General features: G+C 31.6%; 1 protein-coding gene across 1 annotated transcript; it reads right to left on the bottom strand.

The window, feature by feature from the left end:
- Positions 1-30,138: 30,138 nt before the first annotated feature.
- LOC143242330 (homeobox protein Hox-B1b-like) lies at positions 30,139-44,917 on the bottom strand. The gene is made up of 2 exons (XM_076485689.1): positions 44,287-44,917; positions 30,139-30,606 (listed from the first exon to the last, which is right to left on the bottom strand). The coding sequence occupies exons 1-2, from the start codon at positions 44,915-44,917 to the stop codon at positions 30,278-30,280; spliced, it is 960 nt and encodes a 319-aa protein (XP_076341804.1). The 3' UTR covers positions 30,139-30,277.
- Positions 44,918-72,089: the final 27,172 nt, after the last annotated feature.

The raw sequence follows: 72,089 nt of genomic DNA, 5'->3' as shown, positions 1-72,089 counted from the left end.
ATTTCTACTGTAATATATTAAAAACATATTCTGGTTAATAAGTTTGCATACAGGATTTCTACTGTAATAGAATAGATTAAAAACATATTCTGGTTAATAAGTTTGCATACAGAATTTCTACTGTAATAGATTAAAAACATATTATGGTTAATAAGTTTGCATATAGAATTTCTACTGTAATAGATTAAAAACATATTCTGGTTAATAAGTTTGCATATAGAATTTCTACTGTAATAGATTAAAAACATATTCTGGTTAATACGTTTGCATACAGGATTTCTACTGTAATAGAATAGATTAAAACATATTCTGGTTAATAAGTTTGCATATAGAATTTCTACTGTAATAGATTAAAAACATATTCTGGTTAATAAGTTTGCATATAGAATTTCTACTGTAATAGATTAAAAACATATTCTGGTTAATAAGTTTGCATATAGAATTTCTACTGTAATATATTAAAAACATATTCTGGTTAATAAGTTTGCATACAGGATTTCTACTGTAATAGAATAGATTAAAAACATATTCTGGTTAATAAGTTTGCATATAGAATTTCTACTGTAATAGATTAAAAACATATTATGGTTAATAAGTTTGCATACAGGATTTCTACTGTAATAGAATAGATTAAAAACATATTCTGGTTAATAAGTTTGCATATAGAATTTCTACTGTAATAGATTAAAAACATATTCTGGTTAATAAGTTTGCATATAGAATTTCTACTGTAATATATTAAAAACATATTCTGGTTAATAAGTTTGCATACAGGATTTCTACTGTAATAGAATAGATTAAAAACATATTCTGGTTAATAAGTTTGCATACAGAATTTCTACTGTAATAGATTAAAAACATATTCTTGTTAATAAGTTTGCATATAGAATTTCTACTGTAATAGATTAAAAACATATTCTGGTTAATAAGTTTGCATATAGAATTTCTACTGTAATAGATTAAAAACATATTCTGGTTAATAAGTTTGCATATAGAATTTCTACTGTAATAGATTAAAAACATATTCTGGTTAATAAGTTTGCATATAGAATTTCTACTGTAATAGATTAAAAACATATTATGGTTAAGAAGTTTGCATACAGAATTTCTACTGTAATAGATTAAAAACATATTTTGGTTAATAAGTTTGCATGTAGAATTTCTACTGTAATAGATTAAAAACATATTCTGGTTAATAAGTTTGCATATAGAATTTCTACTGTAATAGATTAAAAACATATTCTGGTTAATAAGTTTGCATATAGAATTTCTACTGTAATAGATTAAAAACATATTTTGGTTAATAAGTTTGCATATAGAATTTCTACTGTAATAGATTAAAACATATTCTGGTTAATACGTTTGCATACAGGATTTCTACTGTAATAGAATAGATTAAAAACATATTGTGGTTAATAAGTTTGCATATAGAATTTCTACTGTAATAGATTAAAAACATATTCTGGTTAATAAGTTTGCATATAGAATTTCTACCGTAATAGATGAAAAACATATTCTGGTTAATAAGTTTGCATGTAGAATTTCTACTGTAATAGATTGAAAACATATTCTGGTTAATAAGTTTGCATACAGGATTTCTATTGTAGTAGATTAAAAACATATTCTGGTTAATACGTTTGCATACAGGATTTCTACTGTAACACAATAGATTAAAAACATATTCTGGTTAATAAGTTTGCACATAGAATTTGTACTGTAATAGATTAAAAACATATTCTGGTTAATAAGTTTGCATACAGGATTTCTACTGTAATAGAATAGATTAATAACATATTCTGGTTAACATACAGAATTTCATACAAAAGTTGTAACGAGACCCAAATCTTTTTCATAAGGAGAATAATAATCCAGAGATTTGGGCCTCGTTTGAAAATCGGATTAATATCTGTATGTTTACCTCAATAATGAGCATTTTGATGAAACTTTGTGGAATGGACTGCAACTACCGTTACAGAGGACGACGTTTCTAAAGTCTTCCGTTTTCAAGTCCTCTTCATTTGTGTCTTCACAACAGACAGTTGTCGTCCTTTCTACAAAGTTTCATCATGAATACTCTCACTAAACAATCTATCAAAGAATAAGTGTTATAAATGTTTTGTCATCCACATTTTCAAACACTTTTCTTCTTTTTCCTTCTTCATATAATAAATTATCCAAGTAATTAAAACAAAGGGGTGTAGACCCATCCAATGTTCATCTATATTTTTATTTCCTTAGTTTTCGATACATAAGTTTTTACAAAAACAATACTGCATTGTTTATTTGATAAGATTATCCCTTATTGTGAGACAGAGAGATTTCTTGAAAATAATTTTCCTTAACTATGTTTTATTTGGTTTCTAATAATGATTCTTATGTTTTTGTTCCATTTCTTTAGTGACCAATTCTGTTACCGATAATGCAGGGGTTCCCAACCTTTTGGCACTCGCGACCCCTTACCTAAAAGTTTGAAACTCATGTGACCCCCTACTTAGGGCTTACTATCAGCAGTTTAATTTTTCTTTTATTTTCTGTGAAGGAGAGGGAAAGAAACATCTAAATAAGTATTTAAAAATTCTGTAATTATTTATTAGCAAATTAAATCACATTGGTCCAACCTGAATTCACAAAAGGAACATATATTTCTTAAAATAATATTAACATAGGTTTGAACAGCTATCCAACCCAGCTAGTGAGATGCCTGATGTTGCAATTCAGCAGCAAGCTTTGAAATTTGTGGCCGAGCGTTTGTTAGAGCCAGTCTCATGTCATCTCCAACACCCAATCTGTTCCTATTCTTTGTTTTTTATATTAACAAGAGTGGAAAATCCTGCCTCACACAAGTAAGTAGAAGCAAATGGAACAAGGACACGTAAAGCTATCATGCTGACTTTGGAGTATGACTGATACATAGCGCACCAGAACTGAGTCATGGATTTCACCTTGAAGAGATCACGAGCTGAAGAGTCGTTCCTTAGATCCAGAAATTCATCTTGGATATCATCTGGGATGCTGGATACATCAAGTTCATTACTAATAGGGTATGTCACTACTTCTACACAAACATTCGAGAGCTAGTACTATCATACCATCCCCCGCTGGTACAGAGGTAAGTTTACGGTTTTACAATGCTGAAATTAGGGTCAGCTGACAACCCGATGTGGCTTTACTATAAGAACACACCCTCACGCACACTATCATACTTGTACTACTGCCATCTAGTATCAATATTTTGAGTGAAATAAATAAATAAATAAATATATATATATATAATTGTTTTCGTTCTGAAATGTAAATTAAGTTTTGTTATTAACTGCTAATTATTTTGAAATTTTAATTAACAAGGCAATCGTGAAAATTAAAAATAATTATATATATTTTAAAATGTGCTACATAGTATTTAACTATTGTTTTTGTCCTTTTCATATGATACAACAAAGTTTGTAACCAAACTAAAACGTACACAATAGGTTGTTTATACTGTGTTCACCATGAATATGAAAACCCGATTGTTAACACTATAACCGTTAGACTTACCGCTATGTCACTGACGGGGTGAGGGAGCTGATAAAATCTTACAAAATTAGCCTAGTTTTTACTTTCTACGTTAAAATTTTATTATTAGTAACAACGATTCAGGATGTTGTATTGTTAAAAACCTAAAAGAAAAAAATAATAAAATCTGCGACAAATTTTAATGGATTAAAAAAATATTAAACAATGTACACCACGTCCATTGTTAATGGACTATTTTTTCACAGTTAACATATGTTTATTAATAAGCGCTATGATAAAATGAATAATTAGAAATGTTATTGGAAATCGTAATTGAGTTATAATTAAACACATATTACAGTTAAAGTTACACAGCTATTAAATCACTTCCGGATTTATATACTTTGCTTTAAGACTAGCGTGCGTTAGTCAAGAGATTGCAGCGACACAACGAAATTTCAACCTAAGAAAAACAGTTATGGAGCTGGAGACTTTACAATAGTTGTTATAGTGAAATACCATTAAAATTTAGGGTTGAATTTTTATAACTGAGAAATGATATTTTACGACATATCGTATTTAACTTTTGTCGAAGTGTTCATCTTTATATTTATATATATTTTAATCTAATTCCTTTTAATGAGATTACTTGCTGTTTTTGTAGCTTGTAATACACTGTAAGGCAGTGGGTTAACTGTTCTTTCTTAATAACACTATACTAATACTGACAATATTTATCCTTTGCAAATATCGTGTCTATGGATTTACAAAGCTAAAATCAGAAGCTCGATTCCCCTCGGTGGACTCAGAGCAGATAGAACGATGTGGCTTTGCTACAGTAAAACACACACATGCGAATATCGTACAAAGATATTGTTTGCCCTGCCATCTGTTGAGGAATAACATTATAACGCATAACCATTTAATTTAAAATAATAGCCTGGAAAAATGAAATATATTTTAATACAGTTTATCCAACGTTCGCCGTTAATATCTTACCGGTTTAAACAAAAACGTTCTTCTTGATGTAAAATCTGAAACTTATAAAAATGTAGGAAAAATTTAGTAAATTGGTTAGCTTGAAAGTAGAATCAAATATTTTAAATTTTGTTTCCAAAGGAAAAAACAACGTTTCAGTTTTACACGTGTTTAACGTCAGCTATCAGAAAATTACAACGCTGTTTTAACTTTGTTTATTAACAGTTCGTCTGCTTGTTTCTTGCTAAACACAAACCTATAAAATGGGCTGTTGGTTATCTACTCACCAGGAGTATTGAATACACATGTTTAGGGTAATGAGTTGTCATATTTACAGATTACCTGGATGCTTCTGTGATGAATAGTCAATGTCTAATCGTCCACATTTATACTATACATATTTGGTAATTCACTTACTGTGCGTGAGATGGCGTTACAAACATCGTTTAGGCTGAGTACATCACAGTTTACGGATATGATGTCACATTCGGATGTGAAGTTTGAATCATGTGCAGTTCGTTTGCTGTCTTCCGAATATGACGTCTACAATAAAATATTCTAATCTCGAACTCCCTGCACAACAAACTTATTTATTTCAAAGAATGTTGTAAATAAAACTACGTTCTTGATAATTACTAATTTCGAGTAAAACTGACCGTTCACATCACCGTCCGGTTAGGACCGTCAAAATCATGAGAACTGAAACGGGACAAATCCATGTTTGTTAAGAGAATAATTATTATAATATGAAAATAAGTTATATTTGATATTAATTATTTTGAAATAACAGATTATATAGCGTATCTCACTTAATATTATAAAAAGCTGTGACATTTAGATAGTTATTCATAAATCAAAATTGTACAGAATATGCCATTCTGTCTTTAACCATCATGCCACTGATCCAGCTCTGTCTTTAACCACCATGCCACTGATCCAACTCTGTCTTTAACCACCATTCCACTGATCTAGCTCTGTCTTTAACCACCATGCCACTGATCCAGCTCTGTCTTTAACCACCATGCCACTGATCTAGCTCTATCTTTAACCACCATTCCACTGATCCAACTCTGTCTTTAACCACCATTCCACTGATCCAACTCTGTCTTCAACCACCATTCCACTGATCCAACTCTGTCTTTAACCACCATGCCACTGATATAGCTCTGTCTTTAACCACCATTCCACTGACCAGCTGTCTTTAACCACCATTCCACTGATCCAACTCTGTCTTTAACCACCATGCCACTGATCTAGCTCTGTCTTTAACCACCATTCCACTGATCCAACTCTGTTTTTAACCACCATTCCACTGATCCAGTTGTTTTTAACCACCATTCCACTGATCCAGCCGTCTTTAACCACCATTCCACTGATCCAACTCTGTCTTTAACCACCATTCCACTGATCCAACTCTGTTTTAACCACCATGCTACTGATTTAGCTCTGTCTTTAACCACCATTCCACTGATCTAGCCCTGTCTTTAACCACCATTCCATTGATCCATCTCTCTCTTTAACCACCATACCACTGATCCATTTCTATCTTTAACAACCATTCCACTGATCCAACTCTGTCTTTAACCACCATTCCATTGATCCATCTCTGTCTTTAACCACCATGCCACTGATCCATTTCTATCTTTAATCACCATTCCACTGATCCAACTCTGTTTTAACCACCATTCCACTGATCCAACTCTGTCTTTAACCACCATGCTACTGATCCAGTTCTGTTTTAACCACTATTCCACTAATCTAGCTCTGTCTTTAACCACCATTCCATTGATCCATCTCTGTCTTTAACCACCATGCCACTGATCCATTTCTATCTTTAATCACCATTCCACTGATCCAACTCTGTCTTTAACCACCATTCCACTGATCCAACTCTGTCTTTAACCACCATGCCACTGATCCAGCTCTGTCTTTAACCACCATTCCACTGACCAGCTGTCTTTAATCACCATTCCACTGATCCAACTCTGTCTTTAACCACCATGCCACTGATCTAGCTCTGTCTTTAACCACCATTCCACTGACCAGCTGTCTTTAATCACCATTCCACTGATCCAACTCTGTCTTTAACCACCATGTCACTGATCTAGCTCTGTCTTTAACCACCATTCCACTGACCCAACTCTGATTTTAACCACCATTCCACTGATCCATCTCTGTCTTTAACCACCGTTCCACTGATCCAACTCTGTCTTTAACCACCATTCCACTGATCCAACTCTGCCTTTAACCACCATGCCACTGATCCAGCTTTGTCTTTAATCACCATTCCACTGATCCAACTCTGTCTTTAACCACCATGCCACTGATTTAGCTTGTTACAACCACCATGCCACTGATCTAGCTCTGTCTTTAACCACCATTCCATTGATCCATCTCTGTCTTTAACCACCATGCCACTGATCCATTTCTATCTTTAACCACCATTCCACTGATCCAACTCTGTCTTTAACCACCATTCCACTGACCCAACTCTGTCTTTAACCACCATTCTACTGATCTAGTTTCTGTTTTAACCACCATTCCACTGATCCAACTCTGCCTTTAACCACCATGCTACTGATCCAGTTTCTCTTTTAATCACCATTCCACTGACCCAACTCTGTTTTTAACCACCATTCTACTGATCTAGCTCTGTCTTTAACCACCATTCCACTGATCCAACTCTGCCTTTAACCACCATGCCACTGATCCAGCTCTGTCTTTAATCACCATTCCACTGATCCAACTCTGTCTTTAACCACCATTCCACTGATTTAGCTCTGTCTTTAACCACCATTCCACTGATCTAGCTCTGTCTTTAACCACCATTCCATTGATCCATCTCTGTCTTTAACCACCATGCCACTGATCCATTTCTATCTTTAACCACCATGCCACTGATCCAGCTGTCTTTAACCACCATTCCACTGATCCAATTCTGTTTTTAACCACCATTTCACTGATCCAATTCTGTTTTTAACCACCATTCCACTGATCCAACTCTGTTTTTAACCACCATGCCACTGATCCAGCTCTGTCTTTAACAACCATTCCACTGACCAGCTGTCTTTAACCACCATGCCACTGATCCAGCTCTTTTGTTAACCACCACATCAGAGTTGATTTTATGTGTTATTGTTACACATTTTGATGAAAGGAACATGCCTTTGCTTGTGAAACGTTGTGACCAGTTTTTCTATTGACTGTCAAGCACTATTTCATCGTCAGATATTATTTTAGTCTTCAATTTTAATTCCCTGTCCGACGGTTGGGGGTACTAGTAAGCAGGAACTCATGTTATCATATAGAAAGGTATTGCTGAAAGAAACACAAATATATAATTTTTACAATAGTATCGCACAAATAGCCCTCGAGTAGCTTTGCGCGAAATTAAAAAACACAAAAAACACAAAAAACACAACAATATCATAAAGCTATAGTTGCTGCGGTAAGAAGATCACGTGCGTTTGACCAAGCGCTGTCTGTTTATAAATGTCTACGAATTAATTTTCTCTAATCTTTTAAAAAAAGCAGAACCCGTCTGATGAGGCCAGCCTTAAATAAATTACTTTGTTAAGGTTAAAATAATATAGCAGAGCGTGTCACCACTTGGGGACTTTAAACGATAACTGTCGCTTAAGGGAGTTAGGCCTTACGAACACCCAACTACAATGATTACTGCACAATAAAACAGTGCCGCGTCCTAAGCTTGACCAACTACCTCAGCTTTGTGGAATCGGCAAGCCAGCAAATAAATCAGGGTTTATGTTTTTCTGTCGAGAATTCTCTATTTCGTGGCTCAACAACGGTGTTTCTCTAAATTGTGAATCTGAGACAACAACAAGAAAAAATCAGTCAGACTCATAAGAAGCAACACGAACTCGAAACATATTCTTATGCTAAAACGCTGTTGATTGGATAGAAGAACACTCTTTCCGATGACGTTTTTAGTGACGTAAGGGCAACTTCGTCCAATTGGACTATTTTGCGAGACGCATTTCATCAACAGGGACTTATGGGCCTTAAGCTACAGAGAGAAACATAAAAGTTTAGTATCACTAAAGATGTTGTAAAGTAATAACATTGATATGTCTCATCCTCGACTAAACAAATGTTTCGGTAAATAATAAATATTCACATTTATCTGGTTAAAAGCCAGTAAACTATCGTTTCATAAATTGTTCTTGTCTATTTACAGCGCCACCTAGCAACAGTTGTGATACTCAACACAGTAGAATGGAATATACACTGATTGAACAATACTCAAAGAATAGATAAAGTTGTTATTGTCGTAAATATATATGTAACACAGTTGACAACAATATAGTAACAACTGTAACACGTTGTGCAAGGTAGAACGAACTAAACAATTTGAATAATACTAAATATATAAATAGCTAGCGTTGTTAAAATATTGTCATAACAACGATATAAAAACACTTGTAACACCCCCAGATGGTCATGTTTAAATAGACCGTTAAAAAGTTGTAGTTAAGGGTTCGTTTCTTGTCTGTGTTAAGGTAATGACAAAGGTGTTTACCCTTCTTAGTTTTTTACAGATATGATAAGGTTCATGACTATCACATTAACTGTATATTATTATTACAATTATGTGAATGATAATTATATTTATGTATATTATTATTCATCACTGATGGACAGTAAGCATAGACTATAGCTAGTACAATGTAAACTGGTAACACGTAGACTATAGTTTGTACAATGTTAACTGGTAACACGTAGACTATAGTTTGTACAATGTAAACTGGTAACATGTAGAGACTGTAGTTTGTACAATGTAAACTGGTAACATGTAGAGACTGTAGTTTGTACAATGTAAACTGGTAACATGTAGAGACTGTAGTTTGTACAATGTTAACTGGTAACATGTAGAGACTGTAGTTTGTGTAAAGGTAACTGGTAACATGTAGAGACTGTAGTTTGTACAATGTTAACTGGTAACATGTAGAGACTGTAGTTTGTGTAAAGGTAACTGGTAACATGTAGAGACTGTAGTTTGTACAATGTTAACTGGTAACATGTAGAGACTTAGTTTGTACAATGTTAACTGGTAACATGTAGACACTGTAGTTTGTACAATGTTAACTGGTAACATGTAGAGACTGTAGTTTGTGTAAAGTTAACTGGTAACATGTAGACACTGTAGTTTGTACAATGTTAACTGGTAACATGTAGAGACTGTAGTTTGTGTAAAGTTAACTGGTAACATGTAGACACTGTAGTTTGTACAATGTTAACTGGTAAAATGTAGAGACTGTAGTTTGTGTAAAGTTAACTGGTAACATGTAGACACTGTAGTTTGTACAATGTTAACTGGTAACATGTAGAGACTGTAGTTTGTGTAAAGTTAACTGGTAACATGTGGAGACTGTAGTTTGTACAATGTTAACTGGTAACATGTAGAGACTGTAGTTTGTACAATGTTAACTGGTAACATGTAGACACTGTAGTTTGTACAATGTTAACTGGTAACATGTGGAGACTGTAGTTTGTACAATGTTAACTGGTAACATGTAGAGACTGTAGTTTGTACAATGTTAACTGGTAACATGTAGAGACTGTAGTTTGTACAATGTTAACTGGTAACATGTAGACACTGTAGTTTGTACAATGTTAACTGGTAACATGTAGAGACTGTAGTTTGTGTAAAGTTAACTGGTAACATGTGGAGACTGTAGTTTGTACAATGTTAACTGGTAACATGTAGAGACTGTAGTTTGTACAATGTTAACTGGTAAAATGTAGACACTGTAGTTTGTGTAAAGTTAACTGGTAACATGTGGAGACTGTAGTTTGTACAATGTTAACTGGTGACATGTAGAGACTGTAGTTTGTACAATGTTAACTGGTAACATGTAGAGACTGTAGTTTGTGTAAAGTTAACTGGTAACATGTAGAACCTGTAGTTTGTGTAAAGTTAGCTGGTAACATGTAGAGACTGTAGTTTGTGTAAAGTTAACTGGTAACATGTAGAGACTGTAGTTTGTGTAAAGTTAACTGGTAACATGTAGAGACTGTAGTTTGTACAATGTTAACTGGTAGATGTAGACACTGTAGTTTGTACAATGTCAACTGGTAACATGTAGACACTGTAGTTTGTGTAAAGGTAACTGGTAACATGTAGAGACTGTAGTTTGTACAATGTTAACTGGTAACATGTAGAGACTTAGTTTGTACAATGTTAACTGGTAACATGTAGAGACTGTAGTTTGTGTAAAGTTAACTGGTAACATGTAGAGACTGTAGTTTGTATACAGTTAACTGGTAACATGTAGAGACTGTAGTTTGTACAATGTTAACTGGTAACATGGAGAGACTGTAGTTTGTACAATGTTAACTGGTAACATGTAGAGACTGTAGTTTGTGTAAAGTTAACTGGTAACATGTAGAGACTGTAGTTTGTACAATGTCAACTGGTAACATGTAGACACTGTAGTTTGTACAATGTCAACTGGTAACATGTAGAGAGTGTAGTTTGTGTAAAGTTAACTGGTAACATGTGGAGACTGTAGTTTGTACAATGTTAACTGGTAGATGTAGAGACTGTGGTTTGTAAAGTGATGTAATATGTTATGTTTTCAGAACCTCACGACAGAAGATAATATAGCAATGGACAACAATATAGGGGCATTGGAAGTTTTGGGACACCCAGGGAACAGTCCGAGGTAATCAATCACTATCAGAATAAAACTGTCCCACTAAAATCACCAAGGATAGAAGGTCCTCACAATGGTCACTGTCGACTTTCCCCTATGTTTATAGCTGCGGTAATGTTTATTAGAGGGCCTTATTCGTTTGTTGGTTCAAAATTCCGTTTTCTGGAATAAGTATTGTTTGCACCACCTGCAGCACTGGGATTCATTGACAATGATTTATGACATAGGTCATTAACAGAATGACGATGCACAAATGCACAAAAGGTGGACTTATTGCGCACATGACTTATTATGTGTAAACTTTGTTTAATTTGGAGGAATAGCCACGGAATAGAGAAGGAAAGATAAGTTTTAGACCCAGTTGACAGGACACAGGTCGAGCAGAGAAGGAAAGATAAGTTTTAGATCCTGTGGAAAGGACACAGGTCGAGCAGAAAAGGAAAGATAAGTTTTAGATCCTGTGGAAAGGACACAGGTCGAGCAGAAAAGGAAAGATAAGTTTTAGATCTAGTGGAAAGGACACAGGTTGAGCAGAGAAGGAAAGATAAGTTTTAGATCTAGTGGAAAGGACACAGGTCGAGCAGAAAAGGAAAGATAAGTTTTAGATCCAGTGAAAAGAACACAGGTCGAGCAGAAAAGGAAAGATAAGTTTTAGATCCAGTGGAAAGGACACAGGTCGAGCAGAAAAGGAAAGATAAGTTTTAGATCTAGTGGAAAGGACACAGGTTGAGCAGAGAAGGAAAGATAAGTTTTAGATCTAGTGGAAAGGACACAGGTCGAGCAGAAAAGGAAAGATAAGTTTTAGATCTAGTGGAAAGGACACAGGTCGAGCAGAAAAGGAAAGATAAGTTTTAGATCCTGTGGAAAGGACACAGGTCGAGCAGAAAAGGAAAGATAAGTTTTAGATCCTGTGGAAAGGACACAGGTCGAGCAGAAAAGGAAAGATAAGTTTTAGATCTAGTGGTAAGGACACAGGTTGAGCAGAGAAGGAAAGATAAGTTTTAGATCTAGTGGAAAGGACACAGGTCGAGCAGAAAAGGAAAGATAAGTTTTAGATCCAGTGAAAAGAACACAGGTCGAGCAGAAAAGGAAAGATAAGTTTTAGATCCAGTGGAAAGGACACAGGTCGAGCAGAAAAGGAAAGATAAGTTTTAGATCTAGTGGAAAGGACACAGGTTGAGCAGAGAAGGAAAGATAAGTTTTAGATCTAGTGGAAAGGACACAGGTCGAGCAGAAAAGGAAAGATAAGTTTTAGATCTAGTGGAAAGGACACAGGTCGAGCAGAAAAGGAAAGATAAGTTTTAGATCCTGTGGAAAGGACACAGGTCGAGCAGAAAAGGAAAGATAAGTTTTAGATCTAGTGGAAAGGACACAGGTTGAGCAGAGAAGGAAAGATAAGTTTTAGATCTAGTGGAAAGGACACAGGTCGAGCAGAAAAGGAAAGATAAGTTTTAGATCCAGTAGAAAAAGAACACAGGTCGAGCAGAAAAGGAAAGATAAGTTTTAGATCCAGTGGAAAGGACACAGGTCGAGCAGAAAAGGAAAGATAAGTTTTAGATCTAGTGGAAAGGACACAGGTTGAGCAGAGAAGGAAAGATAAGTTTTAGATCCAGTGAAAAGAACACAGGTCGAGCAGAAAAGGAAAGATAAGTTTTAGATCCAGTTGAATGGACACAGGTCGAGCAGAGAAGGAAAGATAAGTTTTAGATCTAGTGGAAAGGACACAGGTTGAGCAGAGAAGGAAAGATAAGTTTTAGATCTAGTGGAAAGGACACAGGTCGAGCAGAAAAGGAAAGATAAGTTTTAGATCCAGTGAAAAGAACACAGGTCGAGCAGAAAAGGAAAGATAAGTTTTAGATCCAGTTGAATGGACACAGGTCGAGCAGAGAAGGAAAGATAAGTTTTAGATCTAGTGGAAAGGACACAGGTTGAGCAGAGAAGGAAAGATAAGTTTTAGATCTAGTGGAAAGGACACAGGTCGAGCAGAAAAGGAAAGATAAGTTTTAGATCCAGTGAAAAGAACACAGGTCGAGCAGAAAAGGAAAGATAAGTTTTAGATCCAGTGGAAAGGACACAGGTCGAGCAGAAAAGGAAAGATAAGTTTTAGATCTAGTGGAAAGGACACAGGTTGAGCAGAGAAGGAAAGATAAGTTTTAGATCTAGTGGAAAGGACACAGGTCGAGCAGAGAAGGAAAGATAAGTTTTAGATTCAGTGGAAAGGACACAAGGTCGAAACAGAAAAAAGGAAAGATAAGTTTTAGATCTAGTGGAAAGGACACAGGTCGAGCAGAAAAAAGGAAAGATAAGTTTTAGATCTAGTGGAAAGGACACAGGTTGAGCAGAGAGAAAAAAGATAAGTTTTAGATCTAGTGGAAAGGACACAGGTCGAGCAGAAAAGGAAAGATAAGTTTTAGATCCTGTGGAAAGGACACAGGTCGAGCAGAAAAAAGAAAGATAAGTTTTAGATCCTGTGGAAAGGACACAGGTCGAGCAGAAAAGGAAAGATAAGTTTTAGATCTAGTGGAAAGGACACAGGTTGAGCAGAGAAGGAAAGATAAGTTTTAGATCTAGTGGAAAGGACACAGGTCGAGCAGAAAAGGAAAGATAAGTTTTAGATCCAGTGAAAGAACACAGGTCGAGCAGAAAAGGAAAGATAAGTTTTAGATCCAGTGGAAAGGACACAGGTCGAGCAGAAAAGGAAAGATAAGTTTTAGATCTAGTGGAAAGGACACAGGTTGAGCAGAGAAGGAAAGATAAGTTTTAGATCCAGTGAAAAGAACACAGGTCGAGCAGAAAAGGAAAGATAAGTTTTAGATCCAGTTGAATGGACACAGGTCGAGCAGAGAAGGAAAGATAAGTTTTAGATCTAGTGGAAAGGACACAGGTTGAGCAGAGAAGGAAAGATAAGTTTTAGATCTAGTGGAAAGGACACAGGTCGAGCAGAAAAGGAAAGATAAGTTTTAGATCCAGTGAAAAGAACACAGGTCGAGCAGAAAAGGAAAGATAAGTTTTAGATCCAGTGGAAAGGACACAGGTCGAGCAGAAAAGGAAAGATAAGTTTTAGATCTAGTGGAAAGGACACAGGTCGAGCAGAGAAGGAAAAGATAAGTTTTAGATCCAGTGGAAAGGACACAGGTCGAGCAGAGAAGGAAAGATAAGTTTTAGATTCAGTGGAAAGGACACAGGTCGAGCAGAAAAGGAAAGATAAGTTTTAGATCTAGTGGAAAGGACACAGGTCGAGCAGAAAAGGAAAGATAAGTTTTAGATCCAGTTGAATGGACACAGGTCGAGCAGAAAAGGAAAGATAAGTTTTAGATCTAGTGGAAAGGACACAGGTCGAGCAGAAAAGGAAAGATAAGTTTTAGATCCTGTGGAAAGGACACAGGTCGAGCAGAGAAGGAAAGATAAGTTTTAGATCTAGTGGAAAGGACACAGGTTGAGCAGAGAAGGAAAGATAAGTTTTAGATCTAGTGGAAAGGACACAGGTCGAGCAGAAAAGGAAAGATAAGTTTTAGATCCAGTTGAATGGACACAGGTCGAGCAGAAAAGGAAAGATAAGTTTTAGATCCAGTGGAAAGGACACAGGTCGAGCAGCATGTGGCCTAAACAGTTTCTTGTTAAGATGTCAGTTCGAATTCGACGAACAAGTTTGGAAGAGCAAGGGATTTTGAAGAATTCATGAATATATAACACTTATGTAAGAGAATAAAGATAATACAACACGTGTTAAAAGTATGATGATACAACAGTCGTGTGAAAAGTGCAAATATACAACACAGATGCAAAAGAATAAAACTCTTAAAGCAGTTAACTTTGTAATTTCAGCCATAATACTTTCCAATTATGAAGTTTTTATTAATTCTGTGAGTGGCCGAAACAAAGTGTCGGTATGTTGATGTCTTTCTGTACATAACGTCTATTTGAACAGGAATGACACAAGCAGTTTGTAACTGACTATGAAACATTAGGCATAAAGAAGAGTTTCTGACAGGTGTTTAGAAAAAAGATCCAGATAAGTAATGTTTATTTTTATTCGAAAATTAGGTCCACGTAATTAAATAAAATCAATGAAAAACATATGCATTTCTTAAAACGTCGAAAGAATGTTTAAATTTTTTATTGGTTAATAAGAATATTCCATGACAACATTTTGAGTCCCGTTGTGAATGACTACGTTATTTTTTTAACTGGACACTAACATCAAGACAACCGTTCACAACGTTATTTTTTAACTGGACACTAACATCAAGACAACCATTCACTACGTTATTTTTAACTGGAACACCAACATCGAGACAATTATTCAATAAGTTATTTTTAACTGGACACTAAAATCGAGACAACCATTCAATGTTATTTTTAACTGGAACACTAACATCGAGACAATTATTCAATAAGTTATTTTTAACTGGACACTAACATCGAGACAACCATTCAATGTTATTTTTAACTGGAACACTAACATCGAGACAACCATTCAATGTTATTTTTAACTTGAACACTAACATCGAGACAATTATTCAATAAGTTATTTTTAACAGGACACTAACATCGAGACAACCATTCACTACGTTATTTTTAACTGGACACTAACATTGAGACAACCATTCAATGTTATTTTTAACTGGAACACTAACATCGAGACAACCATTCAATAAGTTATTTTTATCTGGGACATTAACATCAAGACAACCATTCACTAGGTTATTTTTTAACTGGACACTAACATCGAGACAACCATTCAATAAGTTATTTTTTAACTGGTACACTAACATCAATACAACCATTCACTAAGTTATTTTTTAACTGGAACACTAACATCGAGACAACCATTCAATAAGTTATTTTTAACTGGAACACTAACATCGAGACAATTATTCAATAAGTTATTTTTAACTGGACACTAACATCGAGACAACCATTCACTACGTTATTTTTTAACTGGACACTAACATCGAGACAACCATTCACTACGTTATTTTTTAACTGGACACTAACATCGAGACAACCGTTCACTACGTTATTTTTACCTGGTACACTAACATCGAGACAACCATTCAATGTTATTTTTAACAGGACACTAACATCGAGACAACCATTCAATAAGTTATTTTTAACTGGGACATTAACATCAAGACAACCATTCACTTCGTTATTTTTTTACTGGACACTAACATCGAGACAACCATTCACTACGTTATTTTTTAACTGGTACATTAACATTCAGACAACAATTCACTAAGTTATTTTTTAACTTGACTGAAAATCGAGACAACCTTTCTACGTTATTTTTAACTGGTACACTAACATCAAGACAACCATTCAATAAGTTATTTTTAACTGGGCACTAACATCAAGACAACCATTCACAACGTTATATTTTAAATGGTACATTAACATCCAGACAACCGTCCACTACGTTATTTTTAACTGGAACACTAACATCGAGACAACCATTCACTGCGTTAATTTTAACTGGACACTAACATCGAGACAACCATTCAATAAGAAATTTTTAACTGGACACTAACATCGAGACAACCATTCAATAAGTTATTTTTAACTGGTACACTAACATCAAGACAACCATTCACTACGTTATTTTTTAACTGGACACTAACATCGAGACAACCATTCAATAAGTTATTTTTTAACTGGTACACTAACATCAATACAACCATTCACTACGTTATTTTTTAACTGGTACATTAACATTCAGACAAACATTTACTACGTTAGTTTTTAACTGGAACACTAACATTGAGACAAGTCACTATGCTATTTTTTAACTGTTACTTTAATATCAAGATAACCTTTAGAATGTTAAGTTGTTCTTTGTGGTTCTTGCTTATTATTCATATTATTATGTTCTTATTGGTTACTAGGAAGGTATATGTTATCCAATACTACTTACACTTTTATCAGTTACAAAGAGGGTTAGGCTGAACGGCCACTATTTACATTCTTATAAGATTCTAGGGAGGTACTGGCTACCTAATTCTATTTAAATTCTTGTAAGATCCTCGGAGGGTTTAGGTTATATGGCCGTTACATAATTATTATCAGTTCTTACGAAGGTCTAGGTCACCTGATACTACTTATATCCTTATCAGTTCTTACAAAGGTCTAGATCACCTGATACTACTTATATCCTTATCAGTTCCTACAAAGGTCTAGATCACCTGATACTACTTATATCCTTATCAGTTCCTACGAAGGCCTAGATCACCTGATACTACTTATATCCTTATCAGTTCCTACGAAGGCCTAGATCACCTGATACTACTTATATCCTTATCAGTTCCTACAAAGGTCTAGATCACCTGATACTACTTATATCCTTATCAGTTCTTACGAAGGTCTAGGTCACCTGATACTACTTATATCCTTATCAGTTCCTACAAAGGTCTAGATCACCTGATACCACTTATATCCTTATCAGTTCTTACGAAGGCCTAAATCACCTAATACTACTTATATCCTTATCAGTTCCTACGAAGGCCTAGATCACCTGATACTACTTATATCCTTATCAGTTCTTACGAAGGTCTAGGTCACCTGATACTACTTATATCCTTATCAGTTCCTACAAAGGTCTAGATCACCTGATACTACTTATATCCTTATCAGTTCCTACGAAGGCCTAGATCACCTGATACTACTTATATCCTTATCAGTTCTTACAAAGGTCTAGGTCACCTGATACTACTTATATCCTTATCAGTTCTTACAAAGGTCTAGGTCACCTGATACTACTTATATCCTTATCAGTTCTTACGAAGGTCTAGGTCACCTGATACTACTTATATCCTTATCAGTTCCTACAAAGGTCTAGATCACCTGATACTACTTATATCCTTATCAGTTCCTACGAAGGCCTAGATCACCTGATACTACTTATATCCTTATCAGTTCTTACAAAGGTCTAGGTCACCTGATACTACTTATATCCTTATCAGTTCTTACAAAGGTCTAGGTCACCTGATACTACTTATATCCTTATCAGTTCTTACGAAGGTCTAGGTCACCTGATACTACTTATATCCTTATCAGTTCCTACGAAGGCCTAGATCACCTGATACTACTTATATCCTTATCAGTTCCTACGAAGGCCTAGATCACCTGATACTACTTATATCCTTATCAGTTCTTACGAAGGTCTAGATCACCTGATACTACTTATATCCTTATCAGTTCTTACGAAGGACTAGATCACCTGATACTACTTATATCCTTATCAGTTCTTACGAAAGTTTAGGTGTTGAGATAGAAGATTCTATTTTTTTTATAGCTATGAATGTGTTTATCGTTCATTTATTATTTCATATAACTCTTTAATTCATCTATGGATTTTTAGCTGCATTAAAACGCTAACTGACATTGTAGCTCATTATTCATATTTTGAGGAAATATGTATTTATGATGAAACTGACACCAGGTTCCCGACCAGTGACAGACAGATACGAGTAATGTAGCAGAAGATTATGTAAATTTATGATCACTTGAGTTGTACTCTCGTGATCTACTCACTGAATAAATACCTTGCCAGAAGCCTCGCTAAGAGATTGTTAATGAACTATGCAGATAGTGAATTATTGTTGTTTCTCGCTCAATATTGTTATTAGTATTAAAAAGATATATTTCTGTTGCTGTATTTTTTGGAATTATGTTTTGTTTTTGTTTTTCACTGAATCCAGCATTTGAAACAATATTGTTGATTAACATGACCGTCAAGTCTTGACTGGACATATTTTTTAACTGTGTTTTGGTAAGTGTTGAGTTTATTGCTGGGTGTTGTTATACTTTAACAAATTGCTGTTTCTTTTGTTAAACTCTTATTGTTGCTTACACGATGTAACAAAACTTTTACTTTTTCTTGTTCCTGGACAAAAAGTGTTGTTTCCCAATTGTTTTTGCCTAAAGTAAATGGGAAAGACCTATTTTTCTCTTCAAACTTTGCTTTTGTGACCTGGATAATGAAATTTTCAAAATTACCCATTTTCCAGAACATTCCAGGTAGATTCATTGCTAAGTAGCCGATAGAGAATTTTCTCGAACTTACAAGAATTTTCAAGAACTTTCTAGAATGTTGTAGAAGTTACGAGAATTTTCAAGAACTTTTCGTAGTAATATATATATACAGGGGCTCACCACTCACCACTTCAGTTTAGTTCTAGCTGCCTAAGTGAACACATAGACCTATCTGATTTTATCAGAGATGACATCAAGAAGCTGCAAGCATTCTCCAGATGCATACTGCTATGTACGTGGCCAATTTGTCAAGACAAGAGCGAAAAAGTACTCTGTGACAGCATCTGTTAAAGTGTATGAAGCCTACAAGGCATATTTCGGCATGCCTGTCGGGGATCAAGATAAACCCTGGTCAAATCAACTTACCTGCGAGCACTGCAAAAAAAAACAAACCATAGAAAGTAAGACGGACAATTTTTGCTTGCTTGAACAGTAAGATTTTATATTATATATATTTTAGACCTTTTAAAATTTAAATATCTTTCGGTGCACCTCAAAGAGGAATACAACAACATCAAGACCTTGCTAGAAGCCTTGAAATATGATTAGTATGGATAAGAGGTTATCAGAGACTTCAAAATGGTGGCATTCCTGATGGGTATCCAGGAGGCTTTATCAAGTTTTCATGTTTTATTTGACTTTGGGACAGTAGGAACACCGCAGGGCACTACAACAGGAAGCACTGGTCACAACGGACCGAGTTTTCTGTGGGGAGGCACACTGTCAAGTCTGAGCCACTAGTGGACCTCAAGAAGGTGTTATTCCCACCATTGCACATAAAACTGAGTCTTATGAAATACATTGTCACAGCTTTTGATAAGGAGTCTGCAGCCTTCAAGTACCTTTGAGACTTCTTCTCTCAGTTGTCTGAGGCAAAGGTCAGAGCTGTTGTCTTCGTTGGACCATAAATAAAGAAGATCCTGGAGTGCACAAAATTCCCAAGAAGATCAGTAGGAAGGTATAAAAAACTTGGGGCAGCTTTGTCGCAGTGGTTCGGGGCTTCTTGGCAATCACAATGCAGAAGATTATGTGGAACTGGTTGAGGCTCTGGTGAAGAACTACGGCAAAATGGGTTGCAGGATGTCCCTGAAAGTCCATATCCTTGACGCTCATCTTGATAAATTCAAGAACATAGGAGCATACTCAGAGGAGCAAGACGAGCGCTTCCACCAAGATATACTGGACTTTGAACTTTGCTACCAAGGAGCGTATAATGAAAACATGAAGGAAGTCTATATTTCGAGGCTGATACGCGAAAGTGATTTACATTATAGTCGCAAATCTCAAAAACAACTCACTTCTAAACATTTTTGTACATTGTTGTATAACTTTAGTTTGTTTTTAAATTTTGCGAAAAGCTACTCGAGGGCTATCTGTGCTAGCTGTCCCTAATTTAGAAGTGTAAGACTAGAGGGAAGGCAGCTAGTCACCACCCACCGCCAACTCTTAGGCTACTCTTTTACCAACGAATAGTGGGATTGACCGTCACATTATAACGCCCCCACGGCTGGGATGGCGAGCATGTTTGGTGCGACAGGGATTCGAAACCGCGACCTTCGGATTATGAGTCGAACGCCTTAACACGCTTGGCCATGGTCGATATAAGCGTTTGCAGAAGGCTGGCTGGAATGTTATTCCAAGTGGTGAAAATGGCTTCACGAAAATCATGCACTGTTTGGAATTAATGTGCATTTCTATAGACTTCCCTTGCCATCCACCCCCAAACATTTTCAATGGGGTTCAGTTCGGGCGAACACATTGGATAGTCTAAAAGAATCACGTTATTCGTCATGAAACAGTCCTTTGTCCTGCGGGCATTATGGATTGCAGCGTTGTCCTGCTGAAAGATCCAGTCATTTCCACACAAGCGAGGGCCTTCAGTCAATAAGGATGCTCTCTCCAACATGCCAATGTAGCTAGCTGTTGTTTGACGTCCCTGTATAACCTGAAGCTCCATTGTTCCATGGAAGGAGAAAGCATCCCAGATCACGATGGAACCTCCTCCACTGTGTCGTACAGAAAATGTCTCCGGTGGAATATCCTTATCGTGCTAGTAACGTTGAAAGCCATTGGGACCATCATTCAGGTTAAATTTTTTCTCATCAGAGAACAAAACCTTCCACTTTTCTACGTCCCATGTTTGGTGCTTCTCAGCAAGGTTTAACTGAGCTGTTTCATGGTGTGGAAGGAGGCGTGGCCTCTAAAGACGTTTACGGTTTATAAAGCCTTTCTCTCGGAGATGCCGTCTTATTGTTCTTGAGCTGCATTCTGCGTCCGTAAGGGCCTTAATCTGGTTCGACGATCGGCTGGTGTCTTGCCGGACAACCTGCCGAATCCTCCTGCTTAACGCCGGCGAAATTTTATTAGGCCGACCACTTGAAATTCTCGTTCCGTATCCATCAGGGTCTTTTAAGAAATTTACAACAACAGTTTTACTACGTCCAATCTCACCAGCAATGGCACGTTGAGAGAGACCTCGCTTTTGCAGCTCGACAATTCTGCCACGTTCAAACTCTGTCAACTTTTTACCCTTGCCATGTTTTTACCCAATGTAACACAGGAGATGTCACTGGGAGATATTGACAACGCTAATGCTTGAACACAGATGAATAAATTTTGTTACGTGTTCACCGATTAACGCTTGGTTTCAGTATGGTCTTAAACTTTTAACCAACTAGTATTTAGGCTAATTTTATAGTTTTCACATTTTCCCTATTAAATGCTAAAAAGTTTTTTATTTTTATTTTCCCTTTTCTTATTTTCATCTTTCGAAGCTCCACTCAAATAAGTGGTTGAGTCTAACAACGCAAAATGTATATTTTTTCTTTATGCTCCTTGACATTAAAATTTTGGCCAGCAGTGTATTGTGGTTAACTGTAACCGAGTTGAACATAATGATTTCTCCACTCATACCAGCCGTTTTTACATACACTGCTGGCCAAAATCGTAAGGTCAATGAACATAAATAAAAAATATGCATTTTGCGTTGTTAGACTCAACCACTTATCTGAATAGAGCTTCAAAAGATGAAAATAAGAAAAGGGAAAATAAAAATAATTTTTTTTTTAGCATTTAATAGTGAAAATGAGAACACTATGAAATTAGCCTAAATACTAACTGGTCAAAAGTTTAAGACCATACTGAAACGAAGCGTTAATCGGTAAACGCGTAATGAAATTTATTCATTTGTGTGGTTATTGTGACCATTTGGAACAGTGTGTAACCTAAGTCACACCGGAGGATCCTGAAATGCTCGTCCATTAGGATTTAAAAGCGTTCATGAAAACTTTCTGTGTTATCAAATGATAGAAACTGATAATAACTTCCATGAAGTCAGAAACAAATGCGCCGCTTTAGGCAAGAAAGAGTATTAGATAACAAATCAGTGACATCTGTGTGTGTGAATATGTAAAGTTAGGAACGTCCCATTCGTAAGTTAACTGTGTCATGAGTGACCCATTCGTAAGTTAAGATAACTATGTTATGAGTGACTTATTCCTGAGTTAAGTTAACTATGTCATGAGTGACCCATTCGTGAGTTAAGATAACTATGTCATGAGTGACTTATTCCTGAGTTAAGATAACTATGTCATGAGTGACCCATTCGTGAGTTAAGATAACTATGTCATGAGTGACTTATTCCTGAGTTAAGATAACTATGTCATGAGTGACCCATTCGTGAGTTAAGATAACTATGTCATGAGTGACTTATTCCTGAATTAAGACAACTATGTCATGAGTGACCCATTCGACAATTGGACTATGTATGATTTATTACTAAGTTAAGACAACTGGACTATGTATGATTTATTACTATGTTAAGACAACTGGACTATGAATGATCCATTACTAAGTTAAGACAACTGGACTATGTATGATTTATTTCTAAGTTAAGACAACTGGACTGTGTATGATTTATTACTAAGATAAGACAACTGGACTATGAATGATCCATAACTAAGTTAAGATAACTGGACTATGAATGATTTATTTCTAAGTTAAGACAATTGGACTATGAATGATCCATTATTAAGTAAAGGCAACTGGACTATGAATGATTTATTACTAAGATAAGACAACTGGACTATGTATGACCAATTCCTGAGTTAATGTTCGTTAGATAAAAATTATTTGAGTTCATAATAAACGTAATCCAAAGCCAAATAAATATTGTTTCATTGTAAGTAAATTAAAGAGAGAAAGAAAAATAAGGAAGATTAGAATTATCGAAATTAATCAGGAAAACAGATCAGAAAATTCAGTGTTTATAAACAAGTAAAAACTGACCAAGGTTTAAAACAGATAAGAAAATTCAGTGTTTATAAACAAGTAAAAACTGACCAAGGTTTAAAACAGATCAAAAATTCAGTGTTTATAAACAAGTAAAAACTGACCAAGGTTTAAAACAGATAAAAAATTCAGTGTTTATAAACAAGTAAAAACTGACCAAGGTTTAAAACAGATCAGAAAATTCAGTGTTTATAAACAAGTAAAATCTGACCAAGGTTTAAAACAGATCAGAAAATTCAGTGTTTATAAACAAGTAAAAACTGACCAAGGTTTAAAACAGATCAGAAAATTCAGTGTTTATAAACAAGTAAAATCTGACCAAGGTTTAAAACAGATCAGAAAATTCAGTGTTTATAAACAAGTAAAAACTGACCAAGGTTTAAAACAGATCAGAAAATTCAGTGTTTATAAACAAGTAAAACTGACCAAGGTTTAAAACAGATCAGAAAATTCAGTGTTTATAAACAAGTAAAAACTGACCAAGGTTTAAAACAGATCAGAAAATTCAGTGTTTATAAACAAGTAAAAACTGACCAAGGTTTAAAACAGATAAGAAAATTCAGTGTTTATAAACAAGTAAAAACTGACCAAGGTTTAAAACAGATAAGAAAATTCAGTGTTCATAAACAAGTAAAAACTGACCAAGGTTTAAAACAGATCAGAAAATTCAATGTTTATAAACAAGTAAAAACTGACCAAGGTTTAAAACAGATCAGAAAATTTAGTGTTTATAAACAAGTAAAATCTGACGAAGGTTTAAACAGATAAGAAAATTCAATGTTTATAAACAAGTAAAATCTGACCAAGGTTTAAAACAGATCAGAAAATTCAATGTTTATGAACAAGTAAAAACTGACCAAGGTGTAAAACAGATCAGAAAATTCAATGTTTATAAACAAGTAAAAACTGACCAAGATTTAAAACAGATCAGAAAGTTCAATGTTTATAAACAAGTAAAAACTTACGAAGGTTTAAAACAGATCAGAAAATTCAATGTTTATAAATAAGTAAAAACTGACCAAGATTTAAAACAGATCAGAAAATTCAATGTTTATAAACAAGTAAAAATTGACCAAGATTTAAAACAGATCAGAAAGTTCAATGTTTATAAACAAGTAAAAACTGACCAAGGTTTAAAACAGATCAGAAAATTCAATGTGTATAAACAAGTAAAAGCTGACCAAAGTTTTAAACAGGTCAGAAAATTCAATGTTTATAAACAAGTAGAAACTGACCAAGATTTAAAACAGATCAGAAAATTTAATGTTTATAAACAAGTAAAAACTGACCAAGGTTTAAAAGAGATCAGAAAATTCAATGTTTATAAACAAGTAAAAACTGACCAAGGTTTAAAACAGATCAGAAAATTCAATGTTTATAAACAAGTAAAAACTGACCAAGGTTTAAAACAGATCAGAAAATTCAATGTTTATAAACAAGTAAAAACTGACCAAGGTGTAAAACAGATAAGAAAATTCAGTGTTTATAAACAAGTAAAAACTGACCAAGGTTTAAAACAGATAAGAAAATTCAGTGTTTATAAACAAGTAAAAACTGACCAAGGTTTAAAACAGATCAGAAAATTCAATGTTTATAAACAAGTAAAAACTGACCAAGGTTTAAAACAGTTCAGAAAATTCAATGTTTTTGAACAAGTAAAAACTGACGAAGGTTTAAAACAGATCAGAAAATTCAATGTTTATAAACAAGTAAAAACTGACCAAGGTTTAAAACAGATCAGAAAATTCAGTGTTTATAAACAAGTAAAATCTGACCAAGGTTTAAAACAGATCAGAAAATTCAATGTTTTTGAACAAGTAAAAACTGACCAAGGTGTAAAACAGATCAGAAAATTTAATGTTTATAAACAAGTAAAAATTGACCAAGATTTAAAACAGATCAGAAAGTTCAATGTTTATAAACAAGTAAAAACTGACCAAGGTTTAAAACAGATCAGAAAATTCAATGTGTATAAACAAGTAAAAGCTGACCAAAGTTTTAAACAGGTTAGAAAATTCAATGTTTATAAACAAGTAGAAACTGACCAAGATTTAAAACAGATCAGAAAATTTAATGTTTATAAACAAGTAAAAACTGACCAAGGTTTAAAAGAGATCAGAAAATTCAATGTTTATAAACAAGTAAAAACTGACCAAGGTTTAAAACAGATCAGAAAATTCAATGTTTATAAACAAGTAAAAACTGACCAAGGTTTAAAACAGATCAGAAAATTCAATGTTAATAAAACAAGTAAAAACTGACCAAGATTTAAACAAGATCAGAAAATTCAATGTTTATAAGGAAGTAAAAACTGACCAAGGTTTAAAACAAAGACTATAAAAAGAAATAACTTTTTTTAACTGAACGAAAGATGGACGAGTGAAATGAACTCTTGGAGAATTTTACGTCCTTATTATATCGAGAACGTATTATAATTAATTTTTGTGTATATATATATTCTGTTTTTTTAATTTCGACCTTTAATTATTCAGTTCATGGCTACATAAATATGTAGCCTAATAATTCGCTGGTTTATATTGTCAAATGATGCTCTCAAATTTCGAAATTTTATAAAATCCTTTGGTATTTGGAAATATTGCGAATTATATGACTTAGATGGCGACACATAGCAGGAGTGAAAGTAAATATCTTTGTTCACTTGTGCAGAGAAGCAGTGCTTACTCATAGTGAGTACTATATTAACAAATACAAGTTTTAAAGTACAGTTCAGACTTAATAGAAGCAGATGAGCACTGTGTTCGCAAAATATGTTGTTTTAGAAATAATAAACTTCAGTTGGAACAATACTCCAGTCATGCTGTAAAATAAAATATTATCAAGATTTATAATCAGTTGTTTTCATTGTAATTTACTTTTTAAATAGGGGTTTGAAGCTTTGGATTTGAGAGTAAACGAATTAAATAATTAAACAATGCTTTAATATATAAACTGAATCAGATAAACTAAAAAAAAAATCGAAAAATATTGTTGGTACGTGTTTGCTGGCCTGGCATGGCCAGGCGCGTAAGGCGGGCGACTCGTAATCCGAGGGTCGCGGGTTCGCGCCCGCGTCGCGCCAAATATGCTCGCCCTCCCAACCGTGGGGGCGTTATAATGTGACTGTCAATCCCACTATTCGTTGGTAAAAGAGTAGCCCAAGAGTTGGCGGTGGGTGGTGATGACTAGCTGCTTTCCCTCTAGTCTTACACTACTAAATTAGGGACGGCTCGGTACAGTTGGCTAACAACCTACTCACTTAAATACCTGTTGAAGAATCCGCAAACGATTGCGGCCCTATGTTCCTTGATGAAATCTAATGGTGATAACTAACTAACTAACGTGTTTGCTAACCCTAACTTATCACTATTCATCTGAAAATGATTTTTTATTACAGCTACAAGTTAAAAACGAAAGATGGTTAAAAGTTAAACCCAAGAGACCTAAAAATTGTTATTAAAAATGCGTTGATGGCAGATATTGATTTTCAGATTTGTCTTCCAGCTTTCGGTGTTAGAACAATAATTATAGCCTTGTTTTTTCTCAGCTAGGTTACTGTACAATGAAATGTGAGAGACAAGATAGATCTGAAATACTATTTTTACACATCTTTGATTTCGAACCAGAATGTGGGGGTGGGGATCCACGTTCAGTTAACTTGCTTTTATAAAGAAACTCGTTTTTTTTTTATTAAAATATTTTTGTTTTAAAATTGTTGAAACAAAAAATAATTTTTCCTTTGGAATATTTCTAATTCAACAGTATAACAAAATCACCTGTTTTTCTTAATAAGGTGCAAACAATAATTTACTGAAAGTTTTGAACTTAATCTCACACGAGACTTTGAATTTTAACATTTAAAGTATGCTTTCCAAAATAACTGTTAATCACATAATTTATGATATTTATGAAATTGTCTTGTATTTAATTGGTTCAGAATAACCAGGAATAAGATACGTGAAAAACTACATTCGAAAGTTGAGCATGAAGTAAATGTTATTTGAGTACCACACAAAATGATATACATGTATAGATCTTGTAACTGTAATTATAAATATGCAATTATAAAGTAAGAACTTGACATCACCCAGTGTAAGAAGGCAAAAGGTGTAAGCAAATACAAAACAATATACAGTTGTAGTTAGAAGTTAAAACGAGATCCCGAAGTGAAGACAAGATCAAAAGTTAAAAACATATATAGATATATTCATGATTTCTCCAAAATGAGTAACAGAGACATTATCTGCAGGATATATTTAACTTCACAAAGTACTCAACTCGTTAATATATTTTAAAAGTTGATCATTATTCGTTAGAAATATCGGTTGTTAGTTCTATTCCCATAGCTTGCTTCCCGGTCACCGCGACGAGAGATGAACCAACGCGAAGCTTTAGCAATAACGTTTTTTTTAAAACCATTTTGATGTATAATCTTACAAAAAACAGCCTCGCTGAAATGATTAATATCTGATCGCGTCCCAGTTACTCTCTGTACAATGACTGAAAGCAGATGATGTGTGGCTATTCCTTTATCGACATCTAATGGACACAATGTTAGGCGACCAAGTAGAGAAGGAAAAGCGTTACCTAGACGTCCGTTTGAAGAAAGATTACCGGTGTTCGCTTGCAAAAAGTACCAATAAATTCCCTTCGTTGACGTCAGACAGTAAGCCTTAGAAATACTGGTGTCGAAAAACGATTTGTTTTTTTCTCGTGAAATTTCAATTCAATAACGCACGCGTCATGGTCAGTACCGAGCCAAATCGTTTAACTTACCATTGGAAGGCTTATCCACATTAGTAAGGCATATAATATTTCATACAAGTGGACATGAAAAATTTCTTTAGGTATCAGTGTATTTATTTTCTTCACATTACTGAATGACAACCGTCCACGATCTAGCCTAGGCCTAATGTTCTATTTTATTCACTTTCTCACATTATTGAATGATGAACGTTCGTGGCTCGACCTAAGCCTAACGTTCGGGCTGTGGTTATAATTTCCCCACACTATTGAATGGTGACTGTACACTATCTGGCCTAAGTCTGACTTTTATCTATCATATCAATTTCGTCAGACTGTTGAATGGCGATCGTTCACGATGCACCCTAAGCCTAAAATTCTAATGATTATCCTATTCATTCTCCCACATTATTGAATGACAACAGTCCACTATCTGATCTAAGCCTAACGTTACAGCGAATTAACGCAAGTTACAACAAGGAGAAATTTATCATTCTCTGATTGTATTCCCCTGCCCCAAACCCCAGTCTCCTTCAAAATGATATTAAGCGAAATAAAATCTGGAAAGTAATATGTTCCGTTAAGGTTTTCTTCTGAACAGCGTAATACTGGGGGCAAACACAGCCTATCTACTGACCTCTGGTAGATAAGCTGTGTTTGCCCCCATAGTCCAGCAAAACATAGGTTAAAACATACAATTTAGAAGAATTTTGCAACTTTATTAATCGTTAAGAAAAGAGAGAAAATATTGACAGATGTTTGCATAAGTCACTCCCAGAGATTATGACATATTATTTTATTCTTATAACACATCAAACTTTAACGCAAGTTTGTCTAATGCACAATTTTCGTTTTTTCACCCTAATCATTTTGTTTAGCAAAAATTATATTTCCAATAAAATTTAACACTTTAAAGTAACATAAATTATCTTTGCGTGTGAAGTGATGGCTTATCCATTGTAATTACTTACCACAATAAAATTCAAAAATTAATCAGCGACTGCTCTGTCATATTTAAATTTTACAATCAGATAATAATAAAAAATTAGTACTAAAAAGATAGACTGTCTTTTATTGTAAAATAACTTCTATTTTATCAATCTGAGGTTTATTGTCTTGGTTTGGAGTATGCAATAAATGAGTTTTAATTATAATAAGAACAGTGACGGAAGTCAACTGGTACTAACGTATCTTTAATGATCGGGATTATAAACATTTATATTCGAAACGAAGAGCTTTAAAAAACGTAAGATTTTATGATTCTATTATGCTGAGTTTGATGTTTGGGTGCTTAAGTTGGTAAATATGAATTACAAGATAGACCGGATTTAGAGTTTTTGACCTTAGGCTTTTTAACTTATAGAGGCCCTCTGAAGACAGAACCTCTACTTGCAATACAGTTACAGTCATAGCTTGAGGCCCTCTGATTAATGTAAGGCTCTGGGCTTCAGCCCAGTAAGCCCATGCCTAAATCCGAGATTGGTTATACTGAGTTTGGTGTGGCGACTATTTAATTACTGTAGGTATGAATTATAGGTAGGACAGTGTGATTTTTAATCATAAAATAATGGAACGTCTTTATAACATTATTTGAATTCATTAGTATTATCGTTAGTAATATAAAAGAGTACATATTTACGAATCTTGTTTTCTTTCGTACAAAAATATTGTTACAATGTCTAGAATAATATGGCGTCAACAGACACGAGCTATATGCAGGACTAGTCAGTTGTGGGACTTTCAATAGAATGGATGGAAAACACCACTTTAATGGGATCAAGAGAAATCCAGTTTTGTGAGTTTCTTTTACCTCCAACTGAACACACAACAAGTTAAATCTTATCACAAAGCATATACAATTTGCTTCATGAAGAAAAAATATTAAAAAATTATCATTTATACGATTTCAATCGGATTTTCTTTTGCATAACTCATTTATTTATGACAAGACTGTAGCTATAATAATTCTATCGTCAACACGTGTAAGTCCTCGTTATTATTTAAAAATCATTTATATACGAAAGTCACTTTGTCATGTTAATACTTCATCCATGATTTTATTTGCCTCAGTGTTTCAGCGGTGTGGTGGCAGGGGGCACTGCTGCTATTGTTTTGACGACATTGATCGGCGTGCTTGCATCAGAGGTCACAGAGCTTGGTAAAATAAGTCCTTCCTTCACCCGTTTCTTTTGCTTCATTCTCCGGTTCTGGAACCAGATTTTTACTTGAGTTTCATTAAGCTGAAGAGCTGTGGCGATCTCGATACGTCTTCTCCTAGTAAGATACTTGTTGAAGTGAAATTCTTTCTCCAGCTCTGTGAGTTGTTTGGTAGTAAAGTTAGTCCTAGCAGAACACGTGGTAGCTATGTCACTGCTCCTGCATCCAGCCTTATGACCTGAAAAACGCAATAAACGGTGTTAAATGTATGATTTAAATATGAAACAATCCAAGCAAGAACACTAGTATTTAGTGTAGTGTTGTTTCTACACGAGGTACTAGTATGTTAGTGTAGTGTTGTTTCTATATGAGGTACTAGTATGTTAGTGTGGTGTTGTTTCTACATGAGGTACTCAGTAATGGTACTAGTATACTGTTTATACATGAGGTACTCAGTAATGGTACTAGTATGTTAGTGTAGTGTTGTTTCTACATGAGGTACTCAGTAATGGTACTAGTATGCTGTTTATACATGAGGTACTCAGTAATGGTACTAGTATGTTAGTGTAGTGTTGTTTCTACATGAGGTACTAGTATGTTAGTGTAGTGTTGTTTCTACATGAGGTACTCAGTAATGGTACTAGTATGCTGTTTATACATGAGGTACTCAGTAATGGTACTAGTATGTTAGTGTAGTGTTGTTTCTACATGAGGTACTCAGTAATGGTACTAGTATGTTAGTGTAGTGTTGTTTCTACATGAGGTACTCAGTAATGGTACTAGTATGTTAGTGTAGTGTTGTTTCTACATGAGGTACTAGTATGTTAGTGTAGTGTTGTTTCTACATGAGGTACTAGTACGTTAGTGTAGAATCGTTTTTACTTGAGTTACACAGTAATGGTACTAGTATGTTGTTGTAATGTTTCTACATGAGGTACTCAGTAATGGTACTAGTATGTTAGTGTAGTGTTGTTTCTGTATGAGGTACTCAGTAATGGTACTAGTATATTAGTGTAGTGTTGTTTCTATATGAGGTACTCAGTAATGGTACTAGTATATTAGTGTAGTATCGTTTCTACATTAGCTACTCAGTAATGGTACTAGTATGTTGTTTATACATGAGGTACTCAGTAATGGTACAAGTACGTTGTTTATACATGAGGTACTCAGTAATGGTACAAGTATGTTAGTGTAGTGTTATTTCTGTATGAGGTACTCAGTAATGGTACTAGTATATTAGTGTAGTATCGTATCTACATGAGGTACTCAGTAATGGTACTAGTATGTTAGTGTAATGTTGTTTTTGTATGAGGTACTCAATAATGGTACTAGTATATTAGTGTAGTATCGTATCTACATGAGGTACTCAGTAATGGTACTAGTATGTTAGTGTGGTGTTGTTTCTACATGAGGTACTCAGTAATGGTACTAGTACGTTATTGTAGTATCGTATCTACATGAGGTTCTCAGTAAGATACCAGTATGTCAGTGTCGTATGTTGATATTGTAATTACCCTAATATCAGAACAATGTTAAGTTTTGGTTTTACGAGAAGTAAAGTCGTTATCTGTTTTACACCCCTGATGTTGAAAGTTTTAAATGACTTGTCAACCTAAGCGTATAGTGACATGGTGCAGTAGGCGTAGTTCTTGATCGTGATGGAATTGAGTGGCTTCTTACAGAAGAACAGTTGTCTTTCTGTGAACTCTGTTTGCTACAGTAGCGAGACGAAAGGCTGAAGGACCATGTGTCGTGGGATTTAGAGTGGTTGATATTAGACTTTCCCTTTTTCAATGCTGCTAATTACATATATAGTGATGTAGGTCAACGTGGGGTCAGTGCAAGTCGTACATAGCTTACTATTGAAATAAACTGAAGCTCTAATTAACGAGTGAAACAGTGTAGGCTGACAAAGAACCTATTTTATTTTAAAACGGGTAGGTTTTCAACGTTGTACTAGCAATCGCATGAATTTATCCACAGAAGAAACAACCTAATAAGTCCAAAGTGATCGAAGTCTTACAGAAATTCATTAATCATTATAGTTTTGTAAAGAAAATCTACACAGTTAGTTAATAAGTTCAAACTACACTCTGTAAAAGTAGATAGTATGTTAATGAAACTCGTTAGTTCTTATAATTTGATAGAGGAAAGATACATCTTATATAGAGGCGTATATAATATATTATAGAAATATACAACATCATACGATAAATGAACAGTAGCTGTCCTTGTTTGTATGGTACCTGTAGGAGTTGTCGCAGTTTGTAGGGTACCTGTAGAAGTCGTTATTGTAGTTGGTAGGGTACCTGTAGGAGTTGTTGTTGTAGTATGTAGGGTACCTGTGGGAGTCGTTATTGTAGTTTTGAGGGTACCTGTAGGAGTCGTTGTTGTAGTTTGTAGGTTACCTGTAGGAGTCGTTATTGTAGTTTGTAGTGTACCTGTGGAGTTGTTATTTAGTTTGTAGGGTACCTGTAGAAGTCGTTATTGTAGTTGGTAGGGTACCTGTAGGAGTTGTTGTTGTAGTATGTAGGGTACCTGTGGGAGTCGTTATTGTAGTTTTGAGGGTACCTGTAGGAGTCGTTGTTGTAGTTTGTAGGGTACCTGTAGGAGTCGTTATTGTAGTTTGTAGTGTACCTGTGGAGTTGTTATTTAGTTTGTAGGGTACCTGTAGGAGTCGTTATTGTAGTTTGTACGGTACCTGTAGGAGTCATTGTTGTAGGTTGTAGGATACCTGTGGGGGTTGTTATTTAGTTTGTAGGGTACCTGTAGGAGTTGTTATTGTAGTTTGTACGGTACCTGCAGGAGTCGTTATTGTAGTTTGTAGGGTACCTGTGGGAGTTGTTATTTAGTTTGTAGGGTACCTGTAGGAGTCGTTGTTGTAGTTTGTAGGGTACCTGTAGGAGTCGTTTTTGTAGTTTGTAGGGTACAGTGGTGCTGTTACACATCTATAAAGTCCAGGTGTAACAGATATGTTATATTTGATGCGGTGGTTCTGTTACACATCTATCAAAGTAAGTTGAAGCCTGTTATATAGTGACCATATTTTCGACTATCTTCAACTTGATTTTATATAACAGGCTTATTTTATACATCATGCTACCTATCTGTAAATATAAGATAAAGTGTATTTATTTATATTGCTAGCAAGGAAAGGTTAAATACAGATATCCGAACACTTAACGATTGTGTTTAATGTTTAATTTCCAGGTGATTAAACTCGATGTGTTACCAGCTGTTATAGAGTGGTTCATTTGTGTAGGACTAAACGACTCAACTGTTGTGTTTATCAGTGTTAACAGGTGGCTATCTCGTGAAGTTAGTTTTTAATTTCCAGGTGATTAAACTCGATGTGTTACCAGCTGTTATAGTGTGGTTTATCTATGTAGGACTAAACGACTCAACTGTTGTGTTTATCAGTGTAACAGGTGGCTATCTCGTGAAGTTAGTTTTTAATTTCCAGGTGATTAAACTCGATGTGTTACCAGCTGTTATAGTGTGGTTTATCTATGTAGGACTAAACGACTCAACTGTTGTGTTTATCAGTGTAACAGGTGGCTATCTCGTGAAGTTAGTTTTTAATTTCCAGGTGATTAAACTTTATGTGTTACCAGCTGTTATAGTGTGGTTTATCTGTGTAGGACTAAACGACTCAACTGTTGTGTTTATCAGTGTTAACAGGTGGCTATCTCGTGAAGTTAGTTTTTAATTTCCAGGTGATTAAACTCGATGTGTTACCAGCTGTTATAGTGTGGTTTATCTATGTAGGACTAAACGACTCAACTGTTGTGTTTATCAGTGTAACAGGTGGCTATCTCGTGAAGTTAGTTTTTAATTTCCAGGTGATTAAGCTCGATGTATTACCAGTTCTTATAGTGTGGTTTATCTGTGTAGGACTAAACGACTCAACTGTTGTGTTTGTCAGTGTTAACTGGTGGCTATCTCGTGAAGCTAGTTTTTAATTTCCAGGTGATTAAACTCGATGTGTTACCAGCTGTTATAGTGTGGTTTATCTATGTAGGACTAAACGACTCAACTGTTGTGTTTATCAGTGTAACAGGTGGCTATCTCGTGAAGTTAGTTTTTAATTTCCAGGTGATTAAACTCGATGTGTTACCAGCTGTTATAGAGTGGTTCATCTGTGTAGGACTAAACGACTCAACTGTTATGTTTATCGGTGTTAACAGGTGGCTATCTCGTGAAGTTAGTTTTTAATTTCCAGGTGATTAAACTCGATGTATTACCAGTTCTTATAGTGTGGTTTATCTGTGTAGGACTAAACGACTCAACTGTTGTGTTTGTCCGTGTTAACTGGTGGCTATCTCGTGAAGCTAGTTTTTAATTTCCAGGTGATTAAACTCGATGTGTTACCAGCTGTTATAGTGTGGTTTATCTATGTAGGACTAAACGACTCAACTGTTGTATTTATCAGTGTTAACAGGTGGCTATCTCGTGAAGTTAGTTTTTAATTTCCAGGTTATTAAACTCGATGTGTTACCAGCTGTTATAGAGAAGTTTATCTGTGTAGGACTAAACGACTCAACTATTATGTTTATCGGTGTTAACAGGTGGCTATCTCGTGGAGCTAGTTTTTAATTTCCAGGTGATTAAACTTTATGTGTTACCAGCTGTTATAGTGTGGTTTATCTGTGTAGGACTAAACGACTCAACTGTTGTATTTATCAGTGTTAACAGGTGGCTATCTCGTGAAGTTAGTTTTTAATTTCCAGGTGATTAAACTCGATGTGTTACCAGCTGTTATAGAGAAGTTTATCTATGTAGGACTAAACGACTCAACTGTTGTATTTATCAGTGTTAACAGGTGGCTATCTCGTGAAGTTAGGTTTTAATTTCCAGGTGATTAAACTCGATGTGTTACCAGCTGTTATAGAGTGGTTCATCTGTGTAGGACTAAACGACTCAACTGTTGTATTTATCAGTGTTAACAGGTGGCTATCTCGTGAAGTTAGTTTTTAATTTCCAGGTGATTAAACTCGATGTGTTATCAGCTGTTATAGAGTGGTTCATCTATGTAGGACTAAACGACTCAACTGTTGTGTTTATCAGTGTTAACTGGTGGCTATCTCGTGAAGCTAGTTTTTAATTTCCAGGTGATTAAACTCGATGTGTTATCAGCTGTTATAGAGTGGTTCATCTGTGTAGGACTAAACGACTCAACTGTTATGTTTATCAGTGTTAACAGGTGGCTATCTCGTGAAGTTAGTTTTTAATTTCCACGTGATTAAACTCGATGTGTTACCAGCTGTTATAGAGTGGTTCATCTGTGTAGGACTAAACGACTCAACTGTTGTATTTATCAGTATTAACAGGTGGCTATCTCGTGAAGTTAGTTTTTAATTTCCAGGTGATTAAACTCGATGTGTTATCAGCTGTTATAGAGTGGTTCATCTATGTAGGACTAAACGACTCAACTGTTGTGTTTATCAGTGTTAACTGGTGGCTATCTCGTGAAGCTAGTTTTTAAATTCCAGGTGATTAAACTCGATGTGTTATCAGCTGTTATAGAGTGGTTCATCTGTGTAGGACTAAACGACTCAACTGTTGTGTTTATCAGTGTTAACTGGTGGCTATCTCGTGAAGCTAGTTTTTAAATTCCAGGTGATTAAACTCGATGTGTTATCAGCTGTTATAGAGTGGTTCATCTGTGTAGGACTAAACGACTCAACTATTATGTTTATCAGTGTTAACAGGTGGCTATTTCGTGAAGTTAGTTTTTAATATTGCAGTGTCTAACGTTTCTTTCCAAGTTTTATCTTGAACATACTTTAGCCGCATGAAATGTAAGGTTTCTATGGCTGTATGAAACACCTGCTGATTCTAAACAGTACAATAAAGCACCTGACAACGGGGTGGGTGGCAGAAGTTAAACTAAGAATTATATAATATAAATATTTTGTTTGTAGTCATGCGTAAAGCTACCTAGTGGGTTGTATTCTATCCACTACGGGTATCGAAACCCATTTTCTAACATTGTAAGTCGGCAGACATAACGCTATGTCAGTGGGGTAGGGGGTTAAATAATGTAGGTCACAAATTTTAAATATAATAGTAAGATATGTTAATAGTAAGATGTGTTAATAGTAAGATATGTTAATAGTCAGATGTTTTAATAGTAAGACTTATAAATAGTAAGATATGTTAATAATAAGACATTAATAGTAAGACATTAATAGTAAGATGTATTAATAGTAAGATATGTTAATAGTAAGACATTAATAGTAAGATATGTTAATAGTCAGATGTTTTAATAGTAAGACTTATAAATAGTAAGATGTGTTAATAGTAAGATGTATTAATAGTAAGATATGTTAATAGTAAGATGTATTAATAGTAAGATATGTTAATAGTAAGACATTAATAGTAAGATGTGTTGATAGTAAGATATGTTAATAGTAAGACATTAATAGTAAGATGTGTTAATAGTTAGATGTTTTAATAGTAAGACTTATAAATAGTAAGATGTGTTAATAGTTAGATGTTTTAATAGTAAGACTTATAAATAGTAAGATGTGTTAATAGTAAGATGTATTAATAGTAAGATGTGTTAATAGTAAGATGTATTAATTGTAAGACTTATTAATAGTAAGATGTATTAATGGTAATATGCATTAATAGTAAGATGTATTAATGGTAGGATGTGTTAATAGTAAGATGTGTTAATAGTAAGATGTGTTAATAGTGAGATGTATTAATAGTAAGACTTATTAATAGTAAGATGTATTAATGGTAGGATGTGTTAATAGTAAGATGTATTAATAGTAAGATGTGTTAATAGTAAGATGTATTAATGGTAAGATGCATTAATAGTAAGATGTGTTAATAGTGAGATGTATTAATGGTAAGATGCATTACTGGTAAGATGCATTACTGGTAAGATGTATTAATGGTAAGATGTATTAATAGTAAGATGTATTAATGGTAAGATGTATTAATAGTAAGATGTGTTATTAGTGAGGTGTATTAATGGTAAGATGTGTTAATAGTGAGATGTATTAATGGTAAGATGCATTAAAAGTAAGATGTGTTAATGGTAACATGCATTAATAGTAAGATGTGATAATAGTAAGATGTATTAATAGTAAGATGTGTTAATTATAATTTAAACCCCTAATTATACCGGTAGGTAGTCATGTTACACATTTATTAATTACTAACAGTCCAGTGTGACGTCACTATTCCAGATTTTGTACCTCAATTGAAGATACATAGTTTAACACATTAATGACTCTAAACCATCGTTAATAAAGAAATTCTTTAATATTGAGCTGTCGATGAAGATACAGTGAGAGATATTGCCGTTTTAATAAAACGTGACGTCGCTGAATCATACTGAGGTGACTGGAGTCACAGTGAAAACGATAGCAGGACTTCGTTTCAACTTGGTCATTGGAACTCTGAAGACAATGTCATATAATTATAATTCACTGTCAGACCTTCTAGTGAAGTTCACAGTTCTGTCAGACCTTCTAGTGAAGTTCACAGTTCTGTCAGACATTCTAGTGAAGTTCATAGTTCTGTCAGACATTCTAGTGAAGTTCACAGTTCTGTCAGACCTTCTAGTGAAGTTCACAGTTCTGTCAGACATTCTAGTGATGTTCACAGTTCTGTCAGACATTCTAATGAAGTTCATAGTTCTGTCAGACATTCTAGTGAAGTTCACAGTTCTGTCAGACCTTCTAGTGAAGTTCATAGTTCTGTCAGACATTCTAATGAAGTTCACAGTACTGTCAGACCTTCTAATGAAGTTCATAGTTCTGTCAGACCTTCTAGTGAAGTTCATAGTTCTGTCAGACATTCTAATGAAGTTCACAGTACTTTCAGACATTCTAATGAAGTTCATAGTTCTGTCAGAACTTCTAGTGAAGTTCACAGTTCTGTCAGACCTTCTAGTGAAGTTCACAGTTCTGTCAGACCTTCTAGTAAAGTTCATAGTTCTGTTAACTACTGGTTAACACTCACTCCACATAGATGGACATCACACTACTGGTTAACATTATATGTAGTTAGACATCACACTACTGGTTAACATTATATACAGTTGGACATCACACTACTGGTTAACATTATATATAGTTGGACATCACACTACTGGTTAACATTATATATAGTTGGACATCACACTACTGGTTAACATTATATATAGTTGGACATCACACTACTGGTTAACACTATATATAGTTGGACATCACATTACTACTCAACACTCACTCCACATAGTTGGACATCACACTACTGGTTAACATTATATGTAGTTAGACATCACACTACTGGTTAACATTATATATAGTTGGACATCACACTACTGGTTAACATTATATATAGTTGGACATCACACTACTGGTTAACATTGTATATAGTTGGACATCACACTACTGGTTAACATTGTATATAGTTGGACATCACACTACTGGTTAACATTATATATAGTTGGACATCACACTACTGGTTAACATTGTATATAGTTGGACATCACACTACTGGTTAACACTATATATAGTTGGACATCACATTACTACTCAACACTCACCATATAGTTGGACATCACACTACTGGTTAACATTATATATAGTTGGACATCACACTACTGGTTAACATTGTATATAGTTGGACATCACACTACTGGTTAACATTATATATAGTTGGACATCACACTACTGGTTAACATTGTATATAGTTGGACATCAGACTACTGGTTAACATTATATATAGTTGGACATCAGACTACTAGTTAACATTATATATAGTTGGACATCAGACTACTGGTTAACATTATATATAGTTGGACATCAGACTACTGGTTAACATTATATATAGTTGGACATCAGACTACTGGTTAACATTATATATAGTTGGACATCACACTACTGGTTAACATTATATATAGTTGGACATCACATTACTGGTTAACATTATATATAGTTGGAAATCACACTACTGGTTAACATTATATATATTTGGACATCACATTGCTGGTTAACACTCACTCCACATAGTTAGACATCACACTACTGGTCAACATTATATATAGTTGGACATCACACTACTGGTTAACATTATATATAGTTGGACATCACATTACTGGTTAACATTATATATAGTTGGACATCACATTACTACTCAACACTCACTCCACATAGTTGGACATCACACTACTGGTCAACACTCACTCCACATAGGTGGACATCACACTACTGGTTAACATTATATATAGCTGGACATCACACAACTGGTTAACATTATATATAGTTAGACATCACACTACTGGTTAACATTATATATAGTTGGACATCACACTACTGGTTAACATTATATATAGTTGGACATCACACTACTGGTTAACACTCTATATAGTTGGACATCACACTACAGGTTAACATTATATATAGTTGGACATCACACTACTGGTTAACACTCTATATAGTTGGACATCACACTACAGGTTAACATTATATATAGTTGGACATCACACTACTGGTTAACATTATATATAGGTGGACATCACACTACTGGTTAACACTCTATATAGTTGGACATCACACTACAGGTTAACATTGTATATAGTTGGACATCACACTACTGGTTAACATTATATATAGTTAGACATCACACTACAGTTTAACATTATATATAGTTGGACATCACACTACTGGTTAACACTCTATATAGTTGGACATCACACTACAGGTTAACATTATATATAGTTGGACATCACACTACTGGTTAACATTGTATATAGTTGGACATCACACTACTGGTTAACATTATATGTAGTTAGACATCACACTACTGGTTAACATTATATACAGTTGGACATCACACTACTGGTTAACATTATATATAGTTGGACATCACACTACTGGTTAACATTATATATAGTTGGACATCACACTACTGGTTAACATTATATATAGTTGGACATCACACTACTGGTTAACACTATATATAGTTGGACATCACATTACTACTCAACACTCACTCCACATAGTTGGACATCACACTACTGGTTAACATTATATGTAGTTAGACATCACACTACTGGTTAACATTATATATAGTTGGACATCACACTACTGGTTAACATTATATATAGTTGGACATCACACTACTGGTTAACATTGTATATAGTTGGACATCACACTACTGGTTAACATTGTATATAGTTGGACATCACACTACTGGTTAACATTATATATAGTTGGACATCACACTACTGGTTAACATTGTATATAGTTGGACATCACACTACTGGTTAACACTATATATAGTTGGACATCACATTACTACTCAACACTCACTCCATATAGTTGGACATCACACTACTGGTTAACATTATATATAGTTGGACATCACACTACTGGTTAACATTGTATATAGTTGGACATCACACTACTGGTTAACATTATATATAGTTGGACATCACACTACTGGTTAACATTGTATATAGTTGGACATCAGACTACTGGTTAACATTATATATAGTTGGACATCAGACTACTAGTTAACATTATATATAGTTGGACATCAGACTACTGGTTAACATTATATATAGTTGGACATCAGACTACTGGTTAACATTATATATAGTTGGACATCAGACTACTGGTTAACATTATATATAGTTGGACATCACACTACTGGTTAACATTATATATAGTTGGACATCACATTACTGGTTAACATTATATATAGTTGGAAATCACACTACTGGTTAACATTATATATATTTGGACATCACATTGCTGGTTAACACTCACTCCACATAGTTAGACATCACACTACTGGTCAACATTATATATAGTTGGACATCACACTACTGGTTAACATTATATATAGTTGGACATCACATTACTGGTTAACATTATATATAGTTGGACATCACATTACTACTCAACACTCACTCCACATAGTTGGACATCACACTACTGGTCAACACTCACTCCACATAGGTGGACATCACACTACTGGTTAACATTATATATAGCTGGACATCACACAACTGGTTAACATTATATATAGTTAGACATCACACTACTGGTTAACATTATATATAGTTGGACATCACACTACTGGTTAACATTATATATAGTTGGACATCACACTACTGGTTAACACTCTATATAGTTGGACATCACACTACAGGTTAACATTATATATAGTTGGACATCACACTACTGGTTAACACTCTATATAGTTGGACATCACACTACAGGTTAACATTATATATAGTTGGACATCACACTACTGGTTAACATTATATATAGGTGGACATCACACTACTGGTTAACACTCTATATAGTTGGACATCACACTACAGGTTAACATTGTATATAGTTGGACATCACACTACTGGTTAACATTATATATAGTTAGACATCACACTACAGTTTAACATTATATATAGTTGGACATCACACTACTGGTTAACACTCTATATAGTTGGACATCACACTACAGGTTAACATTATATATAGTTGGACATCAGACTACTGGTTAACATTATATATAGGTGGACATCACACTACTGGTTAACATTATATATAGTTGGACATTACACTACTGGTTAACATTATATATAGGTGGACATCACACTACTGGTTAACATTATATATAGTTGGACATCACACAACTGGTTAACATTATATATAGTTGGACATCACATTACTGGTTAACATTATATATAGTTGGACATCACATTACTGGTTAACATTATATATAGGTGGACATCACACTACTGGTTAACATTATATATAGTTGGACATCACACTACTGGTTAACATTATATATAGTTGGACATCACACTACTGGTTAACATTATATATAGTTGGACATCACACTACTGGTTAACATTATATATAGTTGGACATCACACTACAGGTTAACATTATATATAGTTGGACATCAGACTACTGGTTAACATTATATATAGGTGGACATCACACTACTGGTTAACATTATATATAGGTGGACATCACACTACTGGTTAACATTATATATAGGTGGACATCACACTACTGGTTAACATTATATATAGTTGGACATCACACAACTGGTTAACATTATATATAGTTGGACATCACACTACTGGTTAACATTATATATAGTTAGACATCACACTACTGGTTAACACTCTATATAGTTGGACATCACACTACATGTTAACATTATATATAGTTGGACATCACACTACATGTTAACATTATATATAGTTGGACATCACACTACAGGTTAACATTATATATAGGTGGACATCACACTACTGGTTAGAGGTTAGTTGATGTGATCTATTAGGGAAGTGAAATCGTCAAATAATGTGATGAAAATATAATTTTACATCTAATCTTACAGTTATGGAGCAACTGAAATAGAAATTCTTATGGTTGTTGTGAAGATAAAGTTAATAACTAAAGTGTTTTGTTGTTATTACAAACGTTCCACCGTACTTAACTCTCTGTAGAAACGTTACTACACATAAATTGAATATGTGTACAGTTTATCCTTATCAGGGTTACTGGATTGTTCGGTGTCTGAGGTGTATATATTAGTAAGTAACATATTCATAGGTACTAACTCGGTTCTATCCTATTTCAGCTGATAATCTGATGCCGACTCTATCGAAATCTGGACGAGGATTGTTTTATGGAGGTGGTAGAAGCCAAGATTCGATCCTGGGTCATCTGGATGGAGGACAAGTTAGCCGCTCGACTCTGCAAGTTTTCCTCAGTTACAGTTTTAATCGTTTTACTTCTTATAGGCTGTAAATTTTGTCTTCTGCGGTTGTAATTGGATACAAGGTGTGTAGTTAGTTGTCTGTTAGGGTTAAGTGTATCTGTGGTTATGATACTGTTTGTCTACTTTACTTTAACACGTGGGTCTGTAATGTTGAAAGGTTTCTTGTTTCGTAAATCGACGAGTGAGTTTATTATATCTTGTAATATTGTTAGCTAGTTTTATTCAGTAACTTATCTTTACTTATGTGTGATATTTGATCCTATCTTGGAGCCTGACATTGATATCGTAGGGTGTTGACATGTAATTTAACCCTAACCCCGTTAGAAACTGTGTCATGTTGTTTACATTTACTAAGGAAGGCAAGGTGGTTATTTATACACTTAACTATTTCTGAGTTTCGTACCCGCTATTACAGTAAAGCTGTATCTTTGAGATATGAATGTGTGTAATTAGTCTAATTATTAATTAATATCAAATTATTAGAAGTAAATTAGTAACTAGAATTAGGTGAACGTGTAGTCCAGTAACAACTACTGCTATCGTAAAAACATAATGTGTACATTCAGTTGTTAATTCAAAATTCACTAAATAACGAACATTGGTGATACAAGCGGTTTTCTTACCAGTGGTGTTTTTAACCAACTGATGAGGTTAAATCACTTGTTATAAACCCTACCTGATAACAAAACCAACATATGAAGTTAAACCACCCGTTAGAAGGAGCCATAAGTTGGTCAAAACCCCCTTACCTGATAAGAAAACCAAGGTATGAAACTAAACGACATGTCAGAGGGAGACATAGGTTGGTTTAAACCATTGGTTGAACCGTGGTTGTAGGAAGTTAAATTTCGAGTTCAATAGAAAACTGCAGCTGGTTGAAACTACTGGTTGAAAATGGAACTAAATAAATGGTTAGTTTTAAAACACTGAATTTAACATTTCTGAAGTGACCTAAAATTGGGTGGTTTTAAAACACTGATTTCAACATTTCTGGAGTGACCTAAAATTGGGTGCTTTAGTTTCTTACGTTTATTTTTTGTTGTAAAGTGATTTGTTGCGGAAAATTTAGAAGGAGGTAACTTTGAGTTTTCAGCCAATAAGAGAAAGCAAGTGGAAGTATAATTAAAATCTAACATTTTCCAAACTTAAAAACATGGTTACAACTTACCTGTCTGGGCCACTCTTCTCTTGACTTCCATCCATTTGTAAGTTGGAATTTGGGGAGGGTATTGCCCCTGGAAGTGAACATTGGGCTGGCAACTTTCCCGCCTTATTGAACTACAATGTTCTTCGAGTCCAGTTGTCTGAGATAATGCTACTGATCCACGGTAAGGATGACCAGTGGCCATTGTTCGTCGTCCACAACCATTACCCAAATTTACTTTGGAAAGATGGATAACATTATGCCTGGATATCTCGTCATCCGGATAAACGTAATCCAAATTATTGTATCGGAAATAGTCCAGTGGACCCAGGTCTCCTGCTGGGTAGATCCCTGGGGTACTCTCACGGTGGGGCCGTGTTAAGTGATTATTATGGTCGAAGTATCGTTGGTCCAAGTTTGTATAACTGTATCCGTTTGTTTCGTTGATAACTGGATATTGTAAATGTCCACTTGTTTTTCGATGTGGCGGCGGTGTACGCTGCTCTAGACCGCGACAAAAATGGACCAGCCCGCTGCGAATGTGTTCGTTTCCGGGACTAGGGAGTGGCCTAGCAGGCTGACCGAAGTATAAAAAATCCGAGCCATATTCCCCCGTGTCTTCTGTGTGACACAAACTGGGAACATTGGAATTCATAACACGCACACTTTTTGACGGCTAACCCTTTTTAAAGATAGCAACAATTAGCTGTCGCACTTGGAAATAAACCAGTAAATAAATGGATGGTAAATCGTTGAGAGCAGTGGAAGGAAATACAATACTAAACGAGTCACGTGATTATACTGTCCAATGGCACTCGGTGTCCGTGAAAGATAGACAATTGAATAAAGATAATTGGTTACTAACATGGTTTCATGTGGAAGAACCATCTTTGAACTGGTTTCAGTAACCACAGCAGTGTGAGACTATTACTTTAATTATCCAATGATCCACTGTATTACTTTAATTATTGAATAATTCACTCTATTACATTAAGTATTCAATAATCCAGTGTATTAATTTAGTTATCCAATAATTAATTTTACTAATCCAATAATTCACTTTATTACTTAAGTTATTTAACAATTCATTTTACTACTTTAGTTATCCAATAATTAACTGTATTACTGTAATTATCCAACAATTTACTGTATTACTTTAGTTATCCAACAATTCACTACATTACATTAGTTATCCAACAATTCACTGTGTTACTGTAATTATCCAACAATTCACTGTATTACTTTATTTATTCAATAATTCTCTGTATTAGTATAGTTACTGAATAAGTCACTATATCACTTTAATTATCCATTAATTCACTGTATTACTTTAATTATCGAATAATCCACAGTATTAGTAAAGTTATCCAATATATCACTATATTACTTTAGTTATCCAGCAGTTCAGTTTATTACATTAAGTATTCAACAATCCAGTGTATTACATTAGTTATCCAATAATTTATTGTATCACTTCAATTATCCAATAATGGACTGTATAAATTTAATTACCCAATAATTCACTGTATTATTTTATTTATGCAATTACTTTATTACTAAAGTTATCCAATAAATCACTATATCACTTATCACTTTAGTTATCCAGTTATCCATGTAATACTTTAGTTATTGAAAAGTATTCTTTATCACTTTAATTATGTAATAATCCACTGTATTAATTTAAATATCCATTAATTCACTGTATCACTTTAATTGTTCAATAATTCGATGTATTACTTTAGTTATCGAATAATTCATTTTATAAATTTAATTATCCAGTAATTCACTGTATTACTTTAATTATCGAATAATCCACAGTATTAGTAAAGTTATCCAATATATCACTATATTACTTTAGTTATCCAGCAGTTCAGTTTATTACATTAAGTATTCAACAATCCAGTGTATTACATTAGTTATCCAATAATTTATTGTATCACTTCAATTATCCAATAATGGACTGTATAAATTTAATTACCCAATAATTCACTGTATTATTTTATTTATGCAATTACTTTATTACTAAAGTTATCCAATAAATCACTATATCACTTATCACTTTAGTTATCCAGTTATCCATGTAATACTTTAGTTATTGAAAAGTATTCTTTATCACTTTAATTATGTAATAATCCACTGTATTAATTTAAATATCCATTAATTCACTGTATCACTTTAATTGTTCAATAATTCGATGTATTACTTTAGTTATCGAATAATTCATTTTATAAATTTAATTATCCAGTAATTCACTGTATTACTTTAGTTAACCAATATTCCACTGTATCACTTTAGTAGTTATCCAATAATTCAACTGTATTACATTAGTTATCCAACAATTCACTACATTACATTAGTTATCCAACAATTCACTATATTAGTTTAGTTATTCAATAATTCACTGTATTACATTAGTTATCCAACAATTCACTACATTACATTAGTTATCCAACAATTCAACTGTATTACTTTAGTTATCCAATAACTCAACTGTATTACTTTAGTTATCCAACAATTCATTGTATTACTTTAGTTATCCAACAATTCACTACATTACATTAGTTATCCAACAATTCAACTGTATTACTTTAGTTATCCAATAACTCAACTGTATTACTTTAGTTATCCAACAATTCATTGTATTACTTTAGTTATCCAACAATTCACTACATTACATTAGTTATCCAACAATTCAACTGTATTACTTTAGTTATCCAATAATTCAACTGTATTACTTTAGTCATCCAACAATTCACAGTGTTAGTTTAGTTATTCAATAATTCACTGTATTACATTAGTTATCCAACAATTCACTACATTACATCAGTTATCCAACAATTCACTGTATTAGTTTAGTTATTCAATAATTCACTGTATTACTTTAGTTATCCAATTATTCACTGCGTTACATTAGTTATCCAATAATTCACTACATTACATTAGTTATCCAACAATTCACTGTATTTCTTTAGTTATCCAACAATTCAACTGTATTACTTTAGCTGTCCAACAATTCACTGTATTACTTTAGTTATCCAACAATTCATTACATTACTTTAGTTATACAACAATTCACTGTATTACTTTAGTTATCCAACAATTCACTACATTACATTAGTTATCCAACAATTCACTACATTACATTAGTTATCCAACAATTCACTATATTACATTAGTTATCCAACAATTCACTATATTACATTAGTTATCCAACAATTCAACTGTATTACTTTAGTTATCCAACAATTCGCTACATTACATTAGTTATCCAACAATTCACTGTGTTACTGTAATTATCCAACAATTCACTGTATTACTTTATTTATTCAATAATTCTCTGTATTAGTATAGTTACTGAATAAGTCACTATATCACTTTAATTATCCATTAATTCACTGTATTACTTTAATTATCGAATAATCCACAGTATTAGTAAAGTTATCCAATATATCACTATATTACTTTAGTTATCCAGCAGTTCAGTTTATTACATTAAGTATTCAACAATCCAGTGTATTACATTAGTTATCCAATAATTTATTGTATCACTTCAATTATCCAATAATGGACTGTATAAATTTAATTACCCAATAATTCACTGTATTATTTTATTTATGCAATTACTTTATTACTAAAGTTATCCAATAAATCACTATATCACTTATCACTTTAGTTATCCAGTTATCCATGTAATACTTTAGTTATTGAAAAGTATTCTTTATTACTTTAATTATGTAATAATCCACTGTATTAATTTAAATATCCATTAATTCACTGTATCACTTTAATTGTTCAATAATTCGATGTATTACTTTAGTTATCGAATAATTCATTTTATAAATTTAATTATCCAGTAATTCACTGTATTACTTTAGTTAACCAATATTCCACTGTATCACTTTAGTAGTTATCCAATAATTCAACTGTATTACTTTAGTTATCCAACAATTCACTGTATTACATTAGTTATCCAACAATTCACTACATTACATTAGTTATCCAACAATTCACTATATTAGTTTAGTTATTCAATAATTCACTGTATTACATTAGTTATCCAACAATTCACTACATTACATTAGTTATCCAACAATTCAACTGTATTACTTTAGTTATCCAATAACTCAACTGTATTACTTTAGTTATCCAACAATTCATTGTATTACTTTAGTTATCCAACAATTCACTACATTACATTAGTTATCCAACAATTCAACTGTATTACTTTAGTTATCCAATAATTCAACTGTATTACTTTAGTCATCCAACAATTCACAGTGTTAGTTTAGTTATTCAATAATTCACTGTATTACATTAGTTATCCAACAATTCACTACATTACATTAGTTATCCAACAATTCACTGTATTAGTTTAGTTATTCAATAATTCACTGTATTACTTTAGTTATCCAATTATTCACTGCGTTACATTAGTTATCCAATAATTCACTACATTACATTAGTTATCCAACAATTCACTGTATTTCTTTAGTTATCCAACAATTCAACTGTATTACTTTAGTTGTCCAACAATTCACTGTATTACTTTAGTTATCCAACAATTCATTACATTACTTTAGTTATACAACAATTCACTGTATTACTTTAGTTATCCAACAATTCACTACATTACATTAGTTATCCAACAATTCACTACATTACATTAGTTATCCAACAATTCACTATATTACATTAGTTATCCAACAATTCACTATATTACATTAGTTATCCAACAATTCAACTGTATTACTTTAGTTATCCAATAATTCGCTACATTACATTAGTTATCCAACAATTCACTGTATTAGTTTAGTTATCCAACAATTCACTACATTACATTAGTTATCCAACAATTCACTGTATTACTTTAGTTATCCAATAATTCAACTGTATTACTTTAGTTATCCAACAATTCAACTGTATTACTTTAGTTATCCAACAATTCACTACATTACATTAGTTATCCAACAATTCACTACATTACTTTAGTTATCCAACAATTCACTGTATTACTTTAGTTATCCAACAATTCACTACATTACTTTAGTTATACAACAATTCACTGTATTACTTTAGTTATCCAACAATTCACTACATTACATTAGTTATCCAACAATTCACTACATTACATTAGTTATCCAACAATTCACTATATTACATTAGTTATCCAACAATTCACTATATTACATTAGTTATCCAACAATTCAACTGTATTACTTTAGTTATCCAACAATTCGCTACATTACATTAGTTATCCAACAATTCACTGTATTAGTTTAGTTATCCAACAATTCACTACATTACATTAGTTATCCAACAATTCACTGTATTACTTTAGTTATCCAATAATTCAACTGTATTACTTTAGTTATCCAACAATTCAACTGTATTACTTTAGTTATCCAACAATTCACTACATTACATTAGTTATCCAACAATTCAACTGTATTACTTTAGTTATCCAATAATTCAACTGTATTACATTAGTTATCCAACAATTCACAACATTACATTAGTTATCCAACAATTCACTACATTACATTAGTTATTCAACAGTTCACTACATTACATTAGTTATCCAAAAATTCACATATTACATTAGTTATCCAACAATTCACATATTACATTAGTTATCCAACAATTCACAATATTACATTAGTTATCCAACAATTCACTACATTACATTAGTTATCCAACAATTCACTATATTACATTAGTTATCCAACAATTCACTGTATTACTTTAGTTGTCCAACAATTCACTACATTACATTAGTTATCCAACAATTCACTGTATTAATTTAGTTATCCAATAATTCACTGTGTTAGTTTAGTTATTCAATATTTCATTGTATTACTTTAGTTATCCAATAATTCAACTGTATTACATTAGTTATCCAACAATTCACTACATTACATTAGTTATCCAACAATTCACTGTATTACTTGAGTTATCCAACAATTCACTGTATTTCTTTAGTTGTCCAACAATTCACTACATTACCTTAGTTATCCAACAATTCACTACATCACATTAGTTATCCAACAAGTCATTGTATTTCTTTAGTTATCCAATAATTCAACTATATTACTTTAGTTATCCAATTATTCAACTGTATTACTTTAGTTATCCAATAATCTACTGTACTATCTTAATTATTCATTAATTCAATGTATTCATTTATTTATCCAGTAATTCACTTCAATTATCCAATAATCCAGTGTATTACTTTAGTATATATAAGGAATTCACTGTATCACTTTAAATTATCCAATTATCAATAATTTACTGTATTAGTTTAGTCATCCAACAATTCACTACATTACATTAGTTATCCAACAATTCACTGTATTACTTTAGTTATCCAACAATTCACTGTATTACCTTAGTCATCCAACAATTCACTGTGTTAGTTTAGTTATCCAACAATTCACAATATTACATTAGTTATCCAACAATTCACTACATTACATTAGTTATCCAACAATTCACTACATTACATTAGTTATCCAACAATTCACTGTATTACATTAGTTATCCAACAATTCACTACATTACATTAGTTATCCAACAATTCACTACATTACATTAGTTATCCAACAGTTCACTACATTACATTAGTTATCCAACAATTCACATATTACATTAGTTATCCAACAATTCACATATTACATTAGTTATCCAACAATTCACTATATTACATTAGTTATCCAACAATTCACTACATTACATTAGTTATTCAACAATTCACTACATTACATTAGTTATCCAACAATTCAACTGTATTACATTAGTTATCCAACAATTCACTACATTACATTAGTTATCCAACAATTCACTACATTACATTAGTTATCCAACAATTCACTACATTACATTAGTTATCCAACAATTCACTACATTACATTAGTTATCCAACAATTCACTACATTACATTAGTTATCCAACAATTCACTTCATTACATTAGTTATCCAACAATTCACTATATTACATTAGTTATCCAACAAATCACTATATTACATTAGTTATCCAACAATTCACTGTATTACTTTAGTTGTCCAACAATTCACTACATTACATTAGTTATCCAACAATTCACTGTATTAATTTAGTTATCCAATAATTCACTGTGTTAGTTTAGTTATTCAATATTTCATTGTATTACTTTAGTTATCCAACAATTCACTACATTACATTAGTTATCAAACAATTCACTGTATTACATTAGTTATCCAACAATTCACTGTATTTCTTTAGTTGTCCAACAATTCACTACATTACCTTAGTTATCCAACAATTCACTACATCACATTAGTTATCCAACAAGTCATTGTATTTCTTTAGTTATCCAATAATTCAACTATATTACTTTAGTTATCCAATTATTCAACTGTATTACTTTAGTTATCCAATAATCTACTGTACTATCTTAATTATTCAATAATTCAATGTATTCATTTATTTATCCAGTAATTCACTTTAATTATCCAATAATCCACTGTATTACTTTAGTTATATAACAATTCACTGTATCACTTTAGTTATCCAATTATCGATCGTATTGTTTTAGTAGTTATCCAATAATTCACTGTATCACTTTAAATTATCCAATTATCAATAATTTACTGTATTAGTTTAGTCATCCAACAATTCACTACATTACATTAGTTATCCAACAATTCACTGTATTACTTTAGTTATCCAACAATTCACTGTATTACTTTAGTTATCCAACAATTCACTGTTACATTAGTTATTATCAACAATTCACTACCATTACATTAGTTATCCAACAATTCACTACATTACATTAGTTATCCAACAATTCACTGTACATTACTTTAGTTATCCAACAATTCACTGTATTACATTAGTTATCCAACAATTCACTGTATTACTTTAGTTATCCAACAATTCACTGTATTACTTTAGTTATCCAACAATTCACTGTATTACTTTAGTTATCCAATAATTCACTGTATTACTTTAGTTATCCAATAATTCAACTGTATTACATTAGTTATCCAACAATTCACTACATTACATCAGTTATCCAACAATTCACTGTATTACTTTAGTTATCCAACAATTCACTGTATTACTTTAGTTATCCAATAATTCAACTGGATTACTTTAGTTTTCCAATTATTCACTGTATCACTTTAGTTATCCAATAATTCAACTGTATTACTTTAGTTATCCAACAATTCACTACATTACATTAGTTATCCAACAATTCACTACATTACATTAGTTATCCAACAATTCACTATATTAGTTTAGTTATTCAATAATTCACTGTATTACATTAGTTATCCAACAATTCACTACATTACATTAGTTATCCAACAATTCACTACATTACATTAGTTATCCAACAATTCAACTGTATTACTTTAGTTATCCAACAATTCACTGTATTACTTTAGTTATCCAACAATTCACTGTATTACTTTAGTTATCCAACAATTCACTACATTACATTAGTTATCCAACAATTCAACTGTATTACTTTAGTTATCCAACAATTCACTACATTACATCAGTTATCCAACAATTCACTGTATTAGTTTAGTTATTCAATAATTCACTGTATTACTTTAGTTATCCAATTATTCACTGCATTACATTAGTTATCCAATAATTCACTACATTACATTAGTTATCCAACAATTCACTGTATTTCTTTAGTTATCCAACAATTCAACTGTATTACTTTAGTTGTCCAATTATTCAACTGTATTACTTTAGTTATCCAATCATCCACTGTATAACTTTAATTATCCAATAATCTATTGTACTATCTTACAATAATCGAATGTATTAATTTATTTATCCAGTAACTCACTTTTATAATCCAATAATCTAGTGTATTACTTTAGAATTTATCAGGAAATCACTGTATTTCTTTAGTTATCCAATTATTCACTGCATTACATTAGTTATCCAACAATTCACTACATTACATTAGTTATCCAACAATTCACTGTATTACTTTAGTTATCCAACAATTCACTACATTACATTAGTTATCCAACAATTCACTACATTACATTAGTTATCCAACAATTCACTGTATTACTTTAGTTATCCAACAATTCACTACATTACATTAGTTATCCAACAATTCACTGTATTACTTTAGTTATCCAATAATTCAACTGTATTACTTTAGTTATCCAACAATTCAATTGTATTACTTTAGTTATCCAACAATTCACTACATTACATTAGTTATCCAACAATTCAACTGTATTACTTTAGTTATCCAATAATTCAACTGTATTACTTTAGTTATCCAACAATTCACTACATTACATTAGTTATCCAACAATTCAACTGTATTACTTTAGTTATCCAACAATTCACTACATTACATTAGTTATCCAACAATTCACTACATTACATTAGTTATCCAACAATTCACTACATTACATTAGTTATCCAACAATTACTATTACATTAGTTATCCAACAATTCACTACATTACATTAGTTATCCAACAATTCACATATTACCTTTAGTTATCCAACAATTCACATTTACATTAGTTATCCAACAATTCACTATATTACATTAGTTATCCAACAATTCACTACATTACATTAGTTATCCAACAATTCACTACATTACATTAGTTATCCAACAATTCACTGTATTACATTAGTTATCCAACAATTCACAACATTACATTAGTTATCCAACAATTCACTACATTACATTAGTTATTCAACAATCCACTACATTACATTAGTTATCCAACAATTCACTACATTACATTAGTTATCCAACAATTCACTATATTACATTAGTTATCCAACAATTCACTATATTACATTAGTTATCCAACAATTCACTGTATTACTTTAGTTGTCCAACAATTCACTACATTACCTTAGTTATCCAACAATTCACTACATCACATTAGTTATCCAACAATTCACTGTATTTCTTTAGTTATCCAATAATTCAACTATATTACTTTAGTTATCCAATTATTCAACTGTATTACTTTAGTTATCCAATAATCTACTGTACTATCTTAATTATTCAATAATTCAATGTATTCATTTATTTATCCAGTAATTCACTTTAATTATCCAATAATCCAGTGTATTACTTTAGGATATATAACGAATTCACTGTATCACTTTAGTTATCCAATTATCGACCGTATTGTTTTAGAAGTTATCCAATAATTCACTGTATTACTTTAGTTATCCAATTATCAATAATTTACTGTATTAGTCTAGTCATCCAACAATTCACTACATTACATTAGTTATCCAACAATTCACTGTATTACTTAGTCATCCAACAATTCACTGTGTTAGTTTAGTTATTCAATAATTCACTCCATTACATTCATTATCCAACAATTCACTACATTACATTAATTATCCAACAATTCACTACATTACTTTAGTTATCCAACAATTCACTGTATTACTTTAGTTATCCAACAATTCACTGTATACCTTAGTCATCCAACAATTCACTGTGTTAGTTAAGTTATTCAATAATTCACTCCATTACATTCATTATCCAACAATTCACTACATTACATTAATTATCCAACAATTCACTACATTACTTTAGTTATCCAACAATTCACTAAATTACATTAGTTATCCAACAATTCACTATATTACATTAGTTATCCAACAATTTACTGTATTACTTTAGTTGTCCAACAATTCACTACATTACATTAGTTATCCAACAATTCACTGTATTACTTTAGTTATCCAACAATTCACTGTATTACTTTAGTTATCCAATAATTCACTGTGTTAGTTTAGTTATCCAATAATTCACTGTATTACTTTAGTTATCCAATAATTCAACTGTATTACATTAGTTATCCAACAATTCACTACATTACATCAGTTATCCAACAATTCACTGTATTAGTCTAGTTATCCAACAATTCACTGTATTACTTTAGTTATCCAATAATTCAACTGTATTACTTTAGTTATCCAACAATTCACTACATTACATTAGTTATTCAAGAATTCACTACATTACATTAGTTATTCAACAATTCACTACATTACATTAGTTATCCAACAATTCACTATATTACATTAGTTATCCAACAATTCACTATATTACATTAGTTATCCAACAATTCACTATATTACATTAGTTATCCAACAATTCACTACATTACATCAGTTATCCAACAATTCACTACATTACATCAGTTATCCAACAATTCACTGTATTAGTTTAGTTATCCAACAATTCACTGTATTACTTTAGTTATCCAATAATTCAACTGTATTACTTTAGTTATCCAATTATTCACTGCATTACATTAGTTATCCAACAATTCACTACATTACATTAGCTATCCAACAATTCACTGCATTACATTAGTTATCCAATAATTCAACTGTATTACTTTAGTTATCCAGTTATTCACTGCATTACATTAGTTATCCAACAATTCACTACATTACATTAGTTATCCAACAATTCACTATATTACATTAGTTATCCAACAATTCACTGTATTACTTTAGTTGTCCAACAATTCACTACATTACATTAGTTATCCAACAATTCACTGTATTACTTTAGTTATCCAACAATTCACTGTATTACTTTAGTTATCCAATAATTCACTGTATTACTTTAGTTATCCAACAATTCAATAGTTATCCAACAATTCACTATTACTTTAGTTATCCAATAATTCAACTGTATTACATTAGTTATCCAACAATTCACAACATTACATTAGTTATCCAACAATTCACTACATTACATTAGTTATCCAACAATTCACTATATTAGTTTAGTTATTCAATAATTCACTGTATTACATTAGTTATCCAACAATTCACTACATTACATTAGTTATCCAACAATTCACTACATTACATTAGTTATCCAACAATTCAACTGTATTACTTTAGTTATCCAATAATTCAACTGTATTACTTTAGTTATCCAACAATTCACTGTATTACTTTAGTTATCCAACAATTCACTACATTACATTAGTTATCCAACAATTCAACTGTATTACTTTAGTTATCCAATAATTCAACTGTATTACTTTAGTTATCCAACAATTCACTGTATTACATTAGTTATCCAATAATTCACTGTATTACATTAGTTATCCAACAATTCACTACATTACATCAGTTATCCAACAATTCACTGTATTAGTTTAGTTATTCAATAATTCACTGTATTACTTTAGTTATCCAATTATTCACTGCGTTACATTAGTTATCCAATAATTCACTACATTACATTAGTTATCCAACAATTCACTGTATTTCTTTAGTTATCCAACAATTCAACTGTATTACTTTAGTTGTCCAATTATTCAACTGTATTACTTTAGTTATCCAATCATCCACTGTATAACTTTAATTATCCAATAATCTATTGTACTATCTTAATTATTCAATAATCGAATGTATTAATTTATTTATCCAGTAATTCACTTTTATAATCCAATAATCTAGTGTATTACTTTAGAATTTATCAGGAATTCACTGTATTTCTTTAGTTATCCAATTATTCACTGCATTACATTAGTTATCCAACAATTCACTACATTACATTAGTTATCCAACAATTCACTGTATTTCTTTAGTTATCCAACAATTCAACTACATTACATTAGTTATCCAATTATTCATTACATTACATTAGTTATCCAACAATTCACTACATTACTTTAGTTATCCAACAATTCACTGTATTACTTTAGTTATCCAACAATTTACTTAGTTATCATTACTTTTAGTTATCCAACAATTCACTGTATTACTTTAGTTATCCAACAATTCACTACATTACATTAGTTATCCAACAATTCACTGTATTACATTAGTTATCCAACAATTCACTATATTACATTAGTTATCCAACAATTCACTATATTACATTAGTTATCCAACAATTCAACTGTATTACTTTAGTTATCCAACAATTCGCTACATTACATTAGTTATCCAACAATTCACTGTATTAGTTTAGTTATCCAACAATTCACTACATTACATTAGTTATCCAACAATTCACTGTATTACTTTAGTTATCCAATAATTCAACTGTATTACTTTAGTTATCCAACAATTCAACTGTATTACTTTAGTTATCCAACAATTCACTACATTACATTAGTTATCCAACAATTCACTGTATTACTTTAGTTATCCAATAATTCAACTGTATTACTTTAGTTATCCAACAATTCACTACATTACATTAGTTATCCAACAATTCACTGTATTACTTTAGTTATCCAACAATTCACTACATTACATTAGTTATCCAACAATTCACTACATTACATTAGTTATCCAACAATTCACTACATTACATTAGTTATCCAACAATTCACTACATTACATTAGTTATCCAACAATTCACTTATTACATTAGTTATCCAACAATTCACTGTATTACATTAGTTATCCAACAATTCACTATATTACATTAGTTATCCAACAATTCACTACATTACATTAGTTATTCAACAATCCACTACATGACATTAGTTATCCAACAATTCACTACATTACATTAGTTATCCAACAATTCACTATATTACATTAGTTATCCAACAAATCACTATATTACATTAGTTATCCAACAATTCACTGTATTACTTTAGTTGTCCAACAATTCACTACATTACATTAGTTATCCAACAATTCACTGTATTACTTTAGTTATCCAACAATTCACTGTATTACTTTAGTTATCCAATAATTCACTGTATTACTTTAGTTATCCAACAATTCAACTGTATTACATTAGTTATCCAACAATTCACTACATTACATTAGTTATCCAACAATTCACTATATTACATTAGTTATCCAACAATTCACTATATTACATTAGTTATCCAACAATTCACTATATTACATTAGTTATCCAACAATTCACTACATTACATTAGTTATCCAACAATTCACTGTATTACATTAGTTATCCAACAATTCACTGTACATTACATTAGTTATCCAACAATTCACTACATTACATTAGTTATCCAACAATTCACTACATTACTTTAGTTATCCAACAATTCACTGCATTACATTAGATATCCAACAATTCACTACATTACATTAGTTATCCAACAATTCACTGTATTACATTAGTTATCCAACAATTCACTAGTTATCCAACAATTCTACTGTATTACATTAGTTATCCAACAATTCACTGTATTACATTAGTTATCGAACAATTCACTGTATTACATTAGTTATCCAACAATTCACTACATTACATTAGTTATCCAACAATTCACTGTATTACTTTAGTTATCCAACAATTCACTACATTACATTAGTTATCCAACAATTCACTGTATTACTTTAGTTATCCAACATTAGTTATCCAATTCACTACATTACATTAGTTATCCAACAATTCACTGTATTACTTTAGTTATCCAACAATTCACTGTATTACTTTAGTTATCCAACAATTCACTGTATTACTTTAGTTATCCAACAATTCACTGTATTACATTAGTTATCCAACAATTCAACTGTATTACTTTAGTTATCCAACAATTCACTGTATTACTTTAGTTATCCAACAATTCACTATATTACATTAGTTATCCAACAATTCACTGTATTACTTTAGTTATCCAACAATTCACTACATTACATTAGTTATCCAACAATTCACTGTATTACATTAGTTATCCAACAATTCACTACATTACATTAGTTATCCAACAATTCACTGTATTACATTAGTTATCCAACAATTCACTGTATTACATTAGTTATCCAACAATTCACTGTATTACATTAGTTATCCAACAATTCACTGTATTACATTAGTTATCCAACAATTCACTATATTACATTAGTTATCCATCAATTCACTACATTACATTAGTTATCCAACAATTCACTACATTACATTAGTTATCCAACAATTCACTATATTACATTAGTTATCCACCAATTCACTATATTACATTAAGTATCCAACAATTCACTGTATTACTTTAGTTATCCAACAATTCACTGTATTACATTAGTTATCCAACAATTCACTGTATTACTTTAGTTATCCAATAATTCACTGTATTACTTTAGTTATCCAATAATTCACTGTATTACTTTAGTTATCCAATAATTCACTGTATTACATTAGTTATCCAACAATTCACTGTATTACATTAGTTATCCAACAATTCACTGTATTACATTAGTTATCCAACAATTCACTGTATTACATTAGTTATCCAACAATTCACTACATTACATTAGTTATCCAACAATTCACTACATTACATTAGTTATCCAACAATTCACTGTATTACATTAGTTATCCAACAATTCACTGTATTACATTAGTTATCCAACAATTCACTGTATTACATTAGTTATCCAACAATTCACTGTATTACATTAGTTATCCAACAATTCACTGTATTACATTAGTTATCCAACAATTCACTACATTACATTAGTTATCCAACAATTCACTACATTACATTAGTTATCCAACAATTCACTGTATTACTTTAGTTATCCAGTTATTCACTGCATTACATTAGTTATCCAACAATTCACTATATTACATTAGTTATCCAACAATTCACTACATTACATTAGTTATCCAACAATTCACTGTATTACATTTAGTTATCCAACAATTCACTGTATTACTTTAGTTATCCAACAATTCACTGTATTACTTTAGTTATCCAACAATTCACTACATTACATTAGTTATCCAACAATTCACTGTATTACTTTAGTTATCCAATAATTCAACTGTATTACTTTATTTATCCAACAATTCACTGTATTACTTTAGTTATCCAATAATTCACTGTATTACATTAGTTATCCAACAATTCACTACATTACATTAGTTATCCAACAATTCACTGTATTACTTTAGTTATCCAACAATTCACTGTATTACTTTAGTTATCCAATTATTCACTGTATTACATTAGTTATCCAATAATTCACTGTATTACATTAGTTATCCAACAATTCACTGTATTACTTTAGTTATCCAACAATTCACTGTATTACATTAGTTATCCAACAATTCACTGTATTACTTTAGTTATCCAACAATTCACTGTATTACTTTAGTTATCCAATAATTCACTGTATTACTTTAGTTATCCAACAATTCACTGTATTACATTTAGTTATCCAATAATTCACTGTATTACTTTAGTTATCCAACAATTCACTGTAACAATTCACTGTATTACTTTAGTTATCCAACAATTCACTAGTTATCATTACATTAGTTATCCAACAATTCACTACATTACATTAGTTATCCAACAATTCACTGTATTACTTTAGTTGTCCAACAATTCACTACATTACATTAGTTATCCAACAATTCACTACATTACATTAGTTATCCAACAATTCACTACATTACTTTAGTTATCCAACAATTCACTGTATTACTTTAGTTATCCAACAATTCATTACATTACTTTAGTTATCCAACAATTCACTGTATTACTTTAGTTATCCAACAATTCACTACATTACATTAGTTATCCAACAATTCACTACATTACATTAGTTATCCAACAATTCACTGTATTACATTAGTTATCCAACAATTCACTATTATTACATTAGTTATCCAACAATTCAACTGTATTACATTAGTTATCCAACAATTCACTACATTACATTAGTTATCCAACAATTCACTGTATTAGTTTAGTTATCCAACAATTCACTGTATTACATTAGTTATCCAACAATTCACTACATTACATTAGTTATTCAACAATTCACTACATTACATTAGTTATCCAACAATTCACTGTATTACATTAGTTATCCAACAATTCACTGTATTACATTAGTTATCCAACAATTCACTGTATTACTTTAGTTATCCAACAATTCACTGTATTACATTAGTTATCCAACAAGTCACTGTATTACTTTAGTTATCCAACAATTCACTGTATTACCTTAGTCATCCAACAATTCACTGTATTACTTTAGTTATCCAACAATTCACTACATTACATTAGTTATCCAACAATTCACTGTATTACTTTAGTTATCCAATAATTCAACTGTATTACTTTATTTATCGAACAATTCACTGTATTACATTAGTCATCGAACACTTCACTGTATTACTTTAGTTATCCAACAAATCACTGTATTACTTTAGTTGTCCAACAATTCACTACATTACATTAGTTATCCAACAATTCACTACATTACATTAGTTATCCAACAATTCACTGTATTACATTAGTTATCCAACAATTCACTGTATTACATTAGTTATCCAACAATTCACTGTATTACATTAGTTATCCAACAATTCACTACATTACATTAGTTATCCAACAATTCACTGTATTACATTAGTTATCCAACAATTCACTGTATTACTTTAGTTATCCAACAATTCACTGTATTACTTTAGTTATCCAACAATTCACTACATTACATTAGTTATCCAACAATTCACTACATTACATTAGTTATCCAACAATTCACTACATTACATTAGTTATCCAACAATTCACTATATTACATTAGTTATCCAACAATTCACTATATTACATTAGTTATCCAACAATTCACTGTATTACTTTAGTTATCCAACAATTCACTACATTACATTAGTTATCCAACAATTCACTGTTACATTAGTTATCCAACAATTCACTACATTACATTAGTTATCCAACAATTCACTGTATTACTTTAGTTATCCAACAATTCACTGTATTACATTAGTTATCCAACAATTCACTGTATTACTTTAGTTATCCAATTATTCAACTGTATTACTTTAGTTATCCAATAATTCACTGTATTACTTTTAGTTATTCAATAATTCAATGTATTCATTTATTTATCCAGTAATTCACTTTTACTTTAGTTATCCAATAATTCACTGTATTACTTTAGTTATCCAACAATTCACTGTATTACTTTAGTTATCCAACAATTCACTACATTACATTGTTTATCCAACAATTCACTGTATTACTTTAGTTATCCAATCAATAATTTACTGTATTAGTTAGTTATCCAACAATTCACTACATTACATTAGTTATCCAACAATTCACTGTATTACTTTAGTTATCCAACAATTCACTGTATTACTTTAGTTATCCAATAATTCACTGTATTACATTAGTTATCCAACAATTCACTACATTACATTAGTTATCCAACAATTCACTGTATTACTTTAGTTATCCAACAATTCACTGTATTACTTTAGTTATCCAACAATTCACTGTATTACTTTAGTTATCCAACAATTCACTGTATTACATTAGTTATCCAACAATTCACTACATTACATTAGTTATCCAACAATTCACTACATTAGTTATTACTACATTAGTTATCCAACAATTCACTACATTACATTAGTATTACTTTAGTTATCCAACAATTCACTATATTACATTAGTTATCCAACAATTCACTGTATTACCAACAATTACATTAGTTATCCAACAATTCACTGTATTACTTTAGTTATCCAACAATTCACTGTATTACTTTAGTTATCCGATAATTCACTGTATTACTTTAGTTATCCAATAATTCAACTGTATTACATTAGTTATCCAATAATTCAACTGTATTACTTTAGTTATCCAATAATTCAACTGTATTACTTTAGTTATCCAACAATTCACTACATTACATCAGTTATCCAACAATTCACTGTATTACTTTAGTTATCCAACAATTCACTGTATTACTTTAGTTATCCAATAATTCAACTGTATTACTTTAGTTATCCAACAATTCACTACATTACATTAGTTATCCAACAATTCACTACATTACATTAGTTATCCAACAATTCACTACATTACATTAGTTATCCAACAATTCACTATATTACATTAGTTATCCAACAATTCACTATATTACATTAGTTATCCAACAATTCACTACATTACATTAGTTATCCAACAATTCACTATTACATTAGTTATCCAACAATTCACTGTATTAGTTTAGTTATCCAACAATTCACTGTATTACTTTAGTTATCCAATAATTCACTGTATTACTTTAGTTATCCAACAATTCACTGTATTACATTAGTTATCCAACAATTCACTGTATTACATTAGTTATCCAACAATTCACTGTATTACTTTAGTTATCCAACAATTCACTGTATTACTTTAGTTATCCAACAATTCACTGTATTACTTTAGTTATCCAACAATTCACTACATTATATTAGTTATCCAATAATTCACTACATTACATTAGTTATCGAACAATTCACTGTATTACTTTAGTTATCCAACAAATCACTGTATTACATTAGTTATCCAACAATTCACTGTATTACATTAGTTATCCAACAATTCACTGTATTACTTTAGTTATCCAACAATTCACTGTATTACATTAGTTATCCAATAATTCACTGTATTACTTTAGTTATCCAACAATTCACTGTATTACATTAGTTATCCAACAATTCACTGTATTACATTAGTTATCCAACAATTCACTGTATTACATTAGTTATCCAACAATTCACTGTATTACTTTAGTTATCCAACAATTCACTGTATTACTTTAGTTATCCAACAATTCAACTGTATTACTTTAGTTATCCAACAATTCAACTGTATTACTTTATCCAACAATTCACTGTATTACTTTAGTTATCCAACAATTCACTGTATTACTTTAGTTATCCAACAATTCAACTGTATTACTTTAGTTATCCAACAATTCACTACATTACATTAGTTATCCAATAATTCACTGTATTACTTTAGTTATCCAACAATTCACTGTATTACTTTATTTATCGAACAATTCACTGTATTACATTAGTTATCCAACAATTCACTACATTACATTAGTTATCCAACAATTCACTGTATTACTTTAGTTATCCAACAATTCACTACATTACATTAGTTATCCAACAATTCACTACATTACATTAGTTATCCAACAATTCACTACATTACTTTAGTTATCCAACAATTCACTGTATTACTTTAGTTATCCAACAATTCACTGTATTACTTTAGTTATCCAACAATTCACTGTATTACTTTAGTTATCCAACAATTCACTACATTACATTAGTTATCCAACAATTCACTATATTACATTAGTTATCCAACAATTCACTATATTACATTAGTTATCCAACAATTCAACTGTATTACTTTAGTTATCCAACAATTCACTGTATTACATTAGTTATCCAACAATTACTACATTACATTAGTTATCCAACAATTCACTGTATTACAGTTCCAACAATTCAGTTATCCAACAATTCACTGTATTACATTAGTTATCCAACAATTCACTTTATTACATTAGTTATCCAACAATTCACTACATTACATTAGTTATCCAACAATTCACTACATTACATTAGTTATCCAACAATTCACTGTATTACTTTAGTTATCCAACAATTCACTACATTACATTAGTTATCCAACAATTCACTGTATTACTTTAGTTATCCAACAATTCACTGTATTACTTTAGTTATCCAACAATTCACTGTATTACTTTAGTTATCCAACAATTCACTACATTACATTAGTTATCCAACAATTCACTGTATTACTTTAGTTATCCAATAATTCAACTGTATTACTTTAGTTATCCAACAATTCACTGTATTACATTAGTTATCCAACAATTCACTGTATTACTTTAGTTATCCAACAATTCACTGTATTACATTAGTTATCCAACAATTCACTGTATTACATTAGTTATCCAACAATTCACTGTATTACATTAGTTATCCAACAATTCACTACATTACATTAGTTATCCAACAATTCACTGTATTACATTAGTTATCCAACAATTCACTGTATTACATTAGTTATCCAATAATTCAACTGTATTACATTAGTTATCCAACAATTCACTGTATTACATTAGTTATCCAACAATTCAACTGTATTACTTTAGTTATCCAACAATTCACTGTATTACATTAGTTATCCAACAATTCACTGTATTACATTAGTTATCCAACAATTCACTATATTACATTAGTTATCCAACAATTCACTACATTACATTAGTTATCCAACAATTCACTGTATTACATTAGTTATCCAACAATTCACTACATTACATTAGTTATCCAACAATTCACTACATTACATTAGTTATCCAATTAGTTATTCACTTATTACTTTAGTTATCCAACAATTCACTGTATTACTTTAGTTATCCAACAATTCACTGTATTACTTTAGTTATCCAACAATTCACTACTGTATTACAATTTAGTTATCCAACAATTCACTGTATTACATTAGTTATCCAACAATTCACTGTATTACTTTAGTTATCCAACAATTCACTGTATTACATTAGTTATCCAACAATTCACTGTATTACATTAGTTATCCAACAATTCACTGTATTACTTTAGTTATCCAACAATTCACTGTATTACTTTAGTTATCCAACAATTCACTGTATTACTTTAGTTATCCAACAATTCACTGTATTACTTTAGTTATCCAACAATTCACTGTATTACATTTAGTTATCCAATAATTCACTGTATTACTTTAGTTATCCAACAATTCACTGTATTACATTAGTTATCCAACAATTCACTGTATTACTTTAGTTATCCAACAATTCACTGTATTACTTTAGTTATCCAACAATTCACTGTATTACATTAGTTATCCAACAATTCACTGTATTACATTAGTTATCCAACAATTCACTGTATTACATTAGTTATCCAACAATTCACTGTATTACTTTAGTTATCCAACAATTCACTGTATTACATTAGTTATCCAACAATTCACTGTATTACATTAGTTATCCAACAATTCACTACATTACATTAGTTATCCAACAATTCACTGTATTACATTAGTTATCCAACAATTCACTGTATTACTTTAGTTATCCAACAATTCACTGTATTACATTAGTTATCCAACAATTCACTGTATTACATTAGTTATCCAACAATTCACTGTATTACATTAGTTATCCAACAATTCACTGTATTACATTAGTTATCCAACAATTCACTGTATTACTTTAGTTATCCAACAATTCACTGTATTACATTAGTTATCCAACAATTCACTACATTACATTAGTTATCCAACAATTCACTGTATTACATTAGTTATCCAACAATTCACTGTATTACTTTAGTTATCCAACAATTCACTGTATTACTTTAGTTATCCAACAATTCACTGTATTACTTTAGTTATCCAACAATTCACTGTATTACTTTAGTTATCCAATAATTCACTGTATTACTTTAGTTATTAACAATTCACTGTATTACTTTAGTTATCCAACAATTCAACTTACATTAGTTATCCAACAATTCACTACATTACATTAGTTATCCAACAATTCACTGTATTACATTAGTTATCCAACAATTCACTGTATTACTTTAGTTATCCAATAATTCACTGTATTACATTAGTTATCCAACAATTCACTACATTACATTAGTTATCCAACAATTCACTGTATTACATTAGTTATCCAACAATTCACTGTATTACATTAGTTATCCAACAATTCACTGTATTACATTAGTTATCCAACAATTCACTGTATTACATTAGTTATCCAACAATTCACTGTATTACATTAGTTATCCAACAATTCACTGTATTACATTAGTTATCCAACAATTCACTGTATTACATTAGTTATCCAACAATTCACTGTATTACTTTAGTTATCCAACAATTCAACTGTATTACTTTAGTTATCCAACAATTCACTGTATTACATTAGTTATCCAACAATTCACTACATTACATTAGTTATCCAACAATTCACTACATTACTTTAGTTATCCAACAATTCACTGTATTACATTAGTTATCCAACAATTCACTACATTACATTAGTTATCCAACAATTCACTACATTACATTAGTTATCCAACAATTCACTGTATTACATTAGTTATCCAACAATTCACTGTATTACATTAGTTATCCAACAATTCACTGTATTACATTAGTTATCCAACAATTAACTGTATTACTTTAGTTATCCAACAATTCACTGTATTACATTAGTTATCCAACAATTCACTGTATTACATTAGTTATCCAACAATTCACTGTATTACTTTAGTTATCCAATAATTCACTGTATTACTTTAGTTATCCAACAATTCACTGTATTACATTAGTTATCCAACAATTCACTGTATTACTTTAGTTATCCAACAATTCACTGTATTACTTTAGTTATCCAACAATACTGTATTAGTTATCCAACAATTCACTGTATTACATTAGTTATCCAACAATTCACTGTATTACATTAGTTATCCAACAATTCACTGTATTACTTTAGTTATCCAACAATTCACTGTATTACTTTAGTTATCCAACAATTCACTGTATTACTTTAGTTATCCAACAATTCACTGTATTACATTAGTTATCCAACAATTCACTGTATTACATTAGTTATCCAACAATTCACTGTATTATTTTAGTGTATTACATTAGTTATCCAACAATTCACTACATTACATTAGTTATCCAACAATTCACTGTATTACTTTAGTTATCCAACAATTCACTGTATTACATTAGTTATCCAACAATTCACTACATTACATTAGTTATCCAACAATTCCTACTACATTACATTAGTTATCCAACAATTCACTGTATTACATTAGTTATCCAACAATTCACTGTATTACATTAGTTATCCAACAAGTCACTGTATTACTTTAGTTATCCAACAATTCACTGTATTACTTTAGTTATCCAACAATTCACTGTATTACATTAGTTATCCAACAATTCAACTGTATTACTTTTGTTATCCAATAATTCAACTGTATTACTTTAGTTATCCAACAATTCACTGTATTACATTAGTTATCCAACAATTCACTGTATTACATTAGTTATCCAACAATTCACTACATTACATTAGTTATCCAACAATTCACTGTATTACTTAGTTATCCAACAATTCACTGTATTACTTTAGTTATCCAACAATTCACTGTATTACATTAGTTATCCAACAATTCACTACATTACATCAGTTATCCAACAATTCAACTGTATTACTTTAGTTATTCAATAATTCACTGTATTACTTTAGTTATCCAATAATTCAACTGTATTACTTTAGTTATCCAACAATTCACTGTATTACATTAGTTATCCAACAATTCACTGTATTACTTTAGTTATCCAACAATTCACTGTATTACTTTAGTTATCCAACAATTCAACTGTATTACTTTAGTTATCCAATAATTCACTGTATTACTTTAGTTATCCAAAAATTCACTACATTACTTTAGTTATCCAACAATTCACTGTATTACATTAGTTATCCAACAATTCACTGTATTACATTAGTTATCCAATAATTCACTGTATTACTTTTAGTTATCCAACAATTCACTGTATTACATTAGTTATCCAACAATTCACTGTATTACATTAGTTATCCAACAATTCACTGTATTACATTAGTTATCCAACAATTCACTGTATTACTTTAGTTATCCAACAATTCACTGTATTACTTTAGTTATCCAACAATTCACTGTATTACTTTAGTTATCCAACAATTCACTGTATTACTTTAGTTATCCAACAATTCACTACATTACATTAGTTATCCAACAATTCACTACATTACATTAGTTATCCAACAATTCACTGTATTACATTAGTTATCCAACAATTCACTACATTACATTAGTTATCCAACAATTCACTGTATTACTTTAGTTATCCAACAATTCACTGTATTACATTAGTTATCCAACAATTCACTGTATTACATTAGTTATCCAACAATTCACTGTATTACATTAGTTATCCAACAATTCACTACATTACATTAGTTATCCAACAATTCACTGTATTACATTAGTTATCCAACAATTCACTACATTACATTAGTTATCCAACAATTCACTGTATTACATTAGTTATCCAACAATTCACTGTATTACATTAGTTATCCAACAATTCACTGTATTACTTTAGTTATCCAACAATTCACTGTATTACATTAGTTATCCAACAATTCACTGTATTACTTTAGTTATCCAACAATTCACTGTATTACTTTAGTTATCCAACAATTCACTGTATTACATTAGTTATCCAACAATTCACTGTATTACTTTAGTTATCCAATAATTCACTTTAGTTATCCAACTTACATTAGTTATCCAACAATTCACTGTATTACTTTAGTTATCCAACAATTCACTGTATTACTTTAGTTATCCAATATTCACTGTATTACTTTAGTTATCCAACAATTCACTGTATTACATTAGTTATCCAACAATTCACTACATTACATTAGTTATCCAACAATTCACTACATTACATTAGTTATCCAACAATTCACTGTATTACATTAGTTATCCAACAATTCACTGTATTACATTAGTTATCCAACAATTCACTGTATTACATTAGTTATCCAACAATTCACTACATTACATTAGTTATCCAACAATTCACTGTATTACATTAGTTATCCAACAATTCACTGTATTACATTAGTTATCCAACAATTCACTGTATTACATTAGTTATCCAACAATTCACTACATTACATTAGTTATCCAACAATTCACTACATTACATTAGTTATCCAACAATTCACTGTATTACATTAGTTATCCAACAATTCACTATATTACATTAGTTATCCAACAATTCACTGTATTACATTAGTTATCCAACAATTCACTGTATTACTTTAGTTATCCAACAATTCACTGTACTACTTTAGTTATTACATTAGTTATCCAACAATTCACTACATTACATTAGTTATCCAACAATTCACTGTATTACTTTAGTTATCCAATAATTCACTGTATTACTTTAGTTATCCAATAATTCACTGTATTACTTTAGTTATCCAACAATTCACTGTATTACTTTAGTTATCCAATAATTCACTATTACTTTAGTTATCCAACAATTCACTGTATTACTTTAGTTATCCAACAATTCATTACTTAGTTATCCAACAATTCACCGTTTATTTTAGTTATCCAATATTCACTGTATTACTTTAGTTATCCAACAATTCACTGTATTACATTAGTTATCCAACAATTCACTGTATTACATTAGTTATCCAACAATTCACTGTATTACTTAGTTATCCAACAATTCACTGTATTACATTAGTTATCCAACAATTCACTGTATTACATTAGTTATCCAACAATTCACTACATTACATTAGTTATCCAACAATTCACTGTATTACTTTAGTTATCCAACAATTCACTGTATTACTTTAGTTATCCAACAATTCAACTGTATTACTTTAGTTATCCAACAATTCACTGTATTACTTTAGTTATCCAATAATTCACTGTATTACATTAGTTATCCAACAATTCACTACATTACATTAGTTATCCAACAATTCACTGTATTACAATCCAACAATTCACTGTATTACATTAGTTATCCAACAATTCACTACATTACATTAGTTATCCAACAATTCACTATATTACATTAGTTATCCAACAATTCACTACATTACATTAGTTATCCAACAATTCACTGTATTACTTTAGTTATCCAACAATTCACTGTATTACTTTAGTTATCCAACAATTCACTGTATTACTTTAGTTATCCAACAATTCACTGTATTACTTTAGTTATCCAACAATTCACTGTATTACATTAGTTATCCAACAATTACTACATTACATTAGTTATCCAACAATTCACTGTATTACATTAGTTATCCAACAATTCACTGTATTACTTTAGTTATCCAATAATTCAACTGTATTACTTTAGTTATCCAATTATTCATGTATTACATTAGTTATCCAACAATTCACTTCACATTACATTAGTTATCCAACAATTCACTGTATTACATTAGTTATCCAACAATTCACTACATTACATTAGTTATCCAACAATTCACTATATTACATTAGTTATCCAACAATTCACTACATTACATTAGTATCCAACAATTCACTGTTTAGTTATCCAACACCACTAATTCAATAATTCAACTGTATTACTTTAGTTATCCAATAATTCAACTGTATTACTTTAGTTATCCAACAATTCACTACATTACATTAGTTATCCAACAATTCACTACATTACATTAGTTATCCAACAATTCACTGTATTACTTTAGTTATCCAACAATTCACTGTATTACTTTAGTTATCCAACAATTCACTGTATTACTTTAGTTATCCAATAATTCACTGTATTACATTAGTTATCCAACAATTCACTGTATTACTTTAGTTATCCAATAATTCACTGTATTACATTAGTTATCCAACAATTCACTGTATTACATTAGTTATCCAACAATTCACTACATTACATTAGTTATCCAACAAATCACTGTATTACATTAGTTATCCAACAATTCACTGTATTACATTAGTTATCCAACAATTCACTGTATTACTTTAGTTATCCAACAATTCACTGTATTACTTTAGTTATCCAATAATTCACTGTATTACTTAGTTATCCAACATTATACTTATCATTACATTAGTTATCCAACAATTCACTGTATTACTTTAGTTATCCAACAATTCACTGTATTACATTAGTTATCCAACAATTCACTGTATTACTTTTAGTTATCCAACAATTCACTGTATTACATTAGTTATCCAACAATTCACTGTATTACATTAGTTATCCAACAATTCACTGTATTACATTAGTTATCCAACAATTCACTGTATTACATTAGTTATCCAACAATTCACTGTATTACTTTTA

This window comes from Tachypleus tridentatus, unplaced genomic scaffold, assembly GCF_004210375.1.
Source record: "Tachypleus tridentatus isolate NWPU-2018 unplaced genomic scaffold, ASM421037v1 Hic_cluster_2, whole genome shotgun sequence".
NCBI classification, from domain to species: domain Eukaryota; kingdom Metazoa; phylum Arthropoda; class Merostomata; order Xiphosura; family Limulidae; genus Tachypleus; species Tachypleus tridentatus.
Note: the sequence above shows the minus strand (reverse complement) of the source record. Positions and strands in the feature narration are given on the sequence as shown.

Bases quoted from the DNA above. Each gene is read 5' to 3' on its own strand.
- LOC143242330 (XM_076485689.1), bottom strand. From the start codon at position 44,917: ATGAATTCCAATGTTCCCAGTTTGTGTCACACAGAAGACACGGGGGAA. The intron at 30,607-44,286 runs GTAAGTTGTAAC...TGCGTTTTTCAG, and splicing joins GAGAAGAGTGGCCCAGACAG to GTCATAAGGCTGGATGCAGG.